Source organism: Chiloscyllium plagiosum, unplaced genomic scaffold (assembly GCF_037043375.1).
Source record: "Chiloscyllium plagiosum isolate Xiang-an unplaced genomic scaffold, Cpla_swu_hap1 HiC_scaffold_14, whole genome shotgun sequence".
Taxonomy (NCBI): domain Eukaryota; kingdom Metazoa; phylum Chordata; class Chondrichthyes; order Orectolobiformes; family Hemiscylliidae; genus Chiloscyllium; species Chiloscyllium plagiosum.
Window position 1 is genome coordinate 112,500,087 of NW_028270152.1, and position 71,467 is coordinate 112,571,553.

At 49.5% G+C, this 71,467-nt stretch overlaps 1 protein-coding gene and 1 pseudogene across 1 annotated transcript; both read left to right on the top strand.

Moving 5' to 3' along the window:
- Positions 1-14,938: 14,938 nt before the first annotated feature.
- LOC148148142 (cyclic AMP-responsive element-binding protein 1 pseudogene) lies at positions 14,939-15,848 on the top strand (annotated as a pseudogene).
- Positions 15,849-27,530: 11,682 nt separating this feature from the next.
- Positions 27,531-58,991, top strand: LOC148148143 (uncharacterized). Its single transcript, XM_087994013.1, has 6 exons — positions 27,531-27,626; positions 31,058-31,140; positions 32,866-32,965; positions 33,866-33,952; positions 56,460-56,627; positions 58,905-58,991. The coding sequence occupies exons 1-6, from the start codon at positions 27,531-27,533 to the stop codon at positions 58,989-58,991; spliced, it is 621 nt and encodes a 206-aa protein (XP_087850139.1).
- Positions 58,992-71,467: the final 12,476 nt, after the last annotated feature.

Consider the following 71,467-nt stretch of genomic DNA (forward strand, 5'->3'; position numbering starts at 1 on the left):
TGAACGGTGTTGGGGGGAAACAGTGTTGCACGGGGTTGGGGGGACGGGGTTGGGGGGAACGGCGTTGTACGGGGTTGGGGGACAGGGTTGGGGGGAACGGCGTTGTACGGGGTTGGGGGACAGGGTTGGGGGAAAGGGGTTGGGGGAACGGCGTTGAACGGGGTTGGGGGGACGGGATTGGGGAAACGGGGTTGTGGTGGAGGGAATGGCATTGCACAGGGTTGGGGGGACGGCGTTGCACAGTGTTGGGAGGATGGGGTTGGGGGGACCGGCATTGGGGGGTGTTGGGGGCGCCGGGTTGCACGGAGTTGGGGGTGAACGGCGTTGCACGGGGTTGGGGAAACGGCGTTGCACTGGGTTAGGGGGAACGGCGTTGCACGGGGTTGGGGGAACGGCGTTGCATTGGGTTAGGGGGAACGGCGTTGCACTGGGTTAGGGGAACGGCGTTGCACTGGGTTAGGGGGAATGGCATTGCACGGGTTTGGGGGGGAACGGCGTTTCACGGTGCTGGGGGGAACGGCGTTTCACGGGGTTGGGGGGACGGGGTTGACGGGGAACGGGATTGCACAGTATTGGGGGGACGGGGTTGGGGGGAACGGGGTTGCGCAGGGTTGGTGGGACAGGGTTGGGGGAACGGCGTTGCACGGGGTTGGGGGACAGGGTTGGGGGGGAACGGCGTTGCACGGGGTTGGGGGACAGGGTTGGGGGGGAACGGCGTTGCACGGGGTTGGGGGAAAGGGTTGGGGGGGAACGGCGTTGCACGGGGTTGGGGGGATGGGATTGGGCGAACGGGGTTGTGGTGGGGGGAACGGCATTGCACGGGTTTGTGGGGGAACAGCGTTTCACGAGGTTGGGGGACGGGGTTGCACGGGGTTGGGGGTGAATGGCGTTTCCCGAGGTTGGGGAACGGCGTTGCACTGGGTTAGGGGGAATGGCATTGCACGGGGCTGGGGGGGGAACAGCGTTTCACGGTGCTGGGGGGAACGGCGTTTCACGGGGTTGGGGGGACGGGGTTGAGGGAGAACGGGGTTGGACAGTATTGGGCGGACAGGGTTGGGGGGAACGGGGTTGCGCGGGGTTGGGGGGACAAGGTTGGGGGGAACGGGGTTGCGCGGGGTTGGGGGGACAGGGTTGGGGGAACGGCGTTGCACGGGGTTGGGGGACAGGGTTGGGGGGGACGGCATTGGGGGGAACGCCGTTGCACGGGGTTGGGGGGATGGGATTGGGCGAACGGGGTTGTGGTGGGGGGAACGGCATTGCACGGGTTTGTGGGGGAACGGCATTTCACGAGGTTGGGGGGACGGGGTTGCACGGGGTTGGGGGTGAATGGCGATGCATGGGTTAGGGGGAACGGCGTTGCACTGGGTTGGGGGAACGGCGATGCATGAGTTAGGGGGAACGGCGATGCACGGGTTAGGGGGAACAGCGTTGCACTGGGTTGGGGGGAACGGCGTTGCACTGGGTTGGGGGGAACGGCGTTGCACGGGGTTGTGGGGATGGGGCTGAGGGGGAACAGGGTTGCTCAGTGTTGGGGGACGGGGTTGGGTGGGGACGGGGTTGGGGAGAACAGGTATGGGCGGGGACGGCGTTGCACTGGGTTGGGGGGACGGCGTTGCACGGGGTTGGGGGGGGAACGGGGTTGGGGGTAATGGGGTTGCACAGGGTTGGGGGGATGGTGTTGGGTGGGGATGGGGTTGGGGGAACGGTTTTGGGCGGGGACGGCGTTGCACAGGGTTGGGGGAACGGGGTTGGGGGGTCATTGCATGGGGTTGGACGGGGACGGAGTTGGAGGAACGGGGTTGCACAGAGTTGGGGGAATGGGGTTGGGGGGAACAGCATTGCACAGTGTTGGGGGACGGGTTTGGGCGGGGATGGCATTGCACGGTGTTGGGCGGGTACAGGGATGGGGGAACGTGGTTGGGGGGGAACGGCGTTGCACGGGATTGGGGTACGGGGTTGGGAGGGCGGCGTTGTGGGGGACGGGGTTGGGGGGACGGTGTCAGACGTGGTTGATGGGAGCAGCGTTGGACGCGGTTGGGAGTGGGTGGGGAGACAGGAGCCCCCTGTAAATTGAGATACATCCCACCCAGCCCCTCAGCGTCCCCTGTACACACTGACACATTCCCCCTCCTCAACCCCCCACCTCGGAGCCCCCTGGAAACACTGACACATTCCCCTCCGCCCACCCCTCTCGGAGCCCCCTGGAAACACTGACACATTCCTCTGGTGTATTAATCCGTTCCTGAAAGTTAGTGTCAACATCCCCACAATCACGCTAAATCAGCTTCTCTCAAGCTCCCACTCACAATGAAAGCAATAACTCCCTCTACAAATGGGTGAAATGAACAATCCAAATGATACCCTTCCATTTCCTACACCAAAGCAGTGACTACTCTTCAAGCTGACAATCTGGGCCTCCAATTAATCTCTCTGTTCTAGGAATTCACTGAGTAAATATTAAAGAAATATCCATTATGAACCTGACAGACCACTTTTCACGGATTCCCCCTGAGGGAGAATGTGTATATTGGGTATCTCCTGAATTGTCCCAACTGCTGGAAGTGTTTCTCCATCGAGATCCTCTGATTCAGAGTCCAGAAGCCGGGGTGTGTGGAAGGACAGGACTGTGAGAGCTACTGTATACCACATCTGACTGTGTCAGTCACAAAAATAAATCTCTCGGTTTGAATCCTGTCATGGTCAGTGAGGATCAGTAATGGACGTCTGATTCCCTGTCTGGGAGAAAACCTTGCTATTTTGCAAGATCAGCATTTTAAATTGAATATTCCCATGTATCAGAACTGCCTCCAGAGTCAGCGATGAACAATGGACCCTAATTTACACCCAGACATCAATGAGACTCAGAAAGAGTCCTTGCTGTTTCAATAGCGCAATCACAGTGCCACAGCCAAGCCAAGCAAATGAGGGGATTGTTTCTCCCAAAAAAACTTTAGTAACACAGACAGAACGATACCATTTAGCCCCAGGAGCCTGACTGCAGCTTAATAACATTCTTTGTTCTGATTAAAAGATTGTAGGCAGCACGGTGGCACAGTGGTTAGAACTGCTGCCTCACAACGCCAGAGACCCGGGTTCATTTCCCGCCTTAGGCGACTGACTATGCAAACTCCACCCATTCTCCCTGTGTCTGCATGGGTTTCCTCTGGGTGCTTGGGTTTCTTTCCACAGTCACAAAGATGTGCAGGTTAGCTGAATTGGCCATGCTGAATTGGCCGTAGTGTTAGATGTAGGAGAATGGGTCTGGGTGGTTTGCGCTTCGACGGGTCGGTGTGGACTTGTTGGGCCGAAGGGCCTGTTTCCACACTGTAATGTAATCTAATCTAATTTGTTTAAATCACTTCATGCAGAATTTACAAAGGAAATCTGCATTATTGGGAGCATAATCTTATTAGTGACAGTCTGTTGCACACAGTAACATGATCCTCTCACAAACACAAGCTTTTTTTTTATGTTGAAATTGAAATATTAAGCCAAAAAGGTTATGTAAACAATCTACTGCTTGTCACTTTAATAAACGAACTTTCTGATAAGGTAATGCTCAAAGTTTTATAAAGTTGAAGGTGTGTACTCTATCTTTAAGAGGGAGAGAACACTCTTCTGAACTGTGTACTGTATATGACTAGCCAGCAAGCCAAAGTGTACTGGGAAAAGAAACAAATGTAACATTTGGCTGTGAAATATAGACCTATGTTTTGACAAAATTCAAATTTAACCTAACAGTTTAAATTATACCCCAAGATTCTAAAACCCAATTGAGTTTGAATTTATTGTTTTGCCAGCATCAAGCCAATGAAATGATCTGATGGGGGCGTATAAAATGTGGACATTTTAAAAATTGGTCAGAGAGTAACTGCTGTCTGGGAGAGTCTTGCTCACCAATAAATTAGGAAAATCTCTCAATCAAAGGGTACCTTTTCATATGAAACATACTCGGAGTAAAAGAAGACAACGACGACCCAGGGAGATCCTCAGCCAGAAGCAGAAAGACACAAAATTCACGAGTCACTGTGTGGGTTAGATATTAAATTGATGTAATTTTAATAAGTGTCTTATTGAAATAACATATAGTCATAGGGCTGGAGGCAGATAATATGCAGTGAAGAGAAAGGGAGAGCTTAGATTTATGAATAGTTGTTTAATATTCACTTTGAGTTAAAAATAGATTAATGCTATTTTCTTTAAATAGTGGAATGTGTGAGTTTTCTGTCACTAAGACTTTAACAGATTATGTGGGGAGGTGAACTTTTCTGGGTGTTTGGTTTAACTAACAGAGGGGGTCACCGTCATGTTGTAACAAAAGAAACACGACAAAGAACAGCACAGCACAGGAACGGGCCCTTCAGCCCAGAATGTTGTGCTGAATGTGACACCAAATTCAACTCATCCCTTCTGCCTATCTTTGTTCCATATCCTTGCATATTCACATGCTTACCCAAAAACCCTTTAAACACCCCTCTCACATCTTTCTCCTCCACCATCCCTGGCAGCATATTCCAGATTCCGACCACTCTCTGTGGAAAACACATTACCCCTCACATCTCCTTTGAGCTCTCCCCCTCTCACCTTAAATGCACATTCTCTCGTAAAGATATTTCAACTCTGGGTAAAACATTTTGACCGTCAACCCTGTGCATCTCATGGCGCTGCGCTGACTGTCCCTAATTAGGTCATTCTTTACCAAATGCGCATAAATCCTATCCGTAAAAATTCTGTCCAAAGCTTCCCAACCACTGAGGTGAGACTCACCAGGCTATAATTTCCTGGATTGTCCCTATTTCCCTTCTTGAAGAGAGGAACACCATAAGCTACTCACCAGTCCTCTGCGACCTTTACACTGGCAAGTGAGGACTCAAAAATCATGTCCAAGACCCCAAAGATCTCCTGTCTTGCCTTTCTCAATAACCTGGGGTAGCTACCGTCGGATCCTCGGGATTAATCCACTTTAATGCTGTTCAAGAAATCTAATGCTTCTTTCTCGACCTCAAAAATACCCGAGCACATTAGCATACTCCACACAAATCTCATTATCCCCAATATCCTTTTCCTGGGTGAATGCCGATGCAAAGTAATTATTTAGGATCTCGTCCACTTCCACTGACTTCAAGCACAAGTTCCTTCCTTTAGTCTTGACTGGCCCGACTTCTTTCCAAGTAATGTGGAAGCTGTGGAAAGACGGCAGAGTAGATTTACTAGGATATTGCCTGGTATGAAAGGAAGGTCTTACAAGGAAAGGCTGAGGGAATGGAGGCTGTTTTAGTTGGAAAGAAGAAGGTCGAGAGGTGACTTAATTGCCTGCAACAGTAGTAGAATTGCCGACGCAAAGGGCATTTAAATGGGCATTGGACATACATATGGGTAATATTGGAAGGGTGTAGGTTAGATAGGCATCAGATTATTTTCAAAGGTCGGTGCAACATTGAGGGCCAAAAGGCCTGTACTGCGCTGTAACAATCCATGTTCACATCCTCTTGTGGGTAATTATCTCCAGAACGATTTGGGATGCTCTTTAACCCTACTTGCGAAGGGCATGCCCCTCCTTGCTCTGCTCATTCCCGATTCAGGTTCCTTCCAGCTTTTGTTTTTTTACGTTCCTTACATGCCATGCCCAATTCTAGCTTCCCAAACCTTGCATAGGCTTGTTTTTTTCCCCTTTTGACTAAATTCCCAGCCTCCCTTGTTATCCAAGGGGCCCTTACATTACCAGCCTTATCCCTCCTCCTTACTGGAACATGCTGGTCGTGAACTCCAATCAGCAAGCCTTTAACTAACTCCCACGTGCCCAATGTGGCATTGTCTGATGACAGCTCCTCCCAATTAACACTCCCTAGCTCCTGCCTAATACTGACATCATTTGCAATCCCACAATTTAGAAACATCCCATTTATTCGTAGCTGCCTTAAAAAAAAAACTTAAGTTGTGATCACTGTTTCCAAAATGGTCTCCCACTGAAAGGTCAGTCACCTGGCCAGGCTCATTCAGCAATATAAGGTCCACTATGGCCCCTACCCCTCCTTTACACTACTATTTCAAGAAACCCTCTTGGATACACTTAATAAACTCTGCACCGTCTCAGCCTCTTGCTCTAAAGTAGTGCCAGCAAATGGTGGAGAAGTTAAAGACACTTTGAGAACTCTGTTGTTATTGTCTCTGCCGAGATATTCTGCCAAGATATTTGTACCTCGAGGTATCGTTGGCAGATTGAGGGCCCTATAGTATAATCCCATTAACTGCATCCTTCTTATCCACGTTGCCTCAGTGGGCGAGCCCCTCCAGTATGTCCTGGGTGCAGACATAACATTCACTCGATTGGTAATGCAGCTCCTCCACCTCTTTTACCCTCCTCTCCATCTCATCTGAAACAATGAAACCCTGGAATATTGAGCAGCCAGTCCTATCCTTCTCCGAACCAAATCTCTGGAATGGCCACAATATCGGATCTGTGCTTATCTACTTTAACTATGTTGCGCCTTGTGTTGAAATTAACACAATCAGCCCATTCGTACAATGGTGTTCATTTCTCTGTATTTCCTTTCTGATTGACTCGTATACATCTTCCGACCTTCCTTACCCCCCACGTGCTGCCCTGCTGCTGTGATTCCCAGGACCTTGCCATTCTAGGTTAAACCCTTCCCTTGTAGCAGGAACAAGCCTCCCAGTGAGGATATCAGTTCCCCTCTAGTTCAGGTCCCAATTATTCAAGATCCTGAAACTCTTCCCCCTGTACCAGCTCTTCAGCCATGCATTCATCTCTGCTATCTTTCAATTCCTTGTCTCACAAGCACATGGGACTGGTGTTAACTCAATGATTACTAGCCTCAAGGTTCTGCTTTTCAGTCGTTCCCTACTTCCTGTGCTTACTCCTCAGGATCTCATCCCTCTTTCTACTCGTGTCGTTGGTAGCAATGACCTCTGGCCTCCCATTCTCCCAATTCAGAATTTCAAGCAAATGCTCAGAGATGTCCTTGACCAGGCACCAGGGATACAACAGTCTCAGACGCAGCCACAGTAACACCTGTCTATGCCCCCAACTAGTGCTTCTCCTCCCATTTTCGCTCCCTTGGATTTTGCCCGACCTTGGTCTACAGCAGAGTCAGTTATAGAGTCATAGAGTCCTACAGCACAGAGAGAGGCCCTAAGGGCCAGACTGATCCCTGGCAACCATAATGTCCATCTATGGTCACCCCATTTCCCTGCCCATGCCCCATATCCTTCTAATCCTTTCCTATCCATGTATTTGTCCAAATGCCTATTAAATGTTGTTAATGTACCTGCCTCAGCCACTTCCACTGACAGCTCATTCCGTATGAGAATCAGCATCTGTCTAAAAAAGTTTCTGCTAACGTTCCCTTTTATTCTTTCCCCTCTAACGTTAAACTGATGCCCTCTAGTCCTCAATTCTTCAACCCTGGGAAAAAGACTGAATGCATTCACCCTATCCATGCCTCTCATGATCATATACATTTCTATAAGATCTCCCTTATGTCTCCTGTCCTCTGAAGAAAAATGTCCCAGCTTGTCCAACCTCTTCCGATAACTCAGGCCATTGAGTATTATAGACCTGGCTACCGCTGTGCTACTCCCCTGAGAAGCTATCCCCAACAATACACCAGCTCTCTCTCCTTAAACATCCCGCATCCAACCCCATCTTTGTCCCCTGTACGATCCTCAGTTTCCTGCTCTTGCTCCAACCCAACCACGCGGACACCCACCTACCTGATGGAACCTGGATGCTTGGACAGGACAAGATCATGGGTGTTTTTAAACGCAATGAATGGAATTCTGAAATTATATTTCGACTGAATGTAATGTAGAGCAGCGTGAAATGGAGGTGGATGACTTACGTGACTTGCTGTAAGGATACTGACAGTAGAATCTGAGGTGATCGTGAGTATATGGAGGTAGAATGTGGGAAACGAGCTGGGACTGTATTGGAGTAGTCATGGTGAGAGGGAACAAATGCTGGATGGAGGGTTTCAGCAGCTGACGGCCTGACACTGAGGTGAACCATCGGAAACTGTGTAAGTGGCCACCATCTAATAGGACAGAGAAACTGATCCATCGGCCTGAAACTGACTGACCACGTGGCTCTCAATGAATCTAATACAAGTGAATGGAAACATTGCTCAGAGTCTGTTTCTGTAACATTCAACACAACCAGGAAATGGAAAGTGAGTAATGAGCTGAAAACAAGGCCACTGCTCTGTTAGAGTCAAAATCATTCAATGTTCAGTCACTGAAAATTCTCACCTGCAGAAAGGAATCTCCCAGAATCACAGCAGAAGGAGAAAACAAACTTGGCAGAGACAGAATGAAGCCACCGCCTGCATCACAACAGCTCAGAACAAAGAGGCTGAATTCTCAACCAACTGACAAGCAATACAGATACTTTCAGAGTTACAGATAGATTTCAGAATTATTCAGGAAACAGACTTACCAGATACATTGGTAGGTGGTGTGTGCCAGAAATCCATGAAATAGCTTTGTGATGTGCCGTTTTTTCGTTGAGAAATGATTCTTTGTTTTCGCTAAGAAGAGCAGATGCATAGTTCACTGATTATTAGATTTACAGACAAAGGAAACCTGATCAAGGACTCACAGGTCAATTACACTGTTAGTGACAGTCCATCGCACACAACAACAGCCTGTTACACAGAGAACAGAACAGATTCTAGTTTAACAGAGACACTCTCAAAATGAACATCTGCTGCTTTAATAAAAATGTTACCTGTTTGAAGAAAAGGAACATATCAACAATACAGCGAGACTTTTAAACTGCCCAATGTAACTGTGGAGTTTTTACCCAATTCAGTGATCACTGTTTCTATGTATTTTGAAGCTATTTTGAGCAGGGTATCTATCGTGGGTCAGTGTGGACTTGCTGGACTAAGGGCCTGTTTCCACACTGGAGGGATACTATTCAATATAATTATCAACCTGTCCCACAGCAGGATGGGTAAGGCTCGAGGGGAGTCTGAACTGGGGAGGGGTTGTGTCCCACAGCAGGATGGATAAGGCTCGAGGGGAGTCTGAACTGGGGAGGGGTTGTGTCCCACAGCAGGATGGGTAAGGCCAGAGGGGAGTCTGAACTGGGGAGGGGTTGTGTCCCACAGCAGGATGGGTAAGGCCAGAGGGGAGTCTGAACTGGGGAGGGGTTGTGTCCCACAGCAGGATGGATAAGGCCAGAGGGGGGTCTGTACCGGGAAGGGGTTGTGTCCCACAGCAGGATGGGTAAGGCCAGAGGGGAGTCTGAACTGGGGAGGGGTTGTGTCCCACAGCAGGATGGGTAAGGCCCGAGGGGAGTCTGAACTGGGGAGGGGTTGTGTCCCACAGCAGGATGGGAAAGGCCCGAGGGGAGTCTGTACCGGGGAGGGGTTGTGTCCCACAGCAGGATCGGTAAGGCCAGAGGGGGGTCTGTACCAGGCAGGGGTTGTGTCCCACAGCAGGATGGGTAAGGCCCGAGGGGAGTCTGAACTGGGGAGTGGTTGTGTCCCACAGCTGGATGGGGAAGGCTCGAGGGGAGTCTGAACTGGGGAGGGGTTGTGTCCCACAGCAGGATGGATAAGGCCAGAGGGGGGGTCTGTACCGGGAAGGGGTTGTGTCCCACAGCTGGATGGGGAAGGCTCGAGGGGAGTCTGAACTGGGGAGGGGTTGTGTCCCACAGCAGGATGGGTAAGGCCAGAGGGGGGTCTGTACCGGGAAGGGGTTGTGTCCCACAGCTGGATGGGGAAGGTTCGAGGGGAGTCTGAACTGGGGAGGGGTTGTGTCCCACAGCAGGATGGATAAGGCTCGAGGGGAGTCTGAACTGGGGAGGGGTTGTGTCCCACAGCAGGATTGTTAAGGCCCGAGGGGAGTCTGAACTGGGGAGGGGTTGTGTCCCACAGCTGGATGGGGAAGGCTCGAGGGGAGTCTGAACTGGGGAGGGGTTGTGTCCCACAGCTGGATGGGGAAGGCTCGAGGGGAGTCTGAACTGGGGAGGGGTTGTGTCCCACAGCTGGATGGGGAAGGCTCGAGGGGAGTCTGACCTGGGGAGGGGTTGTGTCCCACAGCTGGATGGGGAAGGCTCGAGGGGAGTCTGAACTGGGGAGGGGTTGTGTCCCACAGCTGGATGGGGAAGGCTCGAGGTGAGTCTGAACTGGGGAGGGGTTGTGTCCCACAGCTGGATGGGGAAGGCTCGAGGGGAGCCTGACCTGGGGAGGGGTTGTGTACCACAGCTGGATGGGGAAGGCTCGAGGGGAGTCTGAACTGGGGAGGGGTTGTGTCCCACAGCAGGATGGATAAGGCTCGAGGGGAGTCTGAACTGGGGAGGGGTTGTGTCCCACAGCAGGATGGTTAAGGCCAGTCAAGAGTCTATACTGGGGAGCGGTTGTGTCCCATGGCAGGAAGGGTGAGGCCCGAGGGTACTCTGTACCAGGGAAGGTATGCGACCCAAAGCAGGACAGGTAAGGCTCAAGGGTAGACTGTACTGGGGAGGGGTTGTGTCCCACAGCCAGACGGTTAAGTCCCGAGGAGAGTCTGCACCAGGGAGAGGTTGTGTCTCACAGCAGGATGGGTAAGGCTCGAGGGGAGTCTGTTCCTCAGAGGGGTTGTATCCCACAGCAAGACGGTTAAGGCCAGAGAGTAATCTGTACTGGGGAGGGTATGCGTCCCAAATTAGGATGGGTAAGCCTCAAGGGTAGACTGTACCAGGGAGGAGTTCGGTCCCACAGCAAGATGCGTAAGGCCTGTGGACAGTCTGTACTGGGGATGGCATGTGTTGCACAGCAGAATGGGTAAGGCCAGAGGGAAAACTGTACCCAAGTGGGGTTGTGTCCAACAGCAGGGTGGTAAAGGCTCAAGATTAGACTTTACCAGGGAGGAGTTCAGTCCCACAGTAGGATGGGTAAAGCCTAAGGGGAGTCTGTACCAGGGAGGTGTTGTGTCCCACAGCAGAATGGGTAAGGCCCGAAGGGAGTCTGTACCGCGGAGGGGTTCAGTCCCACAGCAGAATGGGTAAGGCCCGAGGGCCATCTGTACCGGTGAGGGATTGTGTCCCACAGCAGGATGGGTAATTAGATTAGATTACATTACAGTGTGGAAACAGGCCCTTCGGCCCAACAAGTCCACACCGACCCGCCGAAGCGCAACCCACCCATTCCCCTACATTTACCCCTTACCTAACACTACGGGCAATTTAGCATGGCCAATTCACCTGACCTGCACATCTTTGGACTGTGGGAGGAAACCGGAGCACCCGCAGGAAACCCACACAGACACGGGGAGAACGTGCAAACTCCACAAAGTCAGTCGCCTGAGTCGGGAATTGAACCCGGGTCTCTGTCGCTGTGAGGCAGCTGTGCTAACCACTGTGCCACCATGCCACCCACAAATGTCCGAGGGAAGTCTGTACCGGGGAGGGTTTGTGTCCCACAGCAGAATGGGTAAGGCCTGAGGAGTGACCGAGAGCAAAGATTTACTTAGGGAGCTGAGGGGCAACATTTTCCACAGAGGACGGTTCATATACAGAATGGACTGCCAGTGGCACATGGGAGAAACAAGAACAATTACAACATGGAAAAGACATTTGGGCAGGAACATGGAGGGGAGAAAGTTTGAAGGGCCATGGGCCAAACGCAGGGAAATGCAACTCATTCAGTTCAGGAAACCTGGCCAGCATTGGTGACTTCGGCCAGAGAGTCATGCAGCACAGAAACAGACCCTAAGTCTTGCGTTATTGGGGGAGTGGACTCTCGTGACAAGGCATGTTGTTGAGACTGAAGTAAGTTACAGAGATATGGATGGTCGTCTGGACTGGAGCAGGTTCAAACGTATGAAGTGATTGGTGAGAGGGGAGGAAAGTACAGAGATAGGAACTGTTTTTAGCATTAGAATGACTGATCCACATGACAAGCCATAGATACAGTGTGGAAGAGGGAACACAGAATGGAACATTCCCAGACAGCATTCCCACCCTCTCGTGGAAGGCCTGCTTTCCCCTCTTTTGTACTGATGCTCACTAAGACAGCACAGGCTTGGATTGATAACTGTGACACTCCCGATGTTGTCTTAGTACAACAACACTTGCAGTAAAGGCGGTGACCGAACCTGGGGTGTGTCTGTATTGTGCTCCCCTTCCAGCACTATAGCTATGTCATGTCCTGTTAACTGATGTTTGGAGCCCTCTCATTGCTCTCTGCACTGTGAGTGATCTTACCTCACTCCAGATCTCCCTGCCCTGTGTCTCTCTGGCTGACAAACCATCTTCAATGAGGGATGGATTAGACACCCAGCAGCTGGGAAGTCTATTAGGTCAGGACCTTCCTGAGTACCTACAGACAGATAAACAGAATTGGAAATTAGAATGATGCAGTGATGGCTACACATGTCAAATGGCACTGAGTCCGACAGAAATCTGGAACACCCCAGTCTCCATCGTTTATCTGGAGTGGAGAATTCTGTTTGCTCAGGATCTGGAGTAGCTGCAAGAGCGAGGGACACTGACAGAGGCAACAATTCGACCCACACAGTGAGGGATACCACATGGAGAGTTACTAAGTAATATCACCAGAGTGCAAGATCAAACAATTGTGCAGGAAGAAAGGGTTTTGATTCTTGTTGCACTGGGATGCGCAACTTGTGAGCAGGCGAAGTGATGGCCTATTGGCATTATTGTGGAACAATTTATCCAGAAACTCAGCAAGTGTGCTCTGGACACAGGTTCAAATCCCACCATTGCAAATGATTGAATGTGAATGAAATGCTTCAAAAAAGATGTAACTAAAAACCTGTGAGTGAGTATTAAACAATTGCTGATGTTAAGAAAAATCCACCGGGTGCATTCATGTCTTTAGTGAAGTAATCTAAGGTGGGTCTTTCCTCCAATTGTCCTCGACCCCAATAGCCCCGCCCACCTGCACATTGACCTTCTCAAGATGGCGGCTCTGAGGCCCGCACTCCCTCTTCCCTCAAACAAATGGCGGCCGTCACCCTGGGCCGCTTTCCCGACAGAGACCACCATCTCCTTATCAGGGCCTGGAGGGTCTTTTTCGGCTTTTTTTAACCTATATCCGCGTCTTGTGAATTCTCTCCGCTCCTTTCTCCCAGTGAGTCTCCCACACGCCACTCTCTGAAGCCGAGCGTAGCCATACCCGGAGAAAGCTGCTCTTTGTCTCGCCGTGTCCTGGTTAATGTGACACTGCGCATGCCCTTCATAGAAACCAAACTGCGCGTGCATCGCAGATTATCAGTGAGTTTATAGAGAATATTCATAACTGCATAGAATCACGGGAGAAATATTAGACATTAGCAATTGCTCTGTCGAGTTACAGTCATTGAGATGGTTCATATCCAAATAGATTTTTCCATCCAACTTAATCATACCGGCCAGGTATGTAAATTTCCAATCATTCTGGGAATTTGAAAATAAGTTTGTTACTCGAGTTGTGTAAATCGATTGGAAATATGTACATTGTCAGATTTACATCTTAACTATGTTGTCAGATTTACATCTTAACGATTTCTTTAAAACCTCACATTGTTTTATGAGAGGGGATAATACTCCACTATGTCGTGAGAATGATCAATCCTGCAAAACAGTTTACTTTCTGACCAATGCTGAAGCGTTCACTCCCGAGAATGTATTGGTCCCGCTCCTCACTCACTCTGTTTGGAGGACCGGACACTGCTCTGTCCTCCAGTTCCGCCCCTTCCTCCCAATTGCAGTGTTGATTGTGGCGCGACTCAGCAGCTAAGCAACAGAAACATTAAGGGACAAGGGAATAAGTGAGAATCTGGATAAAGTAGACTGGAAACAAAAATTTTATGGTGGGAAGTTGATGAGCAGTGGAAGAGTTTCAAAGACATTTTACAAAGGTCTATTCCAGTGAAATGGAAGGACTGTATGAAAAGGCATACTCAGCAATGGGTATCTGAGGAAAGTGATCAAATTAGACCATAAGACCATAAGACATAGGAGTGGAAGTAAGGCCATTCGGCCCATCAAGTCAACTCCGCCATTTAATTATGGCTGATGGGCATTTCAACTTCACTTACCCACATTCTCCCCGTAGCTCTTAATTCCTTGTGACATCAAGAATTTATCAATCTCTGCCTTGAAGACATTTAGCGTCCCAGCCTCCACTGCACTCCATGGCAATGAATTCCACCGGCCCCACGCTCTGGCTGAAGAAATGTTTCCGCATTTCTGTTCTGAATTTATCCCCTCTAATTCTAAGGCAGTGCCCACCAGTCCTAGTCTCCTCACCTAACGGAAACAATTTCCAAGTGTCCACCCTTTCCAAGCCATGTATTATCTTGTAAGTTTCTATTAGATCTCCCTTAATCTTCTAAACTCCAATGAATACAATCCCAGGATCCTCAGCTATTCCTCATATGTTAGACCTACCATTCCAGGGATCATTCATGTGAATCGCCGCTGGACACGCTCTCGTGCCAGTATGCCCTTCCTGAGGTGTGGGGATCAAAACTGGACACAGTACTCCAAATGGGTCCTAACCAGAGCTTTTTAAAGTCCCAGTAGCACATCGCTGTTTTTATATTCCAACCCTCTTGAGATAAATGACAACATCGCATTCGCTTTCTTAATCACGGATTCAACCTGCATGTTTACCTTGAGAGAATCCTCGACTAGCACTCCCAGATCCCTTTGTACTTTGGCTTTATGAATTTTCTCACCGTTTAGAAAGTAGTCCATGTTTGTATTCATTTTTCCAAAGTGCAAGACCTCGCATTTGCTCACGTTGAATTCCATCAGCCATTTCCTGGACCACTCTCCCAAACTGTCTAGATCCTTCTTCAGCCTCCCCACTTCCTTAGTACTACTTGCCTGTCCACCTAACTTCGTATCATCAGCAAACTTCGTTGGAATGCCCCCATCCCTTCATCCAGATCATTAATATATCATGTGACCATGCAGGTAACCATGCCTGGGATCCAATCAACAACAAGTCCATCAGTAACTTTAGTGCAATTGCCGAATGGGCAGACTGTTCAAGTCCAAGTCGTTATCCAAGCAGCTCAGTCCTCAGTCACGCAATCCCCTCAAGTTCAGACTGCTCAGATTTCTACTATACTTTAAAATGAAGACTCCCAGGAATCTGTGGATAGCACGACTGACTCTCAGAAACGTAGAGAAATTCTATCGAGACGGCCTTCATACAGGAAAATCCTGAATGAAATTTCTTCTGATCCCCCCAGTGTGCCAAGAAATCGATGAGGAGAAATCAGAAGAAGAGACTGTCTCAACCATTACTACAACGATGATGCAGACAACCATCTATCAGATTAGCAGTGGACAATACATTGCTATGACACAGGGGGAAGCAATTCAGCTGGCCAACAATGGTACAGATTAAATGCAAGGACTCCACACATGAACAATGACCAATACAGCGACAGCCAAGGTTGGAGCAGCCATTATACAGTATGCACAGAGCCCTGATGGACCGCAAATCTTTGTGCCGGGCAGCCAAATGCTTGATCAAGGTGCTGCTGGAGATGTCCAAACCTATCAGATGTGTAGAACTCCTAACTCCACTGCTGACCAGGGAATGGTTATGGCATCTTCACCAGTCCTGCAAAGCCAGCCCCAGAATGCTGAAGAAACCACTCGTAAACGTGAGGTCCGCCTCATGAGAAACAGGGAAGCAGCTCGAGAGTACCATCGCAAGAAGACATAGTATGTGAAATGCTTGGAGAATTGGGTTGCTGTTCTGGAAAATCAAGTTGAAAGAGAAGTCGGACAAAGTGGCCAAAAACAGCATGAAAGTAGAACTGGGAAAATGTTAAAGGTCAACCGAAAGCCACAGGAGCTATTAAGAAAAGTAATATAGAACATGAGAAAAATAAACTAGCACAGATTACAAAGACAGAAAGGAAAAGTTTATATAAATATATATAACGAGAAAAGAATGGCTAAAGTAAATGTTGGTCCTTTGGAAAATGAGAAGAAGCATTTAGTTATGGGATATCACAGTGGAGGATACTAATATCTTTCCAGTAACTAGCAAAGAGACAAAGGTAGGTGAGGATTTGGAAACTATCATTATTACAGAACAGCTAGCTTTAGACTGTTTTGAGGTAATTGAGCTAACGATAGAATAGTCTCCTCACCTTGATGGAATGCATTCCAGGGTACTAAAAGAGATGCTAGGAAAAATAGCAAATTCACTGGCAGTAATTTTCCAAAATTCACTGGAGCCTGTGGCAGTCCCAGCAGACTGCAAAACAGCAAAAGTGATACCAATGTTTTTAAAAGGAGGTAGACAAAAAGTGGGGAATTATGTACCAGTTACTTTATTCTCTGTAGTGGAAAAGATGCTTGGGTCTATTATCAAGGAAGAAATAATAGAGAATCTCGATAGAAATTGTCCCATTGTACAGACACAGCATGAGGGGCAGGTCATGCTTGACCAATCTTTTTGAATTCTATGAAGACTTTTCAAGCAAGGTAGACAACGGGGACCCAGTGGATGCGGTGTACCTGGATTGCCAAAAGACCATCAACAAGGTGCTGTGCAAGAGGCTGTTGCATAATATAAGGGTGCATGGCGTTACTGGCAGAGTATTAGCATGGATAGAAGATTGGTTGACTAATAGGAAGCAAAGTGTGGGGATAAATGAGCATTATTCTGGCTGGCAATCATTGACAATTAGTGTGCCTCAGGGATCGGTGTTGTGACTGCAATTATTTACAACTGATACAGATGATTTCGAGTTGGAACCACATGTAGGGTGTCAACGTTTGCATGTGACACTAAGATGATTAGCGGAACAAAGTGAGCGGAGGACTGTGAAACTTTGCAGAGGAACATTTCAACATGGAGTGAGTGGGTAATGGTCTGAAAAATGAAATAGAATGTTTGTAAATATAAAGTTTATACTCTTTGGTTGTAGTAACATTAAAAAAAATCACTTGAATGTTAAAAAGTTGCATTATTTGCTCTGCAGAGTGACCTAAGCATCCTTCTACATGAAGGTTGGTCACCAGATACAATAATCAGTTCAGAAAGCAAATGGAATTTTGTCCTTCATTGCTGAAGGGATTGTGTTTAAAAGCAGAGGTTTTGTTTCAGCTGTATTTGGGTGTTGGCGTACTGCATGTAGTTTTTGTCTCCTTACTTGAGAAAGGATGTACTGGCACAAGAGGGGGTGCAGAGGAGGTTAACTAGGTTGATTCCAGAGTTGACAGGTTCGGCTTAACAGAGACTGAGTAGATTGGGATTATATTCATTGGAATTCAGAAGAATGAAAACATATAAAATAATGAATGGAATGGATAAAATAGAAGTAGAGAGCTGTTTCCATTGGCAGGTGAAGCTAGGACAAGAGGGCATCACCGCAAGACTAGAGGCAGCAAATTTAAGACTGAATTGACAAGGAACTCCTTGACCTCTATGGAATTCACTGCCCAGGGAAGTAGTTGGTGCTCGTTCAGAAAACGTTTTTAAAACTAGGTTAGATTTTTAAAAATGTAATTAATTAATGAACACGGCGAGAACGTGGGTAAATGGTTCTGTGTCCACGAAATGATCAGCCATGATCTTATTGAATGACAGAGCAGGCTCGAAGGGCAGGACGGCCTTCTACTGTTCCTAGATCTTAGGTTATACATCCCCCCCCTCATTCGTGACTTGGAGGTGTTGGTGTTGGATTGGGATGGACAAAAGTAAAATTCACAGAACACCAGGCTATTGGTCAACAGGATTATTTGGAAGCACTAGGTTTGCTGCTTCTTCATCAGGGGGTTTTGAGATGCTGTTGTCATTTCTGTAACTCATGAACAGCAACAAAAGCCACGAAGCAATCCGCATGCTCCAGCCAACAATGCGCCCCGGGTGATTGATGTCAGCGGCGGACCAATGGAAAGGCAGGGACAGAGCTGGAGGACCTGGCGCACAGTTGGGCCTCCGACCAATGAGGGTGAATGAGGGGCGGGACTAGACTAGACCACTTGATCATCCTCGCGGTCTGTTCGGGATGTGTGGATGGAGAGCTGTTGGTAAAGATAGAAATAAACAGCAGAAAGCGGGAGGGAAATGGTGTCGGTATGGGTTGAGAGGGTTTACAGACATTTGGTGCACATCAAAAATACAAATTTGAAACTCAGTCCCGTTTTTGCAGTAAACGGGAAAATGCCTCATCCAGCGATTGATTCGAGTAAGCACCACCATCTTTATTCGGGGCAACGATTCACTGGACCCGTGCAGCCGCCAGCTTTGTTGGGGGCAAAGTTCAGCGGGACGCATGTGCAGTCCTCTCTGGTAGGGAGTCACAGGGCAGGATTTGCACAGAGCATATTCACACCCAGAGAAATGGATTTTTTTTTCTGGATTTGTTTTTTCATTCATTTAAATGATTTGGATGTGAATAGAGGCGGTACAGTTAGTAAGTTTGCAGGTGACACCAAAATTGGAGGTATTGTGGACAGTGATAAAGGGTATCTCAAAGTACAATGGGATATTGATCGAATGGAACAATGGGCTGGGGAGTGGCAGATAGAGTTTAATTTAGGTAAATGTGAGGTGCTGCATTTTAGAAAAGCAAATCAGAGCAGGACTCACACACTGAATTGTAACATCTTGGAAAATCTTGTGAACAAAGAGACCTTGGAATGTAGGTTCATATTTCCTTGAAAGTAGAGTTGCAGGTAGATACGACAGTGAAGAAGGCATTTGGTATGCTTCCCCTTATTGGTCAGAGCATTGGGTAAAGGAGCTGGACAGGTCATTGGTTAGGTCACTTTTGGAATATTATGTGTAGTTCTGGTCTCCCTCCCATCAGAAGGAGGCACTGAAACTTGAAAGGTTTGAGAATAGATTTTCAAGGATGTTGCCAGTGTTGGAGGATATGAGTTGCGGGGAGAGGCATAATAGGCTGGGGCCATTTTCCCTGCAGTGTCATAGGCTGAGGTGTGATGTTATAGAGGCTTATAAAAATCGTGAGGGACATTGATAGCGTAAGTAGACAAGGGTTGGTAGACCCCAGAACTAGAGGATATAGGTTTAGGGTGGGGTGGGAAATTCAAAAGGAGCCTAAAGGGCAACTAAAATTGTAACATTTCAAAGGCATTTGAATAGGAAGGGTTCAGAGGGATGTTGGCCAAGTGCTGGAAAATGGGAATACATTAGGTTAGAATATCTGGTTGGCAAAGATGGGTTGGACCAAAAAGTCTATTTCTGTGCTAGACATCTGACTGTGGGATCATAAAAGTGAACATTGCTCTGATTCATCTCTGGGCTCCTTGATGTCCACTTGTTTGTTATCTAGCTTTCTCAGTCTCTCGTGTGTATTTTTGCTCTGTGTAGTATTTTACTATTCCGTTCACAGTCCTCTTTGTAAATGAATTGTCCACTGCTGCCTGGCTCCTGACCATATACTCTATTATCAGGTTATTTTTTCCACAATATCTTTGACGGTCAAGAGTTCTTTTTTTTCCAATAAGTGAGTGGTTTTTACCTTCCATTTCTGACAGTCAAATTCTGCACCATTTTCATTCCCCCATAAATCATATTGCACTCCCTGAAACATGATGTGTATTTCTCCTTCCACAGATACCAGTGATCAAGGCCAAAGCTCTGTTGCCTGTTGAGAAGGTGATGTTTGACTTCCTTGTACTGCTGCAGTTGGTATGGTGAAGGTGTTCCCACAACGTGGTTGGGTAGGAGACATTACAGATTATGCACTCAGAGATAGTGAAGCGTAGAAGATATCTGTATAAATCAACACATTTTTAATTTCACAAAATATTGAGAACTTTTGACATAAGGCTACAGATGGAGAATATTATGTCCGGTGACCAAACCTTTGCGAAATAAGCAATTTTTCAGGAATGACTTATAGGAAGAAAGCAGATCTTAGAGGGTGGGAATTCCAGACTGTGTTGCCTTGGAATCTGTAGAAACAGTCACACAGCTGAACTCAAAAATAAACATATCATTGGGAGTCTAAACTGAAATGAGTTATTGAGATGTGAAAGTGTGTCTGGTGCATGGAGATAGGAATGATTACAGTCAGGAATTAAGTCAAGGATGTGAAAGTAAATTGCTGTTGCTTATAAATGGGAGCCTTTTTGATGGATCAGCAAGTTCTGGTACAAGTGAACACTTGGGCAGTAGAGTTTTCAATATTCTGGAGATTATAGGGAGGGTGATTGTGGGATGCTGGCCAGGAGTTGGTTTAGATAATGAAATCTAGAGTTCATAAAATGAATGAATGAGAATTTCATTAAATTAGCTGAGACTGTGGTGAGGTCAGATGATATCACTGAAGTCGAAATAGTGGTCTTGGAGTGGGACGGGCTGTTACCTTCAGCTGTTTGTCAGTTTGTGAATCAAGTCTGTAACAAGCTCAGAAGCTGATTGGCCTTGCAAGAACCCAAACTGGGCGTCACTGAGCAGGTTATTGTGAGCATGTGCTTGACAGCACTATCGATGACAACGTCTATCACTTCACTGCTGAGCGAGTGTGGACTGATGGAGGGAAATTGGCTGGGTTGGATGTGTCCTGCGGTTTTGTGTTGAAAAACACTGGGAAACATTTCCCAATATCGGTAGATGCCAGTGCTGGAGCACGACTTGTCTTGGTGGGCAGCAAGTTCTGGAGAAGAAAGTGAGGACTGCAGATGCTGGAGATCAGAGCTGAAAATGTGTAGCTGGAAAAACGCAGCAGGTCAGGCAGCATTCAGAAACTCATTCCTGAAGAAAGGCTCATGCCCGAAACGTCAATTCTTCTGCCCCTTGGATGCTGCCTGACCTGCCTGCGCTTTTCCAGCAACACATTTTCAGCAAGTTCTGGAGCACAGCTATCAGTATATATTGCCACAATGCTAGCAGGGCCCATAGCCTTTACACTACTTGTCCATTTCTTGATCTGATTTGAAATGGGTTTTCAACCAATTCGATTCACATCTGTGATGTCATGGACAAATGGAGAAGCCTCATCCACTTGGCACTGCTGGCTGAAAATTGCTGAAAATGCTGTCGTCTTATCTGTTGTATGAATGTGTGAGGCCCCTCCATCATTAAGGGTGGGGATATCTGTGATGCTTCCTGCAGTGAGTTGTTTAATTGCCCATCACCATTCCTGACTAGGTGTGACAAAATTGCAGAGCTCAGATCTGATCCACTGGTTGTTGGATCACATAGTTCTATTTGGTGTTGCTTGCACTGTACCTTCACCAGGTTGGCGCCACATTTTCAGGTATGTCTGGTATTGCTCCTGGCATGCCCTGCGGAACTCTCCATTGAAGTAGTGTTGATTCCCCTGGCTTGATGTTAATGGTTGAGTGGGGGATATACCAGGCCATTAGATTACAAAATTGGGCTGGGGTACAGTTCTGGTACTGCTGTTGGCCCACAGTGAGACAGAGATTGTAGGGTCAAGAGGGCTGATTGTGTTGTTGTATTTTCCAGTGCATTGGTAGATGTAATGTGGTCCATCCAGTTTCATTCCTTTGTTGAGACTGTGCAGTGACTAATACAATGAGTGATTTGATGGGCCACTGTCAGGAATGCAACTTTTGAAAGAAAGGTTTTGTGATTTATACATGAAAGAAGTGAAACTATCATGGTATTCGAACAGATGAAAGACTCAACAAACAACCAAGGTATTTTTCAATGGACAATTTCAGTTACGTCACACTATAAATTTTTGCTATCAATGCTGTGCCTTAGAATTGTGCCCTCCACACTCACCTGATGAAGGAGCGGTGCTCCGAAAGCTAGTTTGCTTCCAATTAAACCTGATGGACTATAACCGGTGTTGTGTGATTCTTAACTTAGAATATTACAGCACTACTAACAGGGCTGCATGTAAACAGGCTCAGTCCAGTTAATCAATACATTCGGAAGGATTGCCTCCAAGTTTAACGACGCAATATTCGTCAAAACCGTCAACTTCAACCTGCAATGTTGTTATTAACAAAAACTTCAGGCTGACATAAAGCTCCCCACCCCACAGCAATGTGGTAACCGGGCCCGGCCCAGGAATTGGAACTGGGACATTTGTGGACCGTGATCTCAAAGGAAGCGAGCAAACACAATTCTGACAGATGAGTTCTCAAAGATGAGTAGCAGGTTTGAGACAAGGCCGGTGGTATACCATCTTGCATTCAGCTTAATTGCATTTCTTATTTACAGTAGTGTTTTGAAAAGTATAAAGAACCAGTTTGTTTTCTGTGGTTGGGGAGTTTTATCCTCGTTGATCACAGTTGCTGCCTCTCGCTCCACAAGTCAAATCATAGGATCTAAACAATAAACTGCAGGTGCTGGTGATCTAAACCCAGAAACAAAGTGCTGGAGAAACTCAGCAGTTCTGAGGGCATTGGTGAAGAGAAAAAAAATTGTTACATTTCAAGTTTTTGTCTGAATGGACAAAAGGTCATTGGACTTGGAACTTACAATGTTTTATTCCCCTCAGAGATGCAGCTGGGCCTGCAGTTCTCCATCACTGTGCTTTCGATATTCAACTTTATTTACAAAACAGATCGGAAAAATACTAATCTGCAAAAGTGAAAGGTTCATTGCAAACATGAGCATAGTTTCCACACTTGAGTTACACAAGCACGCCTCAGTTTAAAAACAAGATTTAACTCAAAGTAATATTCCATTTCAAAATTAGCCGAGTTACACCAGTAATAAAGCTCACCAGAAACAAAGTGCTGGAGGCACTTCAGCACAACATCCTGCAGTGTTGCACACAGCCACCTTTACCGAAGAATGATCACATGTCACAAAATTGAAGGCAAAGAGCGTGTCTCTTTACAGGAGCTGAAGTCAAACTCTCAATTTTTGGAAAGATTTTTATTAAACCTGATTGAACATTTAAATCTCAGAGCAAAATCTTTGCTTTTTTTAAACAAAGTGTGTGGGAAACATCCCACATCTTGCTAAAGGTTCAGTTCAGTCTGATACATAGAGCCAAAGGTCAAACAAACATCACACTTTCTTTCACTTTTACAAAGGGCTGACATCACATTTCTTCAGGATTTAAAGTATTTTATAAATTGTTTGTAAAATCATTTGTCACGTTAAAGAACTGGACAATAACTACCATTGTATACAATAAGAGTGAAGCCTGTGACAGCAGATTGAGCTTTGGAGGGCAGTGAATGCACTTTCTAAATTCTGGGAGCACTTTTGGAGACTGCTCCCAGATGGTGATAGTGAGCATATCTGGAATGCACTGTTTAGATTTGGGAATCCTTGGGAAACAGTCTGTGGTTTCACTGATACTTGGTTTGCGTTGTTGGTGTACAGTAAGCAATTCATAAAGTTACTTATGTATTGTTGTTGACTACCTGAATGGTATTCAAATCTGCCAGATTGCCTTCAATAGTGTGAATGCATCTATTGTAAATATTTCGAATATTCCAGAACTGCCCAGTGCTTGGCAAATTCAGGGGGGACAAAGAAATCACATTGAGTAATTTGAAATTAAGAATGCAAGAGGATTTAACCACTGAAATATTCAATTCAAATAGTTAAATGGAATGCTCACATCTAAAATACCTGTGATCCATAGGAATGGATGGACTGACAGAATTGGGATCAAATTCCTAGCTGGGGAGTGTGAAATGTGCTTTGATAAAGTCACCTGCATTTACCAACAATAATTTGGCAAGCTCGGAAATTTAAAAAAACAATACGAGCTTCATTGCTGCTCCAGTCGGGTCCCAAGCTCTGTGAAAAAATAACAATGTTCAGGTTTATTGCATACACTCTGAAACACGTGTTTCTTCAATAGATCTTGCAAGTTTACCAATGAGCTTGGCAACATCATTTGGATGGACAAACTTTTGCCAACTCATTTCTTTCCGAGCCTCTATAGCCTGAAGAGTGACCAGAAGCAATTACTCCCCATATGTGGGAACATATGGGGAGTAATTGGGGTGGCACAGTGGTTAGCACTGTTGCCTCACAGCACCAGAGACCCGGGTTCAATTCCCGTCTCAGGTGACTGACTGTGTGGAGATTGCACATTCTCCCCGTGTCTGCGTGGGTTTCCTCCAGGTACTCCGGTTTCCTCCAACAGTCCAAAAATGTGCAGGTCAGGTAAATTGGACATGCTAAATTGTGTTAGGTGTAGGGGAATGGGTCTGGATGGGTTGCGCTTCGGCGGGTCGGTGTTACTTGTTGGGCCGAAGGGCCTGTTTCCACACTGTAAGTCATCGAAAAAAAAATTACCGTCGAGGACTTTTTCCTTCAGAATTGATTTCCATATATTCAGTGCCCAGAAAAGATAAAAAGCTTGTCACCTTTTATAGAGCAATGATTCAGTGGGAGTAAAACACTCACCTTTTCTTGCTTAATAATCACGCTGCCTAAATTTTAAACATGAACACTTCTTAATAGTTCACGAGATCCTAACGAAATATTTTGTGCAAAACAAATCACATGATACATAGTTATTCAGATAATAAAACAAGTTTGTTCATTGAAGAACCCAGAGGAAAAGGTCATGAAACAATGTGAGTTTGATACACCTCAATTATCATTTCAAGTGCATTCTCTGCATAAATTCTCCTTTTCCTCCTCGAAGTATTCAAATTCTTGAATAATTGAGAGAATGAAGTCACAGTTGTACAACACACAATCAGACCCTTCGGTCCAACTTGCCCATGCTGACCAGATATCCTAAATTAATCTAATCCCAGCATTTGTTCCAGCATTTGTTCCATATCCATCTTAAACCCTTTCTACTGATTATTATTTTATTTTACTTTATCAGCACTTGAAATACTGACGTTGTTTTCTCTAACATTGGTTAAAGAAATCATAAGTTCATTCATCTAAGTTAATTTTGTAATCTTTCACAAAGAAACAATTGAGAACAAAATATAGCCGAGTGCAAAACAAAATACTGCAGCTGTGCGATATCTGGGAACACTCTAAAGCTGAGGCACTGATACTGCACAAGTTTGTCAGCACGGTTTCAATTACTGACAATAATTTATTAATGTCTTAGCCTTAACATAGTTAAGGTAAATGTGAGATATCTGAATTTCATGAATTGGTTCCTATTGCACTTTGATCAACAAAAAATATTCTTGGTTTAATCTACTCAAAGGAGAAAGTGACGACCAAAGAAGCTGGACATCAGAGTCGAAAAGTGTCATGCTGGAAAAGCACAACAAGTCAGGCAGCATCGAGAAGCAGGAGAGTTGATGGTTCAGACATAAGCCCTTCATCAGCAATCACAGGCTTCAGAAAAATAACTGGCATAGACTTATGGCAACACATACGTAGAAAGGTCGAAGCACGTTACTATCTGATTAGAGACTAATTTCAGATTTGTTACCATTCAGTGCAACATTTCCGTATGATATTTACATATGTACCTAAAAGATAAGTTTGGTTAAAAGTACAAGCTCTAGAATGATTATAGGATTAAACCTGGAAATAAAGCTGGTGAACAAGAATGGCAAAGTGAAGTCCCACCAGTATCGCCTTGGGCAGTGTCAAGTAAGAATTTGAGAGCAGAGTTGCCACTTTGGAGTAACCTGCAGTCTGGCCAAATTGCAGCAAAAAGCTGTTCGATTTTATCTGCAAACTATTGAATGCAAAATCCTCCTTGCACAATAATGAGGCAGTATTTTGGGATGTCATTTTTAAAATATATTATTTTCAAAGTTACTCACAATTGAGAGTAACAGCTTGGCGCTGTCTGCATAACACAGTACGTAAAGGAATTAACAGAAAAAATATTAAAACCCAAATTCAGAGTCACTAATTTATTGATATTGCATGGGTCCAGCATTGATAAGTAATCGATTTTTAAAAATAAATATAGATACATTTACTAACTACATTGGGATACAGTCAAGTTTCTTACTGAACAGTGACAGGATTGGACAGAGTCCGCGTGGATTTAAGAGAGGGGAATCATACTTAACAAAGCTACTGAAAGAATCTACAGAGTCAAATATGAAAGTAAGAAATTGCAGGACATTTAGAAAAGCTTATCATTAAACGGCGGCACGGTGGCACAGTGGTTAGCACTGCTGCCTCGCAGCGCCAGAGACCCGGGTTCAATTCCCGACTCAGGCGACTGACTGTGTGGAGTTTGCACGTTCTCCCCGTGTCTGCGTGGGTTTCCTCCGGAGGCTCCGGTTTCCTCCCACAGTCCAAAGATGTGCAAGTCAGGTGAATTGGCCATGCTAAATTGCCCGTAGTGTTAGGTAAAGGGGTAAATGTAGGGGTATGGGTGGGTTACGCTTCGGCGGGTCGGTGTGGACTTGTTGGGCCGAAGGGCCTGTTTCCACACTGTAAGTAATCTAATCTAATCTAAACATGGTAGACTGGGTTTTGTGAAAGAGAAATTATATTTGACAAATTTGCGACAGTTCATTGAGGAGATAACAAGCAGGGCTGATAAAGGGCAATCCAATGATGTTCTGTATTTGGATTTTAAAAATGCAAATGATAAGGTGCTACATAAAAGTCAATTGCTCAATTTAGGAGCTCATGGTATCGGCGTAATGTATTAGCATGGATTGACGATTGGTTTACCACACTGGCTGTTGGTGAGTCCTCACTTGCAGTGTTGTACACAATGTTAGCTCCCATATTTAATAAAGGATATACCAACATCGGAGACCATTCAAAAAAGATTCAATTAGATGTTTCGAGGACGAAAGTGTTGACCTATCAAGAATAGATAAGCAGGAGTGATCTTATGGAAACAAGATTCTGAGGAGCTTGACAGAGTAGATGTTGACTAGATTTTCTAGCACCAGTGAAGTCTCAAACCAAGGGACATTACATAAGGGAACATTCATTTTAGAAAAAGTAAAGAACTTTTTCTCTGTGAATGGCTAGAATTTCCGCACCCAAACAATTGTGAAAGTTAAGTGTGGGAGGGGAATGGTTGGCTTACTCTTCGGAGAGTTGTTCTGGCTTGTTGGGCTGAAGGACCTGTTTCCACATAGTAGGGAATCTATGATTCTATCTCAAATTATTTTAAAAAAGGGCAAATAGATTTTTGAAATATTGAGCAGTTGAGGGCTATGCGGATCAAGCATAAAAGAGGTATTGAGGTCTGGGTTGGCCAAGCCATGATCTGATAGAATGGGGGAACAAGCTGAAGGCGATGAATGCCCTACTCCTGCACCGATTCCTTGAGGCTCTATTTCATGTTTTTTTTTGTTTCCAAAGAAGAGCGTGATACAATGTGCTTAAGATCTCAGATGTTGTGTAAAGGAGTGAAAATGGGGTGTTTATGTACTGATTCAGGTGGCATTGATTCATCAATCACAGCTATACAGTCATGAGTAGGAAGGCAATCCCCTCCATGAATAAAGGAAATCTACTGCAGACTCACACAAAGGGAATTCTTACCCTCAGTAAACTCTCCCATCACATTACCCAACATATCAGCTGAAGGAGGACACACTGCGCATGTTCTCGCCAACAAAGGGTCTCCGGGTGATTAATGTCAGCACGGGACCAATGAAAGGATGGCGGGCGGAGCTGGATGACCTAGCGGGATGTTGGTCCTCCAACCAATCAAAGTGAATGTCGGGCGGAGCTAAACTAAACCATGTGATCACTCGCGCGCGGCGCAGAGTCGCTGTAATGAATGCTCGGGAAGTTATGGAAAGAAAGGATACGGTAAGGAAAAAAATAAACAGGGAAACTGGAGAAAAACTGTGTTGCCATGAGCGGAGAGGTTTTACAAACAAATTGTGCACGTCGGAAAACACAAATTTGAACGTCCCAGTCCCGTGTTTGCAGTAAATGGGGAATTGCCTCAGCGCGGCTGCAGGCCTGAGTGAGCGCCGCCATCTTTATTCGGGACAACGATTCACTGGACACGTGCGCGGCCGCCATCTTTGTAGGGGGCAAGGTGCAGCCAGGCGCATGTGCAGCCTTTCTCTGGTACAGAGTCTTTGTGATCATAGCAGCCAATACACCTCTGATTTACCTCTGGGCTCCCTCATCACCACTTTGTCAATATCTAGCTTCCTCAGTCTTGAACCATGGGTCTATTTTTGGTCTGTTTACTACTGTATTATTACTTTTATAGACCTTTGCAAATGAGTTTTTCGCTGCGGCCCAGCCCCTGACCATGTGCTGCTAGATTATCAGATTACTTTTTTCTTGAATATTTTTGACAGTCAAGAATCCTTTTTTCCAAAAAGCAAGTGTATTTTCCTTCCATTTCTGGCTGTCAAATTCTGCACCATTTTCATTCCCTGTAATCCATTTTGCACTCCATGAAACATCAACTGTGTTTCTCCTTCCACAGATACCAGTGACTAATGCCAAAGCCCTGTTGCCTGTGGAGAGGGTGATGTTTGACTTTCTTGTACTGCTGCAGTTTGTGTGGTGAAGGTGCTCCTACAATGTGGTTGGGTAAGTGGCATTATAGGTTATTCATGACAGCAACAGTGATGATTTGAAAATAATGTCAAATCAACAACAGTTTGTATTTTTATTATCATGCTTATAATTTCACAAAAATACTATTGAGAACTTTAGACATAAGGCCAGAGATGGAGATATTAGGTCAGGTGACCAAAAGTAGGTTTTGAGGGATGTCTTAAAGGTGGAAAACAGACCTGTGAGATTTTGGTTGCAAATTTCAGACCATGCTGCTTCAGCAACTGTAGAAACAGCCACACAGATGAAGTAATGAATTAACAAATTGTTGGGAGTCTCAAAGAAAATGGGTTGTCGAGGTCTCAAAGTGTGTGTGGTGCAGGGAGCTAGGGATTATCACAGCCAGGAATTAAATCAAGTGTGAGAAATTTAAATTGAGGGATATTGGCCACATGCTGGCAGGTGAGACTAGATTGGGTTGGGATATCTGTTTGGCATGGATGGGTTGGACCGAAGGGTCTGTTTCCATGCTGTACATCTCTATGACTCTATGTTGTTGCTTATGAATAGGAGACTTTTGATGAATCAACAAGCAGATGTTTAGATGTTCTTGAGATTACAGGGAGGTTGAATATGGGAAGCTGGCCAGGGAGTGAGTTTGGATAATGAAGTCTAGAGATAGCTCATATACTTTCATCACATTGTGTTGAGACAAGGGTGAAATCAGCTAGAAATAGTGATCTTGGAGTGGGGCTGAGCTATCACCCTCACCTCACCGCTGGGATTCAACTGGTTGTCAGTTTGTGAATCAGGCGGTGACACAATCGTGAGCTTATTGGCCCTGGTGGAGCCTAAAGTTGCAGAGCAGCTGTTGCTTGGTAGCCCTGGTGATGACATCTTCCATCACTTTACTGCTGATCGAGTGTAGACTGATAGATGGAAATTGCCTGGGTTGGATTGGTCTGTGCTTTTGTGTTGAACATCCCTGGGCAATGTTCCACATTGTCGGTAGATGCCAGTGCTGGAGCGGTACGTGGCTCGGTGAGTGGCAAGTTCTGGAGCACAAGCCATCAGTATTATTGCCAGAATATTGGCAGGGCCAGTAGCCTTTAACTACTTAACCATTTCTTGATGTGATTCAAACTGAATCGAACTGGTTTAAAACTCACATCTGTGATGTTGGAAACCACTGGAGAAGGCTGAGATGGATCATCCCACTTTGCACTTCTGGCTGCAGATTGCTGCAAATGCTGTCATCTTATCTGGTACATGGGTATGTGAGGCCCCTCCATCAGTAAGGGTGGGGATTTCTGTGATGCTTCCTCCAGTGAGTTGTTTAATTGTCCATCACCGTTCACAACTGGGTGTGGCAGAACTGCAGAGCTCCGATCTGTTGCATTGGATGTTGGAACACTTAGCTCTGTTGCTTGCTGCTGATGCTGTTTGATATGCAGGTAATTCTGTTTGGTAGCTTCACCAGATTAGCACTTCATTTTTAGGTATGCCTGGTGCTGCTCTTGGCAAGCCCTCCTTTACTGTCCATTGTGATGGGTGAGAGCAGGATTTACAAACCCATGAGATTACAGATTGTGCTGGAGTACAGTTCTGCTGCTGTTGATGTCCCACAGTACCTTATAGATACCCTATTTGAGATTCTACATCTCTTTGAAGTCTGTCCCATTTAGAACGGTGATAGTGCCACTCAACACAGCGGAGGTTTTCTCAACTTTAAGGCAAGGCATTGTCTCCAAAAGGAACATGTGATGGTCGTTCTTACCGATAACTGTCATGGCCAGACATATCTGCAGCTTGTCAATTCATAACAATGAGATCAAGTATGTTTTTTTCCTTCTTGTTGGTTCCCTCACCACACGCTGCAGACTCAGTTGAGCAGCTATGTCCTTTAGGACCTGGCCAGCTCAGTCAGTAATTCTGTTGCAGAGCCAGTCTCGATTGTGGACATTGAAATCCTGTACCCAGAGTATGTTTGACACCATTTTGTTGCCTCAGTGCTTCCTCCAAATGTTCAACATGAAGGAGAACTGATCCATCAGCCAAGGGAGGACGGTACATGGTAATCAGCAGGAGCCATGAGACTCCCAGGGCGAATCCTCCCTGTCTGTACACCACTGTGCCACCACCTCTGTCTGGTCTGTGCTGCCGGTGGGACAGGACATATCCAGAGATTTTAGGAGAAATTGAAGACTGCAGATGCTGGAGGTCAGAGTCGATAGTGTGGTGCTGGAAAAGCACACCAGATCAGACTGATGAAGGGCTGAGGCTCAAAACGTCGATTCTCCTGCTCCTCTGATGCTGCCTGACTGTTGTGCTTTTCCAGCACCACACTCTCGATATCGAGGGATGGTGATGGTGGTGTCTGGTCATTGTCTGTAAGGGATGATTCCGTGAATATGACTATGTCAGGCTGCTTCTTGACTAGTCTGAGGTACAGCTCTCCACATTTTGGCACCAAAAACCATATGTTAGTGAGGAGGACGTTGCACCATCGAGAGGGCTGATTCTGTGGTTGTAATTTCTGGTGCCTTGTTAGATGCCACATGGTCCATCCAGTTTCATTCCTGTGTTGAGACTTTACAGTGATTAGTACAGTGAGTAGCTGGCTGGGCCGCTGTCAGGTTGGCAGGATTTTTTTTACCATTGACAATGGTTTCATGGAAATCAGGAGATTCCTAATTCCAGTTATTTTTTCGTGAATTCAGATTCCACCATCTATAAAGATGGGATTCGAACCAGGACTTCAGTCGTTTGTTTTAATATTCTGGATAAAAGCTAAACACATCAGGTTTGTTCACTCATTTTAAATATCACTAACGCTGGATTTGTTTCTTTGTAAAACACTGTCCATCATCCTGTCTCCTCTATCCTCCCCTCCAATAACATGAGTGAGGAGCACATGGAGTTTCTCTGTCACCATGACTGAGATAATCCGATCTGCTGCTTCCCTCCCTCCCACTAGCCCACCGAGCCAAACTGCCTCACGTGGTGTTCCTGGTTTTTGTCCTAAACCTACATCTTTCTCCAGTCTCTTGTCAAGCCTTATCAGAGCTCATCTTTACAATTTACCCAAAGCTTGCTAAACCACAGACTTTCCAACACTCTGTCTCCTCCTCCTCCTCACCGATTCACAGATATTGTTCCTTGTTCTGGCTGTCTGTCTTTTCTGGTTATGCCCTTCTCTCCCCTTATTTGAAAAAGTTCCTTTTGACCTCATGGTTTTTGGAAAATCCTGCTCCATTTCCACTCTCTCTTTCCTTTCTGAATTCCTTGCATTTGGTGTCCCTCGTGGATCTATCCTTGCTCTCTCCTGTATCTCACCTACATACTGCCAGGAGTTGACATTGTGAAAAAGCACCATGTTAGGTTTCACATGTACATTGACACTGCCCAGCTCTCCCTCCCCACCATCCCTCTCCATTGTTCCACTGTTACTCAGTTACAAACTGCTTATCACATTCCCACTACTTGATTAGCTGCAGTTTCCTCCAATGAAACATTGTAACGGTTAAACCCATTGCCTTCAGTTGTTATTCCAAACTCCTTTCTCTTACTGCTGAGCCTCTCCCTCTCCCTGGTAACTGTCTGAGGCAGAAATACGTTCTTCACAATATTGCTGTTATATTTGACCCTAAGGTGACCTTCTGATCAGACATCTGCACAATCCCAAACACCAGGGAATTCCAATCTCTTAAACATTGTTTGTCTCCACCTCACCCCAGCTCCATTGCTACTGAAACCCCTTACCCGCCTCTGTGTCGCCTTAAACTTGACGAATCTGAAGCAGAACCCTTGATTCCGCGACTGACCCAGAATCTGGTTCCAGACTCCCTTTTCAGTATTAACACTCGGAAACATCCACTCAGTATTTATCCTGTCAAACCCCTTAAGAATCCCATCTGTCTCAATGAGATCACCTCTCTTTCTCCAAAATCCAGTGAGTAGAGTCCCAACCTGTTCAGCCTTTATTTAAAAGATAATCTCTCCAAACCAGGGATCATCCCAGCGAATCTTCCCTGCTGAAAAATGTGTTGCTGGAAAAGCACAGCAGGTCAGGCAGCATCCAAGGAGCAGGAGAATCAATGTTTCGGGCATAAACCCTTCTTCAGCTTATGCCCAAAACGTTGATTCTCCTTCTGCTTGGATGCTGCCTGACCTGCTGCGCTTTTCCAGCAACACATTTTTCAGCTCTGATCTCCAGCATCTGCAGTCCGCACTTTCTACTAGTGAATCTTCCCTGAAATGCCTCCAATAAAGTGACACATTTCCTTATCTAAAGGGACCAAAACTGCTCACTTTACTCCAGATATGGTGGTCTCACCACCACTTCCTCACATTACTCTCAGGTATATACTCCAAACTCTCATACTGAAAACCCTCCAAACAAAACACTCCATTCCCCTTCCTGATGACCTGTTGTAACTATGTACAGTAATCCTGCGCCAGGAGGAGGGGATGGTGTGGGTTTCTAACTTGAACTGAGAGTGACAGATTGTATAAACTTGTATTACAGGATATTACAGGTGGACATTCAGATGGTAATCTCAGTAAATGTTCTGCCAAACTCTGAATTACTCAGTACATCAGGACCTGGATATTCGCATTGTGTGTGTGTGAGTATTGCGTTCCAGATCAATCCCTTTTGCTGCTTAAAAATTCTCCTTTGCATCATCACATTCTCTCAAAAGGTCTCCCCAAACCATCATGTGTTATGTAATCTTTTTATAATGATGTAATGAGTGTAAGGTTTATTATTCGAATGTGTAATTTTTGTATAAGAATGTCTCAGAGAGGGAGAGAATATTCTTCAAGGGGAGAGTAACCATTTTGAGGGGTGGCTGTTGTTTATTGGTATCAATGACATAGGAATAGAAGAGTTCACATTGTTGGATCATTCGAATCTCTTGTGGGGTAGAATTGACCTCCATCAGAAGGATGGATTGTACCTGCACTGAAAGGGAAGAGTTGCTAGTGCTATTCAGGAGGCATTAAACCAGTGAAGGAATGGAGGTAAACTCAAAAGAGTGAGGAAAGAGCCAAGTCTGAGGCTGGTATAGTTCAGGCGTCAAACAGTCAAGGCAGGCAAGGGCAAGGCACAGAATGAGGTAGGACTGAGCAGTTACACTGCATTTATTTCAATGCAGGAGGCCCGATAGGTCAGGCAGAGGAGTTCAGGGTATGGTTTTGAAAATGGCACTGGGATATTACAGCAATTACAGAGGTATGACTTAAGCTACTGGTCCTAACAATTCCTAATGTTCCAAGGTATAGATGCTATAGCAAGGATAGAAAGGGGGCAACAGAGCAGGGGAGTGAGATGGTTTTGATGAGGGATAACATTATGGCTGGGCTTCAGGAGGATATTCCTGGAAGTACATCCAGGCAAGTTGTACAGGTGGAACTGAGAAATAAATAGTCAGCCGGGAATTGAGAAGCAAATTACCAACAGATCACTTATCTGTAAGAATAGTATGGTTGTATACAAGACTTGACCTTTTTTAATTCATTCACAGGATGAGGGTGTCACTGGCTGGGCCTCAAGGGCAGTTAAGATTCAACCATGTTGCTGTGGGTCTGGAGTCACATGTAGGCCAGACCAGGTAAGGATGGCAGATTCCTTCCCTGAAGGATATTAGTGAATCTCATGGTTTTCTTTTTGCAACAATCAACAATGGATTCATGGTCTTTAATAGATTCTTACTTCCAAATTTTTATTGAATTCACATTCCACTGTCTGCTGTGACGGGATCCAAACGCTGGCACCCAGAACGTTATCTGGGTGTCTGGATTATCCATCTAGCGATAGTATCACTAGACCATTGGGAAGGGTGAGTGACTGAGGTATCAGTGGGGCAGCACATCAGCACCAAATATCCCATGATCTCTGTGGAACATAGAAAGGGCTGGGGAGGGAAATATATGCCTGGTGGTGGGGTCTGACTGTAGGTAGCGGAAATTGCAGAGGTTAATGCGCTGTATCTGGAGATTCGTGGGGTGGCAGGTGAGGACCGGTGGATTATATTCTTATTGTGGTTGGAGGGGTGGGGGGAAGGTGGAGGTACGGGAAGTGGAGGATATGCATTGGAGGGAATTTTTGATCACGTGAGAGGGAAATGCAGTCCTTGAAATAGGAATCCTTTCTGGGATGTCCTGGAGTGGAATTGCTTCTCCTGGAAGCAGATATGGCAGAGGCGGAGGATTTGGGAGTACAGGTTTATGTTTTTACAGGAATATACTCAAGGGAAATCAGATGAGCAAAAAGGGAACATGAAATATCTCTAGGAAATGGTTTAAGTAGAATCCAAAGCGATTCTACAAATATATCAAGGATAAAAGAAAAAACAGACAAAGAATACAACTTCTTAAAGACCAAGAAGGCCATCTGTGGAACAACAGGAAGTGGGAGAGATACTATGCTACTCTTTTCTGGAGAGTTTGGAGAACGTGATAGTTAACAACAGTGATAACTTGAAAAGTGTCCATGTTACAGAGGATGTGATACTGGATGTCTTAAATGGCATCAAGGTGGATAAATCCCTGGGTCCTGATCAGGTGTATCCCAGAAATTTGTGCAAAGCTAGGAAAGCAGTGCCCCTCCCTGAGGTATTTATTTTCGTTTGTGACAGGTGAGGTGCTGGAAGACAGGTGTTGTTATTTTAAAAAGGTGGTAAGGAAAGGCCAGGGAACAACAGAACAGGCAGCCTGAAGTCAGTGGTAGGCAAGTTATTGGAAGGGATTCTGAGGGATAGGATTTACATGTATTTGGAAAGACCAGGAAAGATTAAGGATAGTCAACATGACTTTGTGTGAGTAATTCTCTCTTTCTAACTTGATTGAGTTTTTTTGAAGATGTGACAAAGATGATTGATGAAGACAGACTGTGGACGTTGTCTATATGGACACTGAACGATGTTCCACAAAGCAGACTGGTTAGCAAGGTTAGATAACATGGAATGTTGGGAGAACTAGCCATTTGGATACAAAACTGGCTTGAAGGTAGGAGGCAGAGGGTGGTGATGGAGGGTTGCTTTGCGGACTGGAGGCGTGTGAGCAGCAGTGTGCTGCAGGAATGGATGTTCGGTTCTCAAATAAATGACTTGGATGTGAATATATGAGATATAGTCAGTGGGTTTACAGAAGACACCAAAATTGGAGGTGTAGTGGACAGCGAAGAAGGTTCGCTCAGAATACAACAGGATCTTGATCAGATGGGCCATTGGAGCAAAGAATGGCAGACGGAGTTCAATTTAGACAAATGCGAGGTGCTGCATTTTGGAAAGGCAAATCAGGGCAGGATTTATACACTTAATGGTAAAGTCCTTCGCAGTGTTGCTGAATAAAGAGACCATGGAGTTCAGATTCATTGTTCGTTGAAAGTAGAGTCGCAGATAGGCAGACTAGTGAAGGTGGTGTTTGGTATGCTTATATTTATTGGTCGATGCATTGAATACAGAAGCTGGGACATCATATTGTGGCTGGACAGGACATTGATTAAGCCATTTCAGGAATTCTGTTTTAAGTTCAAAATCCCCTGTTCTGGGAAGGATGTTCTGAATCTTGAAAGAGTTCAGACAAGATTGACAAAGACTTTGCCAGGGTTGGAGGATTTGGGCTACGGAGAGGCTGGGGGTAATTTCCCTGGAGAGTCAAAGATTGAGAGGTGACTTCATGTAGATTTGTAAAATCATGAGGGGCATGGATAAGGTGAACAGCCAGGGTCTTTCCCCTCCAGGTTAGGTGGTTCCAAAACAAGATCACATGGGCTTAAGTCAAGAGAGCAAAGATTTAAAAGGGATCTGAGGAGCAAAGTTTTCAAGCTGTGTGTGGTGTGTGTATTGGATGAGCTGCCAGATGAAGTAGTGGAGGCTGATACAATTACAACATTTGAAAGGCATCTGATTGGGTAATGAATAGGAAGGGTTTCGAGGGATAGGGATCAATAGCTGGGAATAGGATTCCATTAGTTTAGGATTCCTAGTTGGCATGGACAAATTGGACCAAAGGTCTGTTTCTGTGCTGTACATCTCTATGACACGAATAAATTAAAATGAGATGTGTTCCTCTTTTGTAGAGAGCTAGCAGAAGCACAGATAATTGTATTTGGAGCTGAGAAGGTTAAGCAGTGATTTTGACCAGCTGCAAATTTGTGTCTAGGATATTTAATTTGCAGAGAGAAGGGAATTTTGAACAATGTCACAATTTTTGTAACTATTTTCAGGTAATTGGCAAATAATATGTGAACATGTGAACATTATTTTATTCAGTAAGGTCTGAGCATCTGGAACAGTCTGATTGGCAGCTGGACACAGACTCAGCAGTTATTCATAAACAGATTTGGAATTTTACTTTTTCGGGGAAGATTTGGGGGGCTATGGGCAAATGGGAAGGGAGATGTGCAGCATCTCCAGAGGGAGAGAGTACAGTCCCAACGGGCTGAATAGCCCCCAGCCCCTGTGCTCTGTGATACTGCACCATTCACTGAATGATGAACCTCATCCCATGGCAGATAGAGGGAGGATCCCACTACTCACCTCACAATGGGTCTCGTGTGATTGATGTCAGCGCAGGCCAATAGGGGGCAGAGGGCCGTACTGGAGGACCAGGTCGTACCAGTTTGTCTTCCAACCAATCGGAGTGAATGAGGGCATCCTCAAGGCTGGAACTAAAGAAAGGCACATGTCGCAGAGATTTGAGAAACTGGAGGACATGAGATAGGGAGCGTTCTGTGGCTGGTGAGGAATTATATAAATAAGGAAGAGTTGTGAGGCTGGATGAGGTGACAGTGATCGGGAGAGTTGAGGATGGAGGAATTTAGAGTTAGTAAGGGTTAGAGTCATAATGTTATACAGCAAGGAAACAGGCCCTGTGGTCCAACCAGTCTATGCCAACTATAATTCCAAACTGAACGAATTGTACCTGCCTCCGCTTGGTCCACATCCATCCAAATATTTCCTATTTATGTACTTATCTGAATGTATTTTAAATATTGTAATTGTATTCACAGCTACCACTTCCTCTGAAAATTCATTCCACACGTATATTTTTTTTAAAACCCTCATGTCTTTTCTCAAACCTTTCTCATTTCTTCTCAAAATGGATGCACCCGAGTTTTGAATCCCCCTCTCCCCCGGCTATTCACCTTATCTACACTCTTTTTTCTGATTTTATAAACCTCTAATAAGGTCACCCCTCAACCTTGTGCACGCCAGTGAAAAACATTCCCAGCCTATCCAGCCTCTCCTTAGAACACAATCCCTCCATTCATGGCAACATGCAGGTAAATCTCTTCTGAACCTGCTCCAATTTAATAATATCCTTCCTATAACAGCACAACCAGAACTGGACAGAGTATTCCAGAAGAGGCCTCCCCAACGTCTTGTACATTCTCAACATAACGTCCCAACTCCTGTACTCAAAGGTCTGAACAATGACGGTAAGTGTGCTAAGTACCTTCTTAACCACCCTGTCTACATGTGACACAAACTTCCAAGACGTGAAGCCCTCGGTCTCTTCGTTCCCATATCACTACTCAAGGCCCTACTTTTATTGAGTGTAAGTACTACCCTCGTTTGTTTTGGCAGGATGTAATATTTTGCATTTATTCCAATCCAAAAGTCCTTCAAGTATAAAGGCAGTAGGAGTATAATTAAGAGGGAAATCAGGAGGCAAAAAGGGGGCGTGAGATAGCTTTGGCGAATAGGGTTAAGGATAATCCAAAGGGCTTTTATAAATACATTAAGAACAAAAGGCTAACTAGGAGAAAATAGAGATCAGCAAGGCAGTCTTTGTGTGGGGCTTCAGGCGATGGGCGAGATAGGGAAACAAGTACTTTGCATCAGTGTTTACTGTGAAGAAGTACATGGGCGATATAGAATGTGGGGAAATAAATGGTGACATCTTGAAAAATGTCCACATTACAGAGGAGGTGGTGCTGGATGAGTGGTTAAGGAGCTGGTGCAGGGGAAAATGATTCACATTTTTGGATCATTGTGATCTCCTCTGGAGTAGAGTTGACCTGCATAAGAAGGATGGATTGTACCTGATTTGGAAGGTGTCTAATATCTGGGCAGGGAGATTTGTTAATGCCACTCAGGAGGCATTAAACCAGTGAGGGAGTGGGTGTGATTGCAAATAGTGAGAAAAGAGGTATGTCTGAGGCTGGTGCAGTTCCGAGGTCAAATAGTCAAGGCAGGCAAGGGCAAAGCAGAGAATGAGGTCAGACTGAGCAGTTACACTGCATTTATTTCAATGCAAGAGGCCTGACAGGGAAGGCAGATGGGCTTAGGGTATGGTTTTGAACATGGCACTGGGATATCATGGGTATTACAGAAACGTGGCTCAGGGATGGATAGGACTGGCAGCTTAATGTTTCAGAGTATAGATGCTATAGGAAGACTAGAAACGGGGCCAAGAGAGGAGGGAGAGTAGCGTTTTTGATTAGGGATAGCATTATGTTTGTGCTTAGGGAGGATATTCATGGGAGTACGCTCAGTGAAGTTATTTGTTTGGAACTGGGAAATAAGAAAGGGATGATCACCTTATTGGGGTTGTCTGCGTGGATTTCATCCGGGTTCTCTGGTTTCCTCCCACTGTCCAAAGATGTGCAGGGTAGGTTGGATTGTCCAGGCTGAATTGCCTGTGGTGTTCAGGGATGTGTAGGTTGGGTGGCCCTGGAAAATGCAACGTTACAGGGGGAGGTTAGGAGGCTCTGAGCGTCAGTATCGATGTGATGGGCCGAATGGTCTCATTCCACACTGTTGGGATTCTGGAATTCTCTGATAATTCTACAAGTTTTAAAATAGTTACAGAAAATAATATACCAGAACTAAAAGTTAAGGTTCTGAATTGGACAAAGGCCAATTTTGATGGCCCAAGGCAAGAACTTCCACCTGGCCCCTCGAGCCTGCTCTACCATTCAATAAGGTCAGGGCTGATCTTCTCATGGCCTCCGCTCCACTTTCCTGATCTCTCACCATAACCCTGAATTCCTTTCATGTTCCTTAAAAGCAAATAAAGTTGATAGCTCAGCTGCTTCACTCAGCAGGGAATTCCACAGATTCACAACCCTTTAGCTGAAGAAGTTACTCCTGAACTCAGTCCTAAATCTGCTCCACCTTATTTTGACGCTATGTTCTCTAGTTTCACCCACCCCTGGTGAAAATAAACTCCCTGCTTCTATCTTACTTACTCCCTTCATAATTTTGTTTTTTTTTCCCTATCCAACCTCCCATTCTTCTAAATTACAATGAGTATAGAACCAGTTTTCTCAATCTCTCCACATACACCAACCCTCTCAACTCCAGGCCCAAACTAGTGACCCTCCTCTGCACCCCCTCCAGTGCTAGTACATCCTTGCTGAAGTAAGGAGACCAAACCTGTACCCAGTACTCCAGGTGTGGCCTGTACAGCTGCAGCATAACCATCCCTCTGGCAAGGAAGCTCAATATTCCCTTCACTGCCTTAATTACCTGCTGCACCTGCAAACCAACTTTCTGTGATTCATGCAGAAGGACACCCAGCTCCCTCTGTACAGCAGCCTGCTGCAAGTTTTCACCATTTCATCATCCAGTTTGCTGTTAGTCCAACCAAAGTGGATGACCTCACATATCCCAACATTGAACTCCATCTGCCAGATCCTTACCCACTCACTCAACCTATCTGTATCCCTGTGCAGACTTACAGTGGCCTCTGCACACATTGCTCTACCTCATCTTTGTATCAAATCTGAACTCTGATACCGTACACTTGGTCCTCAACTCCAAAACATTTGTGTAAATTGTAAACAGTTGTAGTGCCAACACTAATCCAAACACCCATTTATCCCCATTCTTTACTTTTTGTTGGTTAACCCATCCTATATCCATGCTAATACGTTACCCATAACGCTGTGCAGCCTTTATCTTATACAGCAGCCTTTCATTGGGCAACTTGTTGATTACTTTCTGGAAATTCAGATACACCACATCCACTGGGTCCCCCTTGTCCAACGCATTTGTGATGTCCTCAAATAGTTCAAGTAAACGCGTTAAACATGAGCTGCCTTTCATGAATCCATGCTGTGTCTGCTCAATGGGATAGTTTCTACCCAGATAACTCGCTACTACTTCCTTGACAGGTTCAAGCATTTTCCCCACTACAGAAGTTAAACTAATGGGTGTTTTTTTTTTAAAATAGTGGCATCACATTTGCAGCTTTCCAATCTGTCAGATACGTCCCAGAGTCCAGCAAATTTTAGCGAATTATCACGAACACATTTGCTATTTTCCCGGCCATCTCTTTTCGCCCCTGGGATGCATTCCATCACGGCCAGGCACCCCTTTTACCTTTAGGCTGTTATCTTTCCCAACACTTCCTCTTTACTGAGAATGATTGATTCTCTGTCCACATCTGCCATTGCCTCCATAGGCCTGTAAAAATGAGACAATGAGAGTACACAGACAGTATGTTCCTGTTAAGGCCAAGGCTGGGAGGCGTAGAGAATGCTGCCTGTCGAGAGAAATTGAGGCTCTGGTCAAGAAAATGAAGGAGGGATATGGCAGGTACAGACAGCTGGGTTTGAGTGGATCCCTGGAGGAGTATAGAGACAGTAGGAGAATACTTGAGGGAAACCAGGAGGGCAAAAAGGGGACAAGCGATGGCTTTGGGAAATAGGTTTAAGGAGAATCCAAAGAGATTCTAGAAATACACTAAGGACAAAGAGTGACCAGGCAGAGAATAGGGACCCTCAAAGATCAACAAGACTGACTATGGAACCGCAGGAGGTTGGAAAGATTCTATATGAATATTACACATTGGTTTTTACTGAAAAACAATATGGAAGCTAGAGAATTTGCACAAATAAATAGTGATAACTTGGCAAGTGTCCATGTTACAGAGGAGGATACCCTGAATGTCTTAAAATGGATAAAGGTGGATAAATCCCTGGGACCTGATCAGATGTATCCCAGAAATTTGTGGGAAGCTAGGGAAGTGATTGTTGGGCCCCTCCCTGAGATATTTGTGTCATCAATAACCACAGGTGAGGTGCTGGAAGATGTGTGCCATTATTTGAGAAAGGTGGTAAGGAAAAGCCAGGGAACTATAGACCGGTGAGCCTGTAGTCAGTGGCAGGCAAGTTGTTGGAAGGGATTCTAAGGGACAGGATTTTCAAGTAATTGGAAAGGCAAATAATTGGAGAGAATCAGCATGGCTTTGTGCATGGACATCGTTAACTCGGACTTCAGGAAGACACAATGTTCCACATAACAACAGACTGATTAGCAAGTTCAACATCATAGAATACGGGGAGAACTAGCTATTTGGATAAAATTCATCACAGAGACATACAGCACAGAAACAGACCCTTCGGTCCAACCCATCCATGCCAACCAGATATTCCAGCCCAATCTAGTCCCACCTGCCAGCACCTGGTCCATATCCCTCCAAATCTTTCCTATTCATATACCTATGAATGTTGCAATTGTACTCGCCTCCACCACTTCCTCTGGCCACTCATTCCACACACGTACCACCCTCTGTGTGTAAACGTTGCCCCTCAGGTCTCTTTTATATCTTTCCCCTCCCACCCTAAACCTATGCCCTCTAGTTCTGGACTCCCCGACCCCAGGGGGGAGACTTTGTCTATTTATCTTATTTATCCTGTCCATGCCGCTCATGATTTTATGTTCCTCTGTGAGGTCACTCCTCAGCTTCCAACACTCCAGGGAAAACAGCCCCAGCCTATTCACCCTCCCCCTGTCGTGATTTCGACCAGGAGCAGATTTGTCTCCAGGATATTTAGTTGACAGAGAGGGAAAGTAGAAAGTTTGTCACAATTTTTAGTAATTACATTCATGTAACTGGCAAATAATGCAAGGTAAAAATGTGAAGATTATTTTACTGAGTCAGTTCTGAGCATCTGGAACAGTTGAACAACAGCTGAATGCAGAATCAACAGTTACTGTCAAAACAAATTTGGAATTCAACTTTTTAAGGAAAGATTTGGAGGGCTATGGACAGATGGGAGGGGAGTTGGGACAGATTTGCAGCATCTGCAGAGGGAGAGAGTACAGCCCAAATGGGCTGAATAGCCCCCAGCCCCTATACCCTGTGATAATGCCTCATTCACTGTGAATGATGAAGCTCATCCCACCGCAGAGCCATCGAGCCATAGAGATGTACTGCTTAGAAACAGACCCTTCCGTCAAACTCGTCCATGCTGACCAGATGTCATAACCTAATCAAGTCCTATTTGCCAGCACTTGGCATATATCCCTCTATACCCTTCCTATTCATATACCCATTCAGATGCGTTTCAGATGGTGTAATTGTACCAGGCTCCACCACTTGTCCTGACCGAAAATTCAATGCATGCAGCATCCTCTGATTGACAGAAGTTGCCCCTTAGGTCCCTTTTAAATATTTTCCCTGTCAACTTAAACCTATGCCCTCTCGTTCTGGACCTGTCTATTTATCCCATTCATGCCCCTCATGGTTTTATAAAACTCAATGAGGTCACCCTTCAGCCTCCAACACTTATGGGAGGATCCCACCAACTTGACACAATGGGGCCCAGGTGATTGACAGCAGCTGCAGACCAATGGGAGAGTTGGCGTGATCCTCCAGCCAATAGAAGTGAATGAGGGGTGTGGCCAGCAGGCCAACACGTGACCATGAGCTGTGCATGCGCAGTGTCACTTTGAGGGGGGGACTCAGTGAGTGTGATGGGAGTGGCATAGACTGGGAGAAAAATGGAGTTTGTGGGTACTGGGGCGGTTTATAAACACACGGTGTAGGCTGCTTGACATGAATTACAAGCTCCCGCTAAATAAAAACCAGAAAAAATTGTGGATGATGGAAATGATAAACAACAACCAGAAAGTGCTGGAAAAGCTCAGCAGGTCTGGCAGCATCTGTGAAGACAAATCAGAGTTAACATTTCTGAACCTGTGAACCTTCCTCAGAACTGATGTGACTGAGGAAAAAATGTTGGTTTATATGCAGAAGGTATAGGTTAAAGAGTAAATGATTGGGAATAGAGTCCAAAGAGAGAGATAGGAGAAATTGGACAAAGGAGTGTATATCGATCTGGCTGGGGGAGGGTGAATAGCTGTTCATGGGGACTGTTAGTGGCTAATCACAGTGTGTAATAGCAGGCTATGTAATAACAAGGTCTGGTGTGTAGGGTAGGGGGCTAGGATGCTAGGACGTGGGAGAGTTCAGGATCTAAAATTATTGAATTTGATATTGAGGCCAAAGGGCTGAAGGGTCCCCGAGTGGATGATGAGGTTTTGTTCTTCCAGCTTCATTAACATGTGGCACTGGAAACACACAGCAGGTCAGGCAGCATCCAAGTAGCTGGAGAATCGACGTTTTAGGTATATGCCCTTCATCAGGAATGTGCGGTGTGGGAAAGAGTGCTGAGAGATAAATAGGAGGGGGTGTGTAGGGCTGGGGGGGAAGGGAGCTAGGAAAGCAATAGGTAGATGCAGATGAGAGGTAATGGTGAGAGGGTGGAGTGGATAATGGGGAAGGAAGATGGACAGGTGGGTCAGTTCAAGAGGCCAGTGCCGAGTTGAAGGGTTGGAGCGAGGATAAGGTGGGGTGAGGGGAGATGAGGAAACATTGATGCTGTGTGGTTGAAGGGTCCCAAGGCGGACGATGAGGTGTTATTCCTCCAAGCTTCGGGTGGCTTGATTTGGTGATGGAGGCAGCCCCGAACCTGCATGTCCTTGGCGGAGTGGGAGGGTCCGTTGAATGTGTCGGCCACAGGGCAGTGGGGTTGGTTGGTACATGTGTTCCAGAAATGTTCCCTGAAATATTCCGCAAGTTGGCATCCTGTCTCCCCACTGTAGAGGAGACCACATCGAGAGCAAAGGACTCAATAGGTGAGGTGTTTGAATGTAAGAACTATCTCTGCTGAATGTGGAAGGATCCTTTGGTGTCTTGGATGGAGGTGAGGCGAAGGTGTGGGCACAGGTTTTCCACCTCTTGCAATGGCGAGCGAAGGTGCTGGGAGTGGAGGATGGGTTGGTGGGGAGCGTGGATCTAACATGGAAGTCACAGAGGGAATGGTCTCTGAGGAATGCTGAAAGGACTGGGGAGGGAAATATATCTCTGATGGGGTCTGATTGTAGGTGGTGGAAATGGTGGAGGATGATGTGTTGTACCTGGGTGGAATGTGAGGACTTGGGGGATTCTATCCTTGTTGCAGTTGAAGTAGTTGGGTTCAAGGGCGGAGGTGTGGGAAGTAGAGGAGATACGGTGGAGGGTATTGTTGACCACATGGGAGGGGAAATTGCTGTAATTGAAATACGGAGCCATTTGGTATGTTCTGGAGTGTTCTGCCAGTTTGTATCAAGCTTCACTGGAACATTGCAGTAAGTATGAGACAGGGATGTTGGCCAGGGAACAGGCTCGTGTGTTGAAGTGGCAGGCAACTGGAAGCTCGGGGTCTTTTTTGCGGCAGAACGTACATCAGCCACCATTTCCATCGCATCCACTGAGATGCTGCCAGACACCGGTTCCTGTTCCCTCCATTAACAGCTATGCACTCTCCCAGCCAGATCGCTATCCAGTCCTTTTTCTTTCCAAATGTTCCTTCGGGCTCTGTCCCCACCTATTATTCACTCTTTAACCCCTATCTCCTTTGCCATTGCACTGGGAGCTAAATTGCCCCTAGTTTTCAGAGACGTGTAGGTTAGGTGCAAGATAAATATTTGTCTTTACTATTCATCCTGCACTGACTGTGAGTTTTGTTGTGTGAATTCATTTTATGGGATATTAATTGAGACTGGGATCTCAGAAACAGGTTTTTACAGTCAGCAGAGACATCAGGACCTGAATATAATTGGCATTTAACTGTGGAAACAGAAAGGTTTGTCTGTTCTGTCTGTGAGAAAATATCTTCAATACTTTTGTCAAGCAAAAATCAGAGAGATGGACAAATTTGTGGCTGGATCACCCTTTGGGTGTGTGCTCTGTTCTGGGCCCTGCAGCTGAGGAAGGAGATATTGCCCTGAGAGGGAGCACAGATTTATCCAAATTGCACCTCATCTCTTTGCAGGAACTGTCAGATTTAGTCCCCAATCACCCACTTCGTAATGTTAACCTGTAAACTCCTTATTTTCAATTCTCTGCAAACTACCCACTAAAATTCCTTATGGACTCAAATTCCTTATGAACTAAAATTCCAGCATCTTTTCAGGTGGAATGTTCCAGATTCTGACAACTGAAAATGACAGGGCTGCACTGAGAGTGCTGCTTGGCTCAGTGAGTGTGTTATGGAGTTGGGTGAAAACAATGAGGTGAGACAGGGAGAAGGTGAAGCTGAAACTCAGGTTTAGTTCAGGCCATTCAGAAATTCACATGGCCCCAATGGGAATAGCCAATTTTTATGAGATACCTGCTGAATATTTTGTAACAGGTTTTAAAGTATAACATGTCAGCTTAAGTAAAGGTCGGGGATTTAGATTATAATGGACATGCTTGAAGTGAAGAAAGGTTGCTAGCTCATTTAAGTTCTCGCGATGGGAGAACTAGCTGAATCTAGAGAGACATTGTTACAGGAGACCTCAGATCCGCGGTGTTCTCCTCTTGCACAATGTGGGAAATAAGGGATGCTTCCAGTGTCCCTGGCGACAATATGTGCAGGAAGTGTGCCCATCTGCAGTTACTGGGAAACTGCTTTTCAGATCTGAAGCTGAGAGTGGACTCACTGTGGAGCATCTGCAATACTGAGGATGTTATGGACAGCACGTTCAGTGAGTTAGGAAAGGGAATGGATGACTATCAGATCAAGTAAAAGGCTCAGGAAGGAAATGCAGGAGTTCCCAGTGATCATCCCATTATCAAACAGATACTGTATCCCGCTTCGGATTCTGCACCGAACGGAGGAAAGAGAGTAACGGGGATTCAATAGTCAGGGGTACAGACAGGCACTTCTGTGGCCACAGACATGAATCCAGGATAGTATGTTACCTCCCTGGTGCCAGGATCCGCGATAGCATGGATAGGTTATTGGACATTGTGGAGCTGGAGGGTAAACAGCCAGTGGTGGTGGAATCCTCTGTGGTGGTGGAATCCTCTCACTATGCAGACCATGTATCATTTACATTCTCCACTGCTTCTCACTCATGTCTGCTTCAAAAAGAGGGAATCACTGAGAAACACGGAATAAAATGGGGTCAGAGTCTCTGGTATAAAACTGTTGAACACAATGCCCCCATCTTCTCCATATTGGTCATCAAGCACACAGGCCCACTGCGATCATCTCATGCCTTTTTGATATTAGAATAGATGATAGATGATTGGTTAATGTTTTGGGGAGGCAAATGAGCAGAGAGGTTTAGTAGGAAATTCTGGAGCTCAGGGTGCAGGAATCTGAGTTAAAAATGGGCTATCCTCAAGGCTGGAATTACAGAAAGGCACTTAGCAGAGAGATTTGTGGGGATCGAGATTACAGAGATAGGGAGGATTGTGTGATTGGAGGATGTTACAGAGATGCTTATGATAGCAGAGATAAGGAAGAGTTGTGAACCTTCATGAGGTGACAGTGATAGGGAGAGTTGTGAACACGAAGACACCGAGAGTTAAGAGTTTCAAAGTTATGTATCATGGAAATGGACCCTGTGGTCTAACCAATCCATGTCGACTATAATTCCACCTAAACTAATCACACCTGCCTCTGCTTGGCCTATATCCCTCCAAATATCTCCTATTTATGTACTTATCCAAATAATTTTTAAGTATTGTAATTGTATTCACAGCTACCACTTCCTCTGGAAGTTCAACCCATAAGTGCAAAAATAGAAAAACTCATGTCTTTTTAAAATCTTTGTCATCTCTTCTCAAAGTGTATGCACCGGTGTCTTGAATCCCCCTCCCATGCAGCCATTCATCTTATCTACATAGAACATAGAACATAGAAGAATACAGCGCTGTACAGGCCCTTCGGCCCTCGATGTTGCGCCGATCCAAGCCCACCTCACCAGCACTAGCCCACTATCCTCCATATGCCTATTCAATGCCCGCTTAAATGCCCATAATGAGGGAGAGTCCACCACTGCTACTGGCAGGGCATTCCATGAACTCACGACTCGCTGAGTAAAGAACCTACCCCTAACATCTGTCCTATACCTACCCCCCTTAATTTAAAGCTATGCCCCCTTGTAATAGCTGACTCCATACCTGGAAAAAGATTCTCACTGTCGACCCTATCTAAACCCCTAATCATCTTATACACCTCTATCAAGTCACCCCTAAACCTTCTTTTCTCCAATGAAAACAACCCCAAGTGCCTCAGCCTTTCCTCATACAATCTTCCTACCATACCAGGCAACGTCCTGGTAAACCTCCTCTGCACTCGTTCCAGTGCCTCCACATCCTTCCTATAGTATGGCGACCAAGACTGCACACAATACTCCAGATGTGGCCGCACCAGAGTCTTATACAACTGCAACATGACCTCAGTACTCCGGAACTCAATTCCTCTACCAATAAAAGCCAGTACGCCATATGCCTTCTTCACCGCACAATTTACCTGGGTGGCAACTTTCAAAGATTTGTGCACATGGACACCAAGATCCCTCTGCTCATCCACACTACCAAGTATCCGACCGTTAGCCCAGTACCCCATCTTTTTATTACTCTTACCAAAGTGAATCACCTCACACTTAGCTACATTGAACTCCATTTGCCACCTTTCTGCCCAGTTCTGCAGCTTATCTATATCCCGCTGTAACCTGCCACATCCTTCCTCACTGTCAACAACTCCTCCGACTTTCGTATCATCCGCAAACTTGCTCACCCAACCTTCTAACCCCTCCTCCAGGTCATTTATAAAAATGACAAACAGCAATGGTCCCAAAACAGATCCTTGCGGAACACTGCTAGTAACTGCACTCCAAGATGAACCTTTACCATCAACTACTACCCTCTGTCTTCTTCCAGCCAGCCAACTCCTAATCCAAACCTCCAACTCACCCTCAATGCCATACCTCCGTATTGTTTGCAGTAGTCTACCATAGGGAACCTTATCAAACGCCTTACTAAAATCCATATACACCACATCTACTGCTTTCCCCTCGTCCACCTCCTTAGTTACCTTCTCAAAGAATTCAATACGGGTTGTGAGGCACGACCTGCCCTTCACAAAACCATGCTGACTATCCTTGATCACATTATTCCTATCCAGATGTTCATAAATCCTATCCCTTACAATTCTCTCTAAGATTTTGCCCACAACAGAAGTGAGACTCACCGGCCTATAGTTACTAGGGTTATCCCTACTCCCCTTTTTGAACAAGGGAACCACATTTGCTATCCTCCAATCTTCTGGCACTACTCCTGTAGACAACGAGGACATAAAAATCAAGGCCAATGGCTCTGCAATCTCCTCCCTTGCTTCCCAGAGAATCCTAGGATAAATGCCATCAGGCCCAGGGGACTTATCTATTTTCACCCTTTCCAGAATTTCCAACACCTCTTCTCTACTTACCTCAAAGCCATCCATTCTACTTAATTGTGACTCAGTACTCACATTGACAACAATGTCCTGTTCCTGATTGAATACTGACGAAAAGTATTCATTCAGTGTCTCCCCAATCTCTTCAGCCTCCACACGCAACTTCCCACTACTATTCTTGACTGGACCTATTCCTACCCTAGTCATTCTTTTATTCCTGACATACCTATAGAAAGCCTTAGGGTTTTCCCTAATCCTACCAACTAAGGACCTTTCATGTCCCCTCCTTGCTGCTCTTAGCTCTCTCTTCAGGTCCTTCCTGGCTACCCTATAACTCTCAATCGCCCCAATTGAACCTTCACGCCTCATCTTTACATAGGCCGCCCACTTCCATTTAACAAGGGATTCCAATTCCTTATTAAACCACGGCTCCCTCACACGACCCTTTCCTCCCTGCCTGACAGGTACATACTTATCAAGGACACTCAATAGTTGCTCCTTGAACAAGCTCCACATATCAATTACGCCCTTGCCTTGAAGCTTACTTTTCCAGGCCACACATCCTAAGTCATGCCTCACAGCATCATAATTTCCCTGCCCCCAGCTATAACTCTTGCCCTGTAGTGCAAACTTATCCCTCTCCATCACTAGAGTAAAGGTCACCGAATTGTGGTCACTGTCCCCAAAGTGCTCATCTACCTCTAATTCTAACACCTGGCCTGGTTCATTACCCAGAACCAAATCCAGTATGGCCTCACCTCTTGTTGGCTTATCTACATATTGTGTCAGGAAACCCTCCTGCACACATTGGACAAACACTGACCCATCTAACGAACTTGAGCTATAGCTTTCCCAATTAATATCAGGAAAGTCCCCCATAACAACCACCCTATTACTTTCACTCTTCTCTTGAATCATCCTCGCAATCCTTTCTTCTACATTTCTAGGACTATTAGGAGGCCTGTAAAAAACTCCTAACAGGGTGAGTTCACCTTTCCTATTCCTAACCTCAGCCCAAACTACCTCAGATGGCGAGTCTTCATCCATCGTCCTTTCCACAGCTGTAATACTATCTTTGACAAGCAATGCCAAACCTCCCCCTCTTTTACCCCCACCTCTAACCCTACTAAAACATTTAAACCCTGGAACCTGCAACAGCCAATCCTGTCCCTGTTCTACCCATGTCTCCGTAATAGCCACAACATCGAAGTCCCAGGTACCAACCCACGCTGCAAGTTCACCTACCTTATTTCGTATACGTCTTGCATTGAAGTATACACACTTCAAGCCACTTTCCTGTTTACAGGCACCCTCCTTTGAAATTGATGCCATGTTCCTAACCTCCCTACACTCCAGGTCCTGCACCCTAAAGCTACAGTCTGGGTTGCCATGCCCCTGCAGAGTTAGTTTAACCCCCCCCCCCCAAGAGCACTAGCAAACCTCCCCCCAAGGATACTGGTGCCCCTCCGGTTCAGGTGTAGACCATCCTGTTTATAGAGGTCCCACCGTCCCCAGAAAGAACCCCAGTTATCCAAATACCGGAATCCCTCCCTCCTGCCCCATCCCTGTAGCCACGCATTTAACTGTTCTCTGTCCCTATTCCTCGACACTCTATCACGTGGCACGGGTAACAAACCAGAGACAACAACTCTGTTCGTTGTAACTCTGAGCTTCCAACCTAGCTCCCTGAAAGCCTGCCTAACATCCTCGGCACTCCTCCTACCTATGTAATTGGTGCCAATGTGGACTACGACTTCGGGCTGCTCCCCCTACCCCTTAAGGACCCGGAAAACACGATCAGAGACATCACGTACCCTTGCACCTGGGAGGCAACATACCAAACGTGAGTCTCTCTCGTTCCCACAAAACCTCCTATCTGTGCCCCGAACTAGCGAGTCCCCAATTAGTACTGCTCTGCTCTTCTTCACCCTTCCCTTCTGAGTAACGGGGACAGGCTCCGTGCCAGAGGCCTGAGCCCCGTTACTTACCCCTGGTAAGTCATCCCCCCCCACAAGTATCCAAAACGGTATACTTGTTCTTGAGGGGAACGGCCGCAGGGGGTCCCTGCACTGGCTGCTTCCTCCCAGTCCCCCTCGCTGTCACCCATCTATCTGCCATCTTTGGAGTTACTACTTCCCTAAAGCTCTGATCTATGACCCCCTCTGCCTCCCGAATGATCCTAAGTTCATCCAACTCCAGCTCCAGTTCCCTAACACGGTCTTGGAGGAGCTGGAGATGGGTGCACTTCCGGCAAGTGTTTTCAGCAGGGATGTCCATGGCATCCCTCACCTCAAACATGTTGCAAGAGGAACATTGCACTGCCTTCACTTCCATCCCTCTGAAAGTAACCTTTTGTAAAAAAAAAACTAGGTCTAAAGAATACAGCAAGCAAAATGCAGCACTTACCTACTTACCACAACGGGTCTTATTATTTAGGTGAGAGGAGGAGGGCGGGTGGGAGACACTACCTCTGTAGTGCCTCGGGTTCTTCTCCTGCGCGCTTTTAAAGGGAAAGAAAACCTACCTGGCTGCCCCTCCGGTCTTTGTCACTTCCCCCTGCTGCTCCCGCTCTTTCTGTAAAGAGAGAAAAAAACACCGCTGTCCGCTACCGGTAAGTAATTTTAAAACAAACTGTCTTACCTTAGCTGCTGCTCACACTCCATGATTTTATAAACCTCTAATAAGGTGTGGTGTAAAATTATGTCCCAATACATGTGTGAATCATAATGTAACACATGTATTGGGCCAAGCAGTGGAATGTGGTGAAACGGTTAAAAATTATGTCCCAATACATGTGTGAATCTAACTGGAATGGAGGTGTTGCTTAGTCCCGTGTGAATCTTCTTATCTGTATGTAACCAGAATGGAATGTGTTTTTTAGCCTTGCTCTGCTGTTCACATGAATGTTTATATCTGGAAAAGAGTATATCAGCTGGAAAAGTCTCCAGTTCGGTGAGTCTGCTCCGGGGTTACGTTTAACCGCCGAGCGTGGGTTGTTGGCAACCGCTCTACGAGAACTGACGGCTCCCAGTTCCGGTAACATGTAGAGTGAGTATAAGCCAGACCCGTTGTAAGTATGAGACCTGGTTGTGGCGAATAAAATGCTCATATTCTAGCAGACTCGCCTCTTGGTCGTTTGTTCTGTGTCAGACTACTCTCCTACGAACCTGACCTTGAGAATTTTTTAAAACATTAGGCCACCCCTCAACCTCCTGCTCTCCAGTGACAGACATCCCAGCCTATCCATCCTCTCCTTCTAAAACAATCCCTCCATTCATGGCAACATCCTGGGAAACATCTTCTGAACTTTCTCCAATTTAATGACATCCTTCCTCTAACAGGGGGACCAGAACTGAACACAGTGAAGAGGCCTCACCAACATCATGTATAACCTCATGACAGTGTCCCAACTCCTATACCTAAAGGTCTGAGCAATGAAGGTAAACGTGCTAAACACTCACTTAACCACCCTGTCTACATGTGACACAAACTGCAAAGACCTGAACCCCTCGGTCTCTTTGTTCCACATCACTATTCAAGGCCTTATTTTTAATTAGTGTAATTAATTAATGAGGCGAAAGGAGATGTTTGTTTTATTAAAATATAATATCTTACATTTATTCAAATTAAATTCCATCTGCCACAATTCAGCCCATTCACCCAATTGATCAGGATCCCTCTGTATTCGTGGATAACCTTTTGTTACTGTCTACCTTAACAGTTTTTGATGTCACCCACAAACAAACCATGCTTTGTATATTCTAATTCAAACCATCTACACACATGACAAACAAAAATGGACCCAGCACCGATTCCTGGAGAACACTGCTGGTCACGGGCCTCCAGTGTGAAAAACAACCCTCCACTATTACTGTCTCCTATTGTTAAGCTAATTTTGTATCCAATTGGCAAGCTCTTGCTAAATCCCATGGGCTCGAACTTTACAACTTCGTCTCCCCTGCACAACCTTTTTAAAGGCTTTACTAAAGTCCAAATAAACAATGTCTGCCACTCTGCCCTCATCGATCTTATTGGTGACTACCTTAAAAATCTCAATCAAGTCTGTGAGACACCCTGTTAAGTAACCATGTTGAGTGTCCCTAATCATTCCTTAACTCTCCAAATACATGCAAATCCTATCCTTCCGAATCGCCTCCAACGGCTTACCCACCACTGAGGTCTACAGTTCCTAGTCACCATCCCTCTGTCCCCCCTCCCTCTGTCCCCCCTCCCTCTGTCCCCCCTCTCTCTCTGCCCCCCTCTCTCTCTGTCCCCCCCTCTCTCTCTGTCCCCCTCTCTCTCTGTGTCCCCCTCTCTCTCTGTGTCCCCCTCTCTCTCTGTGTCCCCCCCTCCCTCTGTCCCACTCTTTCTGCCCACTTTCATCCCCCCCGTCCCCGTCCCTCTGTCCCCATCTCTTACTGTCCCCCCTCTCCCTCCACTCTCTGTCCTCTCCCCCTCTGTATCGCACGACCTCACCTGTTCCCCGCTCTCCGTCCCCCCGCTCTCCGTCCCCCCGGTCTCCGTCCCCCCGCTCTCCGTACCCCCGCTCTCCGTCCCCCCGCTCTCCGTCCCCCCGCTCTCCGTCCCCCCGCTCTCCATCCCCCCGCTCTCTCTGTCCCCCCCCCTCTGTCCCCCCCAGTCACCATCTCTCTGCCCCCACTCTCTGCCCCCACTCTCTGCCCCCACTCTCTGCCCCCACTCTCTGCCCCCACTCTCTGCCCCCCCTTCTCTCTCCCCCCTTCTCTCTGCCCCCACTTCTCTCTGCCCCCCCTTCTCTCTGCCCCCCCTTCTCTGTGCCCCCCCTCTCTGTGCCCCCCCATCTGTGCCCCCCCCTCTCTGTGCCCCCCCCTCTGTGCCCCCCCTCTGTGCCCGCCCCCTCTCTGTGCCCCCCCCTCTCTGTGCCCCCCTCTCTGTGCCCCCCCCTCTCTGTGCCCCCCCTCTCTGTGCCCCCCCCTCTGTGCCCCCCCCTCTCTGTGCCCCCCCCTCTCTGTGCCCCCCCCCTCTCTGTGCCCCCCCCTCTCTGTGCCCCCCTCTCTGTGCCCCCCCTCTCTGTGCTCCCCCTCTCTGTGCCCCCCCCTCTCTGTGCCCCCCCTCTCTGTGCCCCCCCTCTCTGTGCCCCCCCTCTCTGTGCGCCCCCTCTCTGTGCGCCCCCTCTCTGTGCGCCCCCTCTCTCTGTCGCCCCCTCTCTCTGTCGCCCCCTCTCTGTGCGCCCCCTCTCTCTGTCGCCCCCTCTCTCTGTCGGCCCCTCTCTCTGTCGCCCCCTCTCTCTGTCGCCCCCTCTCTCTGTGCGCCCCCTCTCTGTGCGCCCCCTCTCTGTGCGCCCCCTCTCTGTGCGCCCCCTCTCTGTGCGCCCCCTCTCTCTGTCGCCCCCTCTCTCTGTCGCCCCCTCTCTCTGTCGCCCCCTCTCTCTGTCGCCCCCTCTCTCTGTCGCCCCCCTCTCTCTGTCGACCCCCTCTCTCTGTCGCCCCCTCTCTCTGTCGCCCCCTCTCTCTGTCGCCCCCTCTCTCTGTCGCCCCCTCTCTCTGTCGCCGCCCTCTCTCTGTCGCCGCCCTCTCTCTGTCGCCGCCCTCTCTCTGTCGCCCACTCGACCCCTCTCTCTGTCGCCCACTCGACCCCTCTCTCTGTCGCCCACTCGACCCCTCTCTCTCTCTCCCCGGCTCTTTGACCCCCTCTATCTGTCACCCGCTCTCTAACCCCTTCTCTGTCATCCTTCTTTCTGCCCCCTCTCTCTCTCTGTCCCCCCCTCTCTCTCTGTCCCCCACTCTTTTCTCCCCCACTCTCGGTGTCCCCCTCTCTCTGACCCCCTCTATATCCCCCACTCTCGGTGTGCCCCTCTCTCCCTGACCCCCCTCTATCTCCCCCACTCTCTGTGCCCCTCTCTCTGTCGCCGTTTCTATCTCCCCCACTCTCTCTGTCCACCCTCTCTCTGTCCACCCTCTCTCTGTCCACCCTCTCTCTGTCCACCCTCTCTCTGTCCACCCTCTCTCTGACCCCTCTCTCATTATGTCCTCCCCTATTTCTCTCTCTTCCTCCCTCACCTTATCTCTCCCTTCGCTCTCTCTCTCTCCCTCTGTCTCTCCCTGCTCCTTCGCTCTCTCTCCATCTTCTCTCACTCTCGATCCCCCTCCCTCGGTGTCTCTCTCTCTCCCCACCTCCCTCCATTTCTCTCTGACTCAATCTCTCTCCCTCCTGTCCTGCCCTTCTTCTCTCTCTGACACCCTCTGTCTCCCTGGTCCTTCCCTCTCCCTCTGACCTAGAGACTGGGGGTTGGTGGTGAGGCTGCGTGTGGGGGGTGGGGGTGAGATGATTGAGAGATGTGGGAGGTGGGGAAAATGGGGTAGAGACGACATTGCGGGAGGGAGACAGAGACGGCAGGAGAGAGAGAGTGAGGGTGAGGGGGAGAGAGAAGAATGGAGGCAGGTGGAGAAACTCATGTTGGGGGTGTGTGAGAGAGAGAGAGCGAGAGTGAGGCAGAAAGAATAGTGGAGGCAGGTGGAGAATCCGGGGTTGGGGGCGGTGTCTGAGAGGGGACCAGAGAGAGTGAAAGGGAGAGGAGGTGAGAGAGAGAGACAGTGTGCAGAAAGAGAGGGAGAGAATTGAGGAGGAAGAGTGGGGGAGAGGAAATGGGGAGGCCAGGTTGGAGTGGGGGGTGGGGACAGAGGGAGTTAAACCCAGCTCCTGAGCTCAGGGCGCGGTGCCTTCCCCTTCCCTGAGGACCAGGACTTGGGGTTGAGTCTGTCTCTCTCCAGCTCAGCTTCTCCAACACAAAGACCCACAACAACATCGCTCACTCTGCTGCTCGGCACGCTTTAATGAACATTTTTATTGTTTACAAATGGAAGTGATGGATACAGTTAGTGGGATGGTGCCTTTTCTCACTGGTCCCTGAGTTGTGAGAAACATTGACATGTTTCCCTGTAACCCCACTGTGGGATAAGGATGGACAACCCAGCGCTACCCTCAGTCTGTTACCATAGCGACAGGCTCTTCCATCGCTGAAACACTGAACTGAAATGAGAAAATCCCGGATGGATTGATTAATGAGGGAATTTGATGGATGGATGGATTTGGGTGAAGGGATAATTCAGCACATTCTTCAGCTGCTGCCTGAACTTAGTCTGGGTCACGGCATAAATCGCGGTGTTTGTGCAGCAACTGAGGAGCTGCAGCATGAAGCCCAATTCCTGCACAAAGTAATGGAGATACACAGGGGTGTCCACAATCCAATACATCCGGTTCCATATAGAATACAGCATGAATGTTGACCATAACAGGATGAAATTGGCCGAGATGACAAACAGTAAAAGGATGGATTTTTTTCGGTTTCTCATTTCAGTGTCAGACTGAGCGTCCCCATTGGTGTGAGCGCGGAGTCTCCTGCGGGCTCTGCTGGTCACTGCAATGTGTCTGACGGTGAGAACATTGAGCAGCAGAACCAGGAGAAATGGGACACACGGGGTTAGAATGTGGTGGAGGAACTCGATTGTGACGCAGACACTGGATAATAGAACAGCGGCTGTTCCAACACAAAACCAGGGGAGGTTCTGCAGCCGATACTGAGCCGTGAGAATAAAATACCAGAACATGTTCTTTAAACAGCTCAGCACAGTCACTGTTCCCAAAACCACAGCCGCCGTTTTCTCACTGCAATATTTACTTTTCAGCTTCTGGCAACAAATGGCCACAAACCGATCAAAGGTGAAAGTGACGGTGAACCAGACAGAGCAGTCAGTGGCTGCATAAAGCAGGACGGCGTGGATATTACACACGGGGACGGAGTACAGGAAATAAAACTGTTCCAGATAAATAATGGGAATGTGTCTCAGTATCAGGTCGAGGATAATGACCAGGAGATCCGCCGCTGCCATGGCCCCCAGGTAACGTCTGACACATGGAGACAATCCACAATCTTTATAAAGCAGGACGTAGATGGTCACTACGTTAACTGTGTGGAAGGAAAACAAACAAATTATCCATCAGTCTGGAGGCAAAGGGACCCGTTTGATCGGGGACCCAGTGAGATTTTCAAATATGTCACTGTTTTCAGAGATTTATTAAAATATATGGAGCTGAAATGGGAAGTTCAGAATTACTGACAGAAATGTGTCATAAACCACAAGAAACCCTCCCTCCCCAAACACACAGAGACACATCCATAAGCACAGATGGTTTCCAAAACATTCCCACACATGCGATTAGTCGAGGGCAGACACAGGTCACTTTTTCCTAGATCCTAATACGGAAGTTAGAAATGCTCCTGTCCTGAAGGATTCTTTCCCAGTTTCCTGAAGACAAACGGAATTTGGAAATTTCTGTACTTTAGTCTAAATTGTGGTCGGTCCTGTGAGGTGAAGAAATGTAAACACAGGGAAAACGTATTCACCCCTTTAACTGCCTGAGGGGACTTTGGAACAGTGTCTCCTTCTCCCTAGAACGGGATCTCTTCCCTCGGGATCTTATCGTTTGTTCAATTCATTGACGTCCGGCCGTTCACAAACAGTGTCAGGGACAGAACATTCCGGGGAATGTCAGGGACAGAACATTCTGGGGAATGTCAGTTATTAAATTTTGGGGACAGAATGATCCGGGGAACGTCAGTTCTAGAATGTTGGGTAGAGAATGTTCCGCTGCATCCCAGGAGCAGGAGAATCGATGTTTCGGGCATAAGCCCTTCTTCAGGGATCAAGAAGAGCTTATGCCCAAAACGTCGATTCTCCTGCTCCTGGGATGCTGCCTGACCTGCTGCGCTTTCCACCAACACATGTTCAGGTCTGATCTCCAGCATCTGCAGTCCTCACATTCTCCTAGAGAATGTTCCGGGCAATATCGGTTATTGAATGTTGGGTACAGAACTTTCCGGGGAATGTGAGATACAGAATGTTCGGGACAAAATGTTCTGGGGAACTCCTTGACCTGTCCATCACGTTTCCCACCATGTCCACTTCTCTCTCCTCTCTGATGTATCACGTCTCTCCCACCCCCACCGATCACATTTCCAGCTTCCGTTAGCCTCCAGCCCAAGCTCCAGTCCCAGCTCCATCACCAGTCTCAGTCCCAAAAACAGCCCCCTCCAATTTATTGCTCAGTTCCCCGGCCTGCAAGCCTCATTCCTGATGAAGAGCTTATGCCCGAACCGTCAGTTCCCCTGATCCTCAGATGCTGCCTGACTAGCTGTGCTTTTCCAGCACCACACTCCTTGTCAGGAAACTATCTGACACCGTCATATACATAGGATCAGGCCTAATGGGTGATGCTTCATGAAGCCCAATAAACATCCCTGGGTATATACTGTCCTATCGGTAGGACCGAAACACCAGTTGTGGGGGCACCGTGGGATACATTCAAGGAAGACGTTGCCTTGCAATTCTCCAAAATTGATTCCAGAACCCGCGGACTCTCATGGTAACAGGTCACAGTTGGTCAAGGTAATCAGCTGATGATGGACATCTCCTGCTCCTCACCCCATCCCTCGATGATAACTCAGTTCCCCTCGACGTTAAAACCAAATCAGAGGAAGTACTGAGGGTGACAAAGACACAGAACGTCCTTTGTGTGTGGGGCTTCAATGCCCATTACCAAGTGTGCTCCCAAAAGGACCACCATTGACTGAGCAGGGAGAGACCTCACATACACAGCAGCCAGACTGGGGGAAGCGACGGGGAAACCAACAAGAGTGAAACATTCTCACCAAATCCTTTGTCCCAGATGGATCTTTCCATAACAGTACCTGTCGGAACAGACATCACACACTCCTGGTGGAGGGAAAGTCTCAGCCTCATATTTAAGATCCTGCCCATTCTGTTCTGTGGCACTCCTTCCTGTGAAGTCGGACATATTTTTAAAGGACCGAGAAAATGGAAACTGGGCATCCATGAGGCACTGTTGGCAAGCGGCAGCTGCAAGAGCAATGGCCTACACGCTATCATAAAGTCAGAAGTGGGTTGTTCACTGATAGATCCAAAGCAACATTCACAACTGCACCTATACTGAAGCAGGTTATTCAGCCCATCAAGAGTTTTAAACAGGCACAGAGTGAGGCCATTCAGCCATTGAATGCTGTTGCTCAGCAATTGGAGCAGATCTTATAATCTCTCATACCGGTTACACAGGAAATGGAAGGGAACATTCAGTCTTTCAAAGCTGATACATGCGAATATGGGGAGAATTTGTTACTGAGCCAGGAGAGAGATAAATGACGGAGGGGGGGCTACAGAGAGAGGGGGGGCACAGAGAGGGGGGGACAGAGAGGGGGGGACAGAGGGGGTGAACAGAGAGATGGTGACTGGGAGGGGGCAGAGAGAGGGAGACAGAGAGGGGTGACAGAGAGAGGGCTACAGAGAGGGGGGGACAGAGAGAGGGGGACAGAGAGAGGGGGACAGAGAGAGTGGGACAGAGAGAGGGGGACAGAGAGAGGGGGACAGAGGGAGGGGGACAGAGGGAGGGGGACAGAGGGAGGGGGACAGAGGGAGGGGGACATAGAGAGGGGGTCAGAGAGGGGGGACAGAGAGGGGGAGACAGAGAGGGGGGACAGAGAGAGGGAGACAGAGAGGGGGGACAGAGAGAGGGGGACAGAGAGAGGGGGGACAGAGAGGGTGGGGGCAAAGAGAGGGGGAACAGAGAAAGGTGGAACAGGGAGAAGGGCTGATAGAGAGACGGTGACAGAGAGAGGGGCAGAGGGATAGAGAGAGGGGTACAGTGTGGGGGAGAGAGGGTGGGTCAGAGAGAGGGGGACAGAGAGTGGGCGGATGTAGACAGTGGGGGATAGAGAGAGGGGGGGGAACAGAGAGGTGGGCAGAGAGAGAGGGGGCAGAGAGAGGGGGTCAGAGAGGGGGGCAGAGAGTGGGCGGATGGAGAGAGTGGGGGATAGAGAGAGAGAGAGGGACAGAGAGGGGGGCAGAGAGAGAGGGGGCAGAGAGACGGCGACAGAGAGAGAGGAGACAGAGAGGGGGGGACAGAGAGAGAGGGGACAGAGAGGGGAGACAGAGGGAGGGGGGAAAGAGAGAGAGAGGGGACAGAGAGAGGGGGGACAGAGAGAGGGGACAGAGAGGGGGGCAGAGAGTGGGCGGATGGAGAGAGTGGGGGGATAGAGAGAGAGAGTGGGACAGAGAGGGGGGCAGAGAGAGAGGGGGCAGAGAGACGGCGACAGAGAGAGAGGAGACAGAGAGGGGGGGACAGAGAGAGAGGGGACAGAGAGAGAGGGGACAGAGAGAGAGGGGACAGAGAGGGGAGACAGAGGTAGGGGGGAAAGAGAGAGAGAGGGGACAGAGAGAGGGGGGACAGAGAGAGGGGACAGAGAGAGGGGGGACAGAGAGACGGCGACAGAGAGGGGGGGACAGAGAGAGGGGGACAGAGAGAGGGGGACAGAGAGAGGGGGAGATAGAGGGGTCAGAGAGAGAGGGGGTCAGTGAGAGAGGGGGGGCAGAGAGAGAAGGGGGCAGAAGGAGGAGACAGAGAGAGGGGGACAGAGAGAGAGGAGGACAGAGAGAGGAGGGGTCAGAGAGTGGGGGGGACAGAGAGAGAGGGGACAGAGAGATGGGGACAGAGAGAGGGCGACAGAGAGAGAGGGGGCAGAGAGGGAGGGGGCAGAGAGAGGGGGAGAGAGAGACGGCGACAGAGAGAGGGGTGACAGAGAGGAGGGGCAGTGAGGTGGTACAGGGAGAGGCGGATGTGAGAGAGTGGGGGTCAGAGAGAGGGCGACAGAGAGAGGGGGACAGAGAGTGGGGGAGAGAGAGGCTGTCAGAGAGAGAGGGGGTCAGAGAGAGGGCGACAGAGAGCGGGGGACAGAGAGAGAGGGGGGCAGAAAGAGGCGACAGAGAGAGGGGGACAGATAGGAGGACAGAGAGAGGGGGGCAGAGAGAGGGGGCCAGAGAGAGAGGAGGCCAGAGTCAGGGGGCAGAGAGTGAGAGGGGGAACAGAGAGTGGAGGAGATAGCGAGAGAGGGGCAGAGAGAGATGGGGACAGAGAGAGGGGGGACAGAGAGAGTGGGGGACAGAGAGCGGGGGGACAGAGAGAGGGGGGACAGAGAGAGAGGGGGGAACAGAGAGGGGGGCACAGAGAGGGGGGGGAAAGAGAGATGGTGACTGGGAGGGGGCAGAGAGGGGGAAACAGAGAGGGGGACAGAGAGAGGGTACAGAGAGGGGGGGACAGAGAGAGGGGGACAGAGAGAGGGGGACAGAGAGAGGGGGACAGAGAGAGGGGGACAGAGAGAGAGGAGGCCAGAGTCAGGGGGCAGAGAGAGAGAGGGGGAACAGAGAGTGGAGGAGATAGCGAGAGAGGGGCAGAGGGAGATGGGGACAGAGAGAGGGGGTACAGAGAGAGTGGGGGACAGAGAGCGGGGGACAGAGAGAGGGGGGACAGAGAGAGAGGGGGGAACAGAGAGGGGGGCACAGAGAGGGGGGGAAGAGAGATGGTGACTGGGAGGGGGCAGAGACGGGGAGACAGAGAGGGGGGACAGAGAGAGGGTACAGAGAGGGGGGGACAGAGAGAGGGGGACAGAGGGAGGGGGACAGAGGGAGGGGGACAGAGGGAGGGGTACAGAGGGAGGGGTACAGAGAGGGGGTGCAGAGAGGGGGGGACAGAGAGGGGGGGAACAGAGAGAGGGGGAACAGAGAGAGGGGGAACAGAGAAAGGGGGAACAGAGAAAGGGGGAACAGAGAGAAGGGGGGATAGAAAGACGGTGACAGAGAGGGGGTGCAGAGAGAGGGAGACAGAGAGGGGGGGGAACAGAGAGAGTGGGGGACAGAGAGCGGGGGGACAAAGAGGGGGGCTACAGAGAGAGGGGGGGAACAGAGGTAGGGGCACAGAGAGGGGGGGACAGAGAGGGGGGGACAGAGAGGGGGGGACAGAGAGATGCTGACTGGGAGGCGGCAGAGAGAGGGAGACAGAGAGGGGGGACAGAGAGAGGGCTACAGAGAGGGGGGGACAGAGAGGGGGGGACAGAGAGAGGGGGACAGAGAGAGGGGGACAGAGAGAGGGGGACAGAGAGAGGGGGGACAGAGAGAGGGGGGACAGAGAGAGGGGGGACAGAGAGAGGGGGGACAGAGAAAGGTGGAACAGAGAGAAGGGCGGATAGAGAGACGGTGACAGAGAGAGGGGCAGAGGGAGAGAGAGAGGGGTACAGTGTGGGGGTGAGAGGGTGGGTCAGAGAGAGGGGGACAGTGAGTGGGCAGATGTAGACAGTGGAGGATAGAGAGAGAGGGGGGCACAGAGAAGTGGGCAGAGAGAGAGGGGGCAGAGAGAGGGCAGATGGAGAGAGTGGGGGGATAGAGAGAGGGAGTGGGACAGAGAGGGGTGCAGAGAGAGAGGGGGCAGAGAGACGGCGACAGAGAGAGAGGAGACGGGGGGGGGACAGAGAGAGAGGGGACAGAGTGGGGAGACAGAGGGAGGGGGGGAAAGAGAGAGAGAGGGGACAGAGAGAGGGGGGACAGAGAGAGGGGACAGAGAGGGGGGCAGAGAGTGGGCGGATGGAGAGAGTGGGGGGATAGAGAGAGAGAGTGGGACAGAGAGGGGGGCAGAGAGAGAGGGGGCAGAGAGACGGCGACAGAGAGAGAGGAGACAGAGAGGGGGGGACAGAGAGAGAGGGGACAGAGAGGGGAGACAGAGGGAGGGGGGGAAAGAGAGAGAGGGGGGACAGAGAGAGGGGGGACAGAGAGTGGGGGAGATAGAGGGGTCAGAGAGAGAGGGGGTCAGTGAGAGAGGGGGGGCAGAGAGAGATGGTGACAGAGAGATGGGGACAGAGAGAGGAGGAGGACAGAGAGAGGAGGGGTCAGAGAGAGGGGGGGGCAGAGAGAGATGGGGACAGAGAGATGGGGACAGAGAGATGGGGACAGAGAGAGAGAGGGGGCAGAGAGGGAGGGGGCAGAGAGAGGGGGAGAGAGACGGCGACAGAGAGAGGGGTGACAGAGAGGAGGGGCAGTGAGGTGGTACAGGGAGAGGCGGATGTGAGAGAGTGGGGGTCAGAGAGAGGGCGACAGAGAGAGGGGGACAGAGAGTGGGGGAGAGAGAGGGTGTCAGAGAGAGAGGGGGTCAGAGAGAGGGCGACAGAGAGCGGGGGACAGAGAGAGAGGGGGGCAGAAAGAGGCGACAGAGAGAGGGGGGCAGATAGGAGGACAGAGAGAGGGGGGCAGAGAGAGGGGGCCAGAGAGAGAGGAGGCCAGAGTCAGGGGGGCAGAGAGAGAGAGAGGGGGAACAGAGAGTGGAGGAGATAGCGAGAGAGGGGCAGAGAGAGATGGGGACAGAGAGAGGGGGAACAGAGAGAGTGGGGGACAGAGAGGGGGAGACAGAGAGGGGGGACAGAGAGAGGGAGACAGAGAGGGGGGACAGAGAGAGGGGGACAGAGAGAGGGGGGACAGAGAGGGTGGGGGCAAAGAGAGGGGGAACAGAGAAAGGTGGAACAGGGAGAAGGGCTGATAGAGAGACGGTGACAGAGAGAGGGGCAGAGGGATAGAGAGAGGGGTACAGTGTGGGGGAGAGAGGGTGGGTCAGAGAGAGGGGGACAGAGAGTGGGCGGATGTAGACAGTGGGGGATAGAGAGAGGGGGGGGAACAGAGAGGTGGGCAGAGAGAGAGGGGGCAGAGAGAGGGGGTCAGAGAGGGGGGCAGAGAGTGGGCGGATGGAGAGAGTGGGGATAGAGAGAGAGAGAGGGACAGAGAGGGGGGCAGAGAGAGAGGGGGCAGAGAGACGGCGACAGAGAGAGAGGAGACAGAGAGGGGGGGACAGAGAGAGAGGGGACAGAGAGGGGAGACAGAGGGAGGGGGGGAAAGAGAGAGAGAGGGGACAGAGAGAGGGGGGACAGAGAGAGGGGACAGAGAGGGGGGCAGAGAGTGGGCGGATGGAGAGAGTGGGGGGATAGAGAGAGAGAGTGGGACAGAGAGGGGGGCAGAGAGAGAGGGGGCAGAGAGACGGCGACAGAGAGAGAGGAGACAGAGAGGGGGGGACAGAGAGAGAGGGGACAGAGAGAGAGGGGACAGAGAGAGAGGGGACAGAGAGGGGAGACAGAGGTAGGGGGGAAAGAGAGAGAGAGGGGACAGAGAGAGGGGGGACAGAGAGAGGGGACAGAGAGAGGGGGGACAGAGAGACGGCGACAGAGAGGGGGGGACAGAGAGAGGGGGACAGAGAGAGGGGGACAGAGAGAGGGGGAGATAGAGGGGTCAGAGAGAGAGGGGGTCAGTGAGAGAGGGGGGGCAGAGAGAGAAGGGGGCAGAAGGAGGAGACAGAGAGAGGGGGACAGAGAGAGAGGAGGACAGAGAGAGGAGGGGTCAGAGAGTGGGGGGGACAGAGAGAGAGGGGACAGAGAGATGGGGACAGAGAGAGGGCGACAGAGAGAGAGGGGGCAGAGAGGGAGGGGGCAGAGAGAGGGGGAGAGAGAGACGGCGACAGAGAGAGGGGTGACAGAGAGGAGGGGCAGTGAGGTGGTACAGGGAGAGGCGGATGTGAGAGAGTGGGGGTCAGAGAGAGGGCGACAGAGAGAGGGGGACAGAGAGTGGGGGAGAGAGAGGCTGTCAGAGAGAGAGGGGGTCAGAGAGAGGGCGACAGAGAGCGGGGGACAGAGAGAGAGGGGGGCAGAAAGAGGCGACAGAGAGAGGGGGACAGATAGGAGGACAGAGAGAGGGGGGCAGAGAGAGGGGGCCAGAGAGAGAGGAGGCCAGAGTCAGGGGGCAGAGAGTGAGAGGGGGAACAGAGAGTGGAGGAGATAGCGAGAGAGGGGCAGAGAGAGATGGGGACAGAGAGAGGGGGGACAGAGAGAGTGGGGGACAGAGAGCGGGGGGACAGAGAGAGGGGGGACAGAGAGAGAGGGGGGAACAGAGAGGGGGGCACAGAGAGGGGGGGGAAAGAGAGATGGTGACTGGGAGGGGGCAGAGAGGGGGAAACAGAGAGGGGGACAGAGAGAGGGTACAGAGAGGGGGGGACAGAGAGAGGGGGACAGAGAGAGGGGGACAGAGAGAGGGGGACAGAGAGAGGGGGACAGAGAGAGAGGAGGCCAGAGTCAGGGGGCAGAGAGAGAGAGGGGGAACAGAGAGTGGAGGAGATAGCGAGAGAGGGGCAGAGAGAGATGGGGACAGAGAGAGGGGGTACAGAGAGAGTGGGGGACAGAGAGCGGGGGACAGAGAGAGGGGGGACAGAGAGAGAGGGGGGAACAGAGAGGGGGGCACAGAGAGGGGGGGAAGAGAGATGGTGACTGGGAGGGGGCAGAGACGGGGAGACAGAGAGGGGGGACAGAGAGAGGGTACAGAGAGGGGGGGACAGAGAGAGGGGGACAGAGAGAGGGGGACAGAGAGAGGGGGACAGAGGGAGGGGGACAGAGGGAGGGGGACAGAGGGAGGGGTACAGAGGGAGGGGTACAGAGGGAGGGGTACAGAGAGGGGGTGCAGAGAGGGGGGGGACAGAGAGGGGGGGAACAGAGAGAGGGGGAACAGAGAGAGGGGGAACAGAGAAAGGGGGAACAGAGAAAGGGGGAACAGAGAGAAGGGGGGATAGAAAGACGGTGACAGAGAGGGGGTGCAGAGAGAGGGAGACAGAGAGGGGGGGGAACAGAGAGAGTGGGGGACAGAGAGCGGGGGGACAAAGAGGGGGGCTACAGAGAGAGGGGGGGAACAGAGGTAGGGGCACAGAGAGGGGGGGACAGAGAGGGGGGGACAGAGAGGGGGGGACAGAGAGATGCTGACTGGGAGGCGGCAGAGAGAGGGAGACAGAGAGGGGGGACAGAGAGAGGGCTACAGAGAGGGGGGGACAGAGAGGGGGGGACAGAGAGAGGGGGACAGAGAGAGGGGGACAGAGAGAGGGGGACAGAGAGAGGGGGGACAGAGAGAGGGGGGACAGAGAGAGGGGGGACAGAGAGAGGGGGGACAGAGAGAGGGGGAACAGAGAAAGGTGGAACAGAGAGAAGGGCGGATAGAGAGACGGTGACAGAGAGAGGGGCAGAGGGAGAGAGAGAGGGGTACAGTGTGGGGGTGAGAGGGTGGGTCAGAGAGAGGGGGACAGTGAGTGGGCAGATGTAGACAGTGGGGGATAGAGAGAGAGGGGGGCACAGAGAAGTGGGCAGAGAGAGAGGGGGCAGAGAGAGGGCAGATGGAGAGAGTGGGGGGATAGAGAGAGGGAGTGGGACAGAGAGGGGTGCAGAGAGAGAGGGGGCAGAGAGACGGCGACAGAGAGAGAGGAGACGGGGGGGGGACAGAGAGAGAGGGGACAGAGTGGGGAGACAGAGGGAGGGGGGGAAAGAGAGAGAGAGGGGACAGAGAGAGGGGGGACAGAGAGAGGGGACAGAGAGGGGGGCAGAGAGTGGGCGGATGGAGAGAGTGGGGGGATAGAGAGAGAGAGTGGGACAGAGAGGGGGGCAGAGAGAGAGGGGGCAGAGAGACGGCGACAGAGAGAGAGGAGACAGAGAGGGGGGGACAGAGAGAGAGGGGACAGAGAGGGGAGACAGAGGGAGGGGGGGAAAGAGAGAGAGGGGGGACAGAGAGAGGGGGGACAGAGAGTGGGGGAGATAGAGGGGTCAGAGAGAGAGGGGGTCAGTGAGAGAGGGGGGGCAGAGAGAGATGGTGACAGAGAGATGGGGACAGAGAGAGGAGGAGGACAGAGAGAGGAGGGGTCAGAGAGAGGGGGGGGCAGAGAGAGATGGGGACAGAGAGATGGGGACAGAGAGATGGGGACAGAGAGAGAGAGGGGGCAGAGAGGGAGGGGGCAGAGAGAGGGGGAGAGAGACGGCGACAGAGAGAGGGGTGACAGAGAGGAGGGGCAGTGAGGTGGTACAGGGAGAGGCGGATGTGAGAGAGTGGGGGTCAGAGAGAGGGCGACAGAGAGAGGGGGACAGAGAGTGGGGGAGAGAGAGGGTGTCAGAGAGAGAGGGGGTCAGAGAGAGGGCGACAGAGAGCGGGGGACAGAGAGAGAGGGGGGCAGAAAGAGGCGACAGAGAGAGGGGGGCAGATAGGAGGACAGAGAGAGGGGGGCAGAGAGAGGGGGCCAGAGAGAGAGGAGGCCAGAGTCAGGGGGGCAGAGAGAGAGAGAGGGGGAACAGAGAGTGGAGGAGATAGCGAGAGAGGGGCAGAGAGAGATGGGGACAGAGAGAGGGGGAACAGAGAGAGTGGGGGACAGAGAGCGGGGGGACAGAGAGAGGGGCTACAGAGAGAGAGGGGGGAACAGAGAGGGGGGCACAGAGGGGGGGGGGCATAGAGATGGTGACTGGGAGGGGGCAGAGAGGGGGAGACAGAGAGGGGGGACAGAGAGAGGGCTACAGAGAGGGGGGGACAGAGAGAGGGGGACAGAGAGAGGGGGACAGAGAGAGGGGGACAGAGAGAGGGGACAGAGAGAGGGGGACAGAGAAAGGGGGAACAGAGAGAAGGGGGAACAGAGAGAAGGGGGAACAGAGAGAAGGGGGGATAGAAAGACGGTGACAGAGAGGGGGTGCAGAGAGAGGGAGACAGAGAGAGGGGTACAGAGTGGGGGAGAGAGAGGGGTTGAGTGAGAGGGGGACAGAGAGTGGGGGGGACAGAGAGGGCGGCAGAGAGAGTGGGGGCTGAGAGAGAGGGGGCAGAGAGCAAGGGTGACAGAGAGGGGGTCAGAGAGCTGGAGAGAGAGGGGGCAGTGAGAGGGGGATAGAGAGAGGGGGACAGAGAGAGAGGGCAACAGAGAGAGGGGGGGACAGGGAGCGGGGGAGATAGAGGGGGTCAGAGAGAGAGGGGGTCAGAGAGAGAGAGGGGACAGAGAGAGTGGGGGTCAGAGAGGGGGCGACAGAGAGCAGGGGACAGAGAGTGGGGGAGATAGAGGGGGTCACAGAGAGAGGGGGGACAGAGAGAGGGGGGACAGAGAGAGGGGGGACAGAGAGAGGGTGGACAGAGAGGGGGGGACAGAGAGAGGGGGGGACAGAGAGACGGGGGGACAGAGAGACGGGGGGACAGAGAGACGGGGGGACAGAGAGACGGGGGGACAGAGAGAGGGGGACAGAGAGAGGGGGAACCGAGAAAGGGGGAACAGAGAGAAGGGGGGATAGAAAGACGGTGACAGAGAGGGGGGGCAGAGAGAGGGAGACAGAGAGAGGGGTACAGAGTGGGGGAGAGAGAGTGGGGGCAGAGAGAGAGGGGGCAGAGAGAAAGGGTGACAGGGAGGGTGTTAGAGAGCGGGAGAGAGAGAGAGGGGGCAGTGAGAGGGGGATAGAGAGAGGGGGACAGAGAGAGGGGGCAGCGAGAGGGCAACAGAGAGGGGGTCAGAGAGCGGGGAAGAGAGGGGGTTAGAGAGGGTGGGAGAGAGAGGGGACAGATAGAGGGGGATAGAGAGAGAGGGGGACAGAGAGAGAGGGGAACAGAGAGAGAGAAGGGACAGAGAGAGGGGTCGGGGGCAGAGAGAGTGGGACAGAGAGAGTGGGACAGAGAGAGGGGCGACAACGAGAGAGGGGGACAGTGAGGTGGTACAGGGAGAGGCGGATGTTAGAGAGGGGGTCAGAGAGAGGGCGACAGAGAGAGGGCGACAGAGAGAGGGCGACAGCGAGAGAGGGCAACAGAGAGAGGGGGGACAGGGAGCGGTGGAGATGGAGGGGGTCAGAGAGAGAGGGGGTCAGAGAGAGAGAGGGGGACAGAGAGAGAGTGGGGGTCAGAGAGAGGGCGACAGAGAGGAGGGGACAGAGAGTGGGGGAGATAGAGGGGGTCAGAGAGAGAGGGGAACAGAGAGAGGGGGGACAGAGAGAGGGGGGACAGAGAGAGGGGGGACAGAGAGAGGGGGACAGAGAGAGCCGGACAGAGAGAGGGGGACAGAGAGAGGGAGGGACAGAGAGAGGGAGGGACAGAGAGAGGGGGACAGAGAGAGGGGGAACAGAGAAAGGGGGAACAGAGAGAAGGGGGGATAGAAAGACGGTGACAGAGAGGAGGGCAGAGAGAGGGAGACAGAGAGAGGGGTACAGAGTGGGGGAGAGAGAGGGGGTCAGAGAAAGGGGGACAGAGAGTGGGGCAGAGAGAGTGGGGGCAGAGAGAGAGGGGACAGAGAGAAAGGGTGACAGAGAGGGTGTCAGAGAGCTGGAGAGAGAGAGGGGACAGTGAGAGGGGGATAGAGAGAGGGGGACAGAGAGAGGGGGGCAGAGAGAGGGGGGGCAGAGAGAGAGGGCGACAGAGAGGGGGTCAAAGAGCGGGGGAGAGAGAGGGGACAGAGTGAGGGGGACAGGAGTGAGGGGTAAAGAGACAGGGGGTCAGAGAGAGGGGGTCAGAGAGAGGGGAACAGAGAGAGGTAAACAGAGAGAGGTAAACAGAGAGAGGTAAACAGAGAGAGGGGGACAGGGAGAGGGGGACAGAGAGAGGCGTCGGGGGGGCAGAGAGGGCGACAGCGAGAGAGGGCGACAGAGAGGGGGTCAAAGAGCGGGGGAGAGAGAGGGGACAGAGTGAGGGGGACAGGAGTGAGGGGTAAAGAGACAGGGGGTCAGAGAGAGGGGGTCAGAGAGAGGGGAACAGAGAGAGGTAAACAGAGAGAGGTAAACAGAGAGAGGTAAACAGAGAGAGGGGGACAGGGAGAGGGGGACAGAGAGTGGCGTCGGGGGGGCAGAGAGAGCGGGGGCAGAGAGAGGGCAACAGAGAGGGGGTCAGAGAGGGTGGGAGAGAGAGGGGACAGATAGAGGGGGACAGAGAGAGAGGGGACAGAGAGAGAGGGGGACAGAGAGACGGCGACAGAGAGGGGGGACAGAGAGTGGGGGAGATAGAGGGGGTCAGAGAGAGAGGGGGTCAGTGAGAGTGAGGGGGACAGAGAGAGAAGGGGGCAGAAAGAGGAGACAGAGAGAGGGGTACAGAGAGAGAGGAGGACAGAGAGAGAAGGGGTCAGAGAGAGGGGGGGACAGAGAGAGGGGGGACAGAGAGGGTGGGGGCAAAGAGTGGGGGAACAGAGAAAGGTGGAACAGAGAGAAGGGCGGATAGAGAGACGGTGACAGAGAGAGGGGGCAGAGGGAGAGAGAGGGTGTGTCAGAGAGAGGGGGACAGAGAGTGGGCGGATGTAGACAGTGGGGGATAGAGAGAGAGGGGGGACAGAGAGGGGGGCAGAGAGAGAGGGGGCAGAGAGAGGCGGTCAGAGAGGGGGGCAGAGAGTGGGCGGATGGAGAGAGTGGGGGGATAGAGAGAGAGAGGGGGACAGAGAGGGGGGCAGAGAGAGAGAGGGGGCAGAGAGACGGCGACAGAGAGAGAGGGGACAGAGAGAGGGGGGACAGAGAGAGAGGGGACAGAAAGAGGGGGGACAGAGAGACTGCGACAGAGAGAGGGGGACAGAGAGAGGGGGAGATAGAGGGGGTCGGAGAGAGAGGGGGTCAGTGAGAGAGGGGGGACAGAGAGAAAAGTGGGCAGAAAGAGGAGACAGAGAGAGGGGGACAGAGAGAGGAGGACAGAGAGAGAAGGGGTCAGAGAGAGGGGGGGACAGAGATAGAGGGGACAGAGAGATGGGGACAGAGAGAGGGCGACAGAGAGAGGGCGACAGAGAGAGAGGGGGCAGAGAGGGAGGGGGCAGAGAGAGAGGGGCAGAGAGAGAGGGGGCAGAGAGAGAGACGGCGACAGAAAGAGGGGTGACAGAGAGGAGGGGCAGTGAGGTGGTACAGGGAGAGGCGGATGCGAGAGAGTGGGGGTCAGAGAGAGGGCGACAGAGAGAGGGGGACAGAGAGTGGGGGATAGAGAGGGGGTCAGAGAGAGAGGGGGTCAGAGAGAGGGCGACAGAGAGCGGGGGACAGAGAGAGAGGGGGGCAGAAAGAGGCGACAGAGAGAGGGGGGCAGATAGGAGGACAGAGAGGGGGGGCAGAGAGAGGGGGCCAGAGAGAGAGGAGGCCAGAGTCAGGGGGGCAGAGAGAGAGAGGGGGAACAGAGAGTGAAGGAGATAGAGAGAGAGGGGCAGAGAGAGATGGGGACAGAGAGAGGGGGAACAGAGAGAGTGGGGGACAAGAGCGGGGGGACAGAGAGGGGGGCTACAGAGAGAGGGGGTAACAGAGATGGGGGCACAGAGAGGGGGGGACAGAGGGGGTGAACAGAGAGATGGTGACTGGGAGGGGGCAGAGAGAGGGAGACAGAGAGGGGGGACAGAGAGAGGGCTACAGAGAGGGGGGGACAGAGAGGGGGGACAAAGAGAGGGGGACAGAGAGAGGGGGACAGAGAGAGGGGGACAGATAGAGGGGGACAGAGAGAGGGGGTCAGAGAGGGGGGACAGAGAGGGTGAGACAGAGAGGGGGAGACAGAGAGAGGGAGACAGAGAGAGGGAGACAGAGAGGGGGACAGAGAGAGGGGGACAGAGAGAGGGGGGACAGAGAGGGGGGACGGAGGGGGCAGAGAGCGGGCGACAGAGAGGGGTTGGAGGGGGGAACAGCGAAATGGTGACTGAGAGGGGGCAGAGAGAGGGCTACAGAGGTTTGGGACAGAGAGAGGGTGGACTGAGAGAGGGGGCAGAGAGACGGGGACAGAGAGAGGGCAGTGAGGGGGGGACAGAGAGAGGGGAGGACGAGGGGGACAGAGAGAGGTGGACGGGGAGGGGGAACAGAGAGACGGTAACTGAGAGAGGGCAGAGAGACGGTGACGGGGGGGACAGAGAGACGGTGACTGAGAGAGGGGGCAGAGAGACGGAGACAGAGAGGGGGCAGAGAGTGGGCGACAGAGAGGGGTGGACGGGGGGAAACAGAGAGACGGTGACTGAGAGAGGGGGCAGAGAGACAGGGACAGAGAGGGGGCAGTGA

What these genes read in the sequence shown, in the direction of transcription:
- LOC148148143 (XM_087994013.1), top strand. Translation starts at nt 27,531, where the DNA reads ATGTCGGGCGGAGCTAAACTAAACCATGTGATCACTCGCGCGCGGCGC. An exon ending in TTATGGAAAGAAAGGATACG is followed by an intron (nt 27,627 to 31,057) that starts GTAAGGAAAAAA and finishes TCGTGAATTCAG; the next exon opens with ATTCCACCATCTATAAAGAT. An exon ending in GATATTCGCATTGTGTGTGT is followed by an intron (nt 32,966 to 33,865) that starts GTGAGTATTGCG and finishes ATTCATTCACAG; the next exon opens with GATGAGGGTGTCACTGGCTG.